Source organism: Salmo salar, chromosome 01 (assembly GCF_965601325.2).
Source record: "Salmo salar chromosome 01, fSalSal1, whole genome shotgun sequence".
In the NCBI taxonomy this organism is placed as follows: Eukaryota; Metazoa; Chordata; class Actinopteri; order Salmoniformes; family Salmonidae; genus Salmo; species Salmo salar.
The window spans coordinates 47317755-47389843 of NC_138291.1; the positions used below are offsets into that span (position 1 = coordinate 47317755).

General features: G+C 42.4%; 1 protein-coding gene across 1 annotated transcript; it reads right to left on the reverse strand.

Annotated features, from left to right (window-relative positions):
• Nucleotides 1-35940: 35940 nt before the first annotated feature.
• Nucleotides 35941-38795, reverse strand: slirp (SRA stem-loop interacting RNA binding protein). Its single transcript, XM_014196120.3, is given in 5 exon segments — nucleotides 35941-36152; nucleotides 36154-36170; nucleotides 36413-36520; nucleotides 38159-38217; nucleotides 38686-38795. Coding segments are annotated over 5 exon segments (303 nt in total). The 5' UTR covers nucleotides 38753-38795; the 3' UTR covers nucleotides 35941-36100.
• Between the last annotated feature and the right edge of the window lie 33294 nt (nucleotides 38796-72089).

A 72089-nucleotide genomic window follows, 5' to 3' on the forward strand; every position in this document is an offset into this window, starting at 1 on the left:
TCACCCCAGGTGAGTCCTCACCAGGCTCACCCAGAGCCCCCTGTTGCTCACATGTATGTGTTTATTTCATTTCCTGCGTTTTCCCCGCATTCACAGCATAAGGCGCTAGTAGATTCAGGCACAGCTGGGAATTGTATTGACCGTTCATTTGCTCATAGTTTAGGGATTCCCCTTGTTCCTGTGGATATGCCCTACCCTGTGCATGGTGGCGGGTCCACTCCAGGAAGCTGTGGTGCGGGAGGTCTCCGCCCTCTCTGGACATTGAGGGGCTCCCGGCATATGCTGTTCGAGCCATCCTGGACTCGAGGCGTTGGGCGAGGGGCCTTCAGTACCTCGTGGAGTGGGAGGGATACGGTCCGGAGGAGAGATGCTGGGTGCCGGTGGAGGACGTCTTGGACCCTTCGTTGCTGCGGGTTTTCCAACGTCTCCACCCGGATCGCCCTGCGCCTCGTCCTCCGGGTCGTCCCCGAGGTCAGTGTCGGCGTGCGGCTGGAGCCGCGCGTCAAGGGGGGGGGGGGTACTGTCACGACTTCCGCCGAAGTCGGTCCCTCTCCTTGTTCGGGTGACGTTCGGCAGTCGACATCATCGGCCTTCTAGCCACCGCCGATCCACTTTTCATTTTCCATTTGTTTTGTCTATGTCTTACACACCTGGTTTCACTCACACCTGGTTTCACTCACCTGTTTATTATTTAACCCTCTGTTCCCCATGTTTGGTTGTGAGTGATTGTTTGTTTTATTTGTGGGCTTGGTAATTTCTCTTGTATTTTGATGACTTTGAGTAAAGTTACTTTTATTTACTAATCTCTGCTGTCCTGCGCCTGACTCCTCTGCACCAGCTACACATAGATCCTTACACCTCTTGCTGGTCTTCCCTATGCTGCATGTTCTGCTGCAAACAGGACATCTCTTGAACAACTGCAGCAGGCAATGTTATGAGATGGTGTTGACTGGGAGGGCCTGTGACAGGGTGATATAATAGACAGCCAAGTGGTAAATTGCATTTTGTTTGAAAGAAAGGACAAAGCTTTTAGCTAATGCACTTCTTAACCAAAATAATCTGCATGGATGGGGAATAAACCCACTATTTTATCAAGCCGGGTATTTTTGAATACATATTTTCACATAACACACATTACCTGTCGTTGTTTATGTAATTTTTATTACCCCTTTTTCTTCCCAATTGGTAGTTACAGTCTTGTCCCCATCGCTGCAACTCCCGTACGGACTTGGGAGAGGTGAAGGTTAAGAGCCATGCGTCCTCCAAGTTAGGACCTTGCCAAGCTTCACTGCGTCTTGACACACTGCTCACTTAACCAGCCGCACCAATGTGTCGAAGGAAACGCCGTACAGCTGGCGACCGAAGTCAGCATGCATGCACCCGGCCAAACCCTCCACTAACCCAGGCAATGCTGGGCCAATTGTACGCTGCCTAATGGGTCTCCCGGTCGTGGCCCGGCTGCGACACAGCCCGGGATTGAACCCGGATCTGTAGTGACACCTCTAGGTATGTGATGCAGTGCCTTAGACCGCTGTGCCACTCGGGAGGCCCCTTACCTGTCTTTGTCGATGAAGCTGCCTGTGTCATCAAGTAAGTAACTCGTGTCACTATCAGAGGACTCATGATACCGTGTTCTTTTCATAGGAGTCGATGGAGGTCGAAAAGGCATCTTATTAACAGCTTCTACCCCCAAGCCATAAGACTGCTGAACAGCTAATCAAATGGCTACCCAGACTATTTGCATTGACCCCCCCGCTCACTTTTTTTACGCTGCTGCCAGTCGCTGTTCATTACCTATGCATAGCCACTTTACCCGCTACCTACGTGTACATATTAACTCAATTACCAAGACTAAACTGTACCCCCGCACATTGACTCGGTACCGGTACCCCCTGTATATAGCCTTGTTATTGTTTTTTTTATTGTTACTCTTATTTTTTTACTTTAGTTTATTTAGTTAATATTTTCTTAACTCTCTTATTTTTCTTAACTGCATTGTTGGTAAAGGGATTGTAAGTAAACATTTCACGGTGAGGTCTACACCTGTATTAGTGTCACAGGCAACGATGAAAGGGGACCAAAGCGCAGCGGGTAAAGTGCTCATCTTCTTTTATTATTCAATAAAGTGAACATTGGAAACCATACTCGGTCACACATAGAAAATGAACAAAGAAAACTAGAACATATCCCCTGGAAACAAACAGAAACAACACCCCCTGTGTCATAGGCGTCGTAAGGATTTGACCAAGGCGCAGCGGGTAAAGTACTCATCTTCTTAATTTATTAGAAATAACAGTTGGCTCAGGACTCCACCCTGACTCTGCCCAACTCCCCGTGTGCCCCCCCCCCCCCCAAAGGCACTTGCCTTTGGGCCAATACAACGCCTAATATTAGCGCCGCTCTACCTTTGCTGCCTCCAGTTCCTCCCTCGGTCGCCGTTACTCCCCAGCCTGCCTCCAGGGTCTCTTTCCGTCTAAGATCTCCTCCCATGTCCACGACTCCAAATATTTCTCCTGCTGCTCCTTCTTCCGCAGCTTGGTCCTTTTTTGGTGGGTGGTTCTGTCATAGGCGTCGTAAGGATTTGACCAAGGTGCAGCGGGTAAAGTGCTCATCTTCTTAATTTATTAAAGAAAACACTTAAACAAAAGAAACAAACGACGAAACAGTCCCATAAGGTGCACAGACTATACAGGAAATAACCACCAACAAAACACAAGTGAAACAAACCTCAACTAAATATGGCCTCCAATTAGAGACAACGACAACCAGCTGCCTCTAATTGGAGGTCCTACCAAAAACCCAACATAGGAATAGAAAACTAGATTTAAACATAGAACCAAAACAAACACCCCCTGCCACGCCCTGACCAAACTACAATGACAAATGACCCCTTTACTGGTCAGGACGTGACAATTAGGCACATGTGACAAATACAATTTGATTTGAGACTCTGGCAACAACTGCGGAGGGTACTTGTGTCGCATGACACCATTTTTTTTTACTTGCCTGACATGCTGTGAAAATAGCAAGTGAACAGTGAATGAAATTATTTTTGGAGCTCGCTAAACAATTGCAACCACATTGCTGGACATGTTATGATACCCACCTTTTCTCCATCTAGTAGGTCCCGGCACCCAACAGTGCACTTTGTTTATCAGAAAAACAGGGCCAACGATTATCATCATCCCTCAATAATAAACATAGCTCGAGAAATAACGTAATCTCGTTTGGAAGCTGTGCTTTACAGATGTAGACTGACTGGGTCCAGATTGGACTAGACTCAGGACGATGACGCCCTGAATTGGTTTGAGTTTGTTGCTGCAAATTAGTACACTGTTGTAATAAGACATTAGTTAGCTAGTACCACCATTGCTGCATTCAATATTTATTTGTGCCCTAGGCATGGGTTGCACCTCGGATGCTAGTGACCATTTAGTCTAAATTACACTAACTTAGAGTGGAATGGAAATACAATGATATTGCTAAAGTACGCAAATAATTAGTAGGACACAACTTAGCCATATTATGATGTCATCAAATTTACTTTAGAGAGATGGCAATGTTGCCATTACTACTACTTGCAAAGTTTGTAAAAAAATAGCTAGCAATGCTAATGTTAGCTAGCTAAAATAGGGTAGTCCCCTCAATCTTAGTTAGCTGGCTAAAGTTATACTGCATCTAAAGTCAATCTGGCAACATCACAGTAATGACAACAGGTTTTCCTATTAATTATTTGCCTTTTCAAATATTATCGTGTTTCCAAGCCAAATCCGAGTTGTATTGAGGTAGGCTAATGTTAGCCAGCTAAATAGCTAGTTAGATAGCTAACTAGCTACTAACCTAACTACTGAAATAAACTGTATTAAAAAATAAATAAATACAAATTAAAAGAACAAAGAAAACACTTGAAAAATAACTAATTAAAGAGCAACAATAAAATAACAGTAACGAGGCTATATACAGGGGGCACCATTTCAGATTCAATGTGCGGGGGCACAGGTTAGTTGAGGTAATTGAGGTAATATGTACATGTAGGTAGAGGTAAAGTGACTATGCATGGCTAATAAACAGAGAGCAGCAAAAGCGTAAAAATGGGAGCGGGGGTCAATGCAAATAGCCCGGGTAGCCATTTGATTAGCTGTGCAGGAGTCTTCTGGCTTGGGAGTAGAAGTTGTTATGAAGCCTTTATGACCTACAGTTGGCGCTCCGGTACCGCTAGCCTTGCGATATCAGAGAGAACCGTTTGTGACCAGGTTGGCTGGAGTCTTTGACAATTTTTAGGGCCTTCCTCTGACACCGCCTGGTATAGTGGTCCTGGATGACAGGAAGCTTGGCCCCAGTGATGTACTGGGCCGTACGCACTACCTTCTGTAGCACCTTGCGGTCGAAAGCTGAGCAGTTGTCATACCAGGTGGTGACGCAACCAGTCAGGATGCGCTCGATGGTGCAGCTGTAGAAATGTTTAAAGATTTGAGGACCCATGCCAAATGTTTTCAGTCTCCTGAGGGGGAATATGTGTTATCCTTCCCTCTTCATGACTGTCTTGGTGTGTTTGGACCATGATAGTTCGTTGGTGATGTGGACACCAAGGAACTTGAAGCTCTCAACCTGCTCCACTACAGCCCCGTCGATGAGAATGGGGGCATGTTCGGCCCGCCTTTTCCTGTAGTCCACGATCATCTCCTTTGTCTTGATCATGTTGAGAGAGAGGTTGTTACCCTGGCACCACACTGCCAGATCTCTGACCTCCTCCCTATAGGCTGTCTCATTGTTGCCGGTGATCAGGCCTACCACTGTTGTGTCATTGGCAAACTTACTGATGGTGTTGGAGTTGTGCTTGGCCATACAGTCACGGGTGAACAGGGAGTACAGGAGGGGACTGAGCATACTCACCCCTGAGGGTTCCACGTGTTGAGGATCAGCGTGGCAGATGTGTTGTTACCCACCCTTACCACCTGGGGGCGGCCCATCAGGATGTCCAGGATCCAGTTGCAGAGGGAGGTGTTTAGTCCCCGGGTCTTTAGTTTGGTGATGAGCTTTGAGGGCACTATGGTGTTGAACCCTGAGCTGTAGTCAATGAATAGCGCTCTCACGTAGGTGTTCCTTTTGTCCAGGTGGGAAAGGGCAATGTGGAGTGCAATAAAGATTCCGACATCTGTCAAATGTTGTGTCGAATCAGCAGTGCTTTGAAAACTGCATCCGAGTGTCGGAGCTCCGGTATCAATCATCCCATCACTACTTTTAGTGTTTGTCCAGTGAGTTTCCTCATTGAGAAATCCCCCCAAGTATTTTGTTTTTAAAGATAATAACACAAAAGATTATAAAACAAAAACACTGAAGTTAATACTACTGGAACTGTAATTTTTCCCCCAATTGTTTAGTTCTGAACAGAACCACAATTTTTTTTCATTCCGTTCCACTTTTCCCACCAGTAAAATAAAGTTCTGAACCAGTTCGAACCCCCAAAAAGTACCGGTATGTATCGTTCCTTTCTGTTCCTTTTTTACCCTGTGAAATCATTTTTGTTTTTACATTTAAATCATTAAATGACTTCACCTATCAGTGCGGATAGAGCAAGATAAGCTATTTGTTTACATGCGTGATGGACAGACAAGTGTAGCCTACAGTATGGCGCAAGATGCGACTGAAATTTTGAGGGTGGAGCGAGAGAGAGAGAGTGGGTTGAGGAGGAGGTTTGAAGCACTGGGCATCTTGTTGTGACATGCATTGTCTGAATTAGGTCCATATAATTATACGAGGTCCTTCTATGGAGGAACTATGAATGTCCTTTGAACAATCTAGCTAACAAGCTTGAGCCAGCTAGCTAACAAGCTTGTGTGTACAGAGCGGCACCAGAATTAAAAACAAGTGCTACAAAAGATGTCTGGAGCGTAAAAGAACGATATTAACCGGTTCCCATGATTTAAAAAATACCGGTTCTGTTATGGAACAGTATCGATCACTTTCACTTTTGTTCCCGGTTCCGTTTCTGTTCCTTGAAAAGTTTTGTAATTTTTACGTATTTGGTTCTGTTCCCTGAACCCGTTCCAACCCCTGTACTACAGTAATGTCTGCTAAAACATTACAGTAAGTACTACAGTATTCACTGTAGTGAGCAAAAACACTACAGTGAATACGGCAGTAAAGTCCCCAATTTTTTTAAATGTATATAGTAAGACTACAGTATACTATAGTATTTTTTCATGTAGGCTGTTACTTTTCCATGAAAGTACATGTTCCAATGTCATTATTATCCCTGGAGTTTAACTTTGTTTAACTTATCCCCAAAGTTTAACTTTGTGTTATAAAATGTTTTTTACTGTGTTTTCCCTGTGTGGAATTTTAAAGCTAGAATCCTTAGTCGCTACATAGATTTTTGGACTTATAAATTAATGATATATTCCCATTGATTCTTGAAGAATATAACTTATGATTGTGTCACCAGCTTAGATCAACTCTCGCACCCCATCAGAACCCAAAATATACGCTTGTTTTACTCCAATGTTTGTACAAAATGTAAACGTAAACCAACACTGTATAGCTTCGAAACGTGGACAACTATAATTTAGATATTATGGACGGTCAGTCCTTGCATCCATAGCTCTGTCTATGTATTTGAGAGTGGTTACATTTCTCCAGGCCCATCCCTCAGCATTTTACCAAAACAAAGGCAGGGCCGCACTTTGTTATTGTTTAAACTGCGGAGTCTAGCTTTAAGCACTATTGCTTATAACCACGTAAATGTTTTATGAATACAGGAGTCGGTTTCCCGGACACAGATATAGTCCTGAACTAAAAAGCATGCTCAGTGGAGATTTTCCATTGAAAGTGCTTTTACTCTAGGACTAAACTTAATCTGTGTCCTGGAAAGCAAATCTATGTCTTTGAAACTAGATCTAGTTGAATCAGTTTCATAACAATGTTTTGCTGTTCGTTAAAAGGAAGATGCAATAATCAGTGTGACATCCAGAACTCAGTGTAGGTGAGCAGAGAGCCTATGGACAAGGCTGTCAGATCCTCTTAGGAGAGAGAGAACAAAAGTTAATGGATACACTGACACCCATCTCCCTGTTGATTATGTACCCCATCCACCCACACACACACACGCACACACACGCACACACACCCACACACACACACACACACACACACACACACACAGCACTCTCGCTCTCTCCCTCTCTCTGTCACTCACACCACCATCCTTCCCCATCCAGGTGCAGAGGACAGAGAAACGAAGAAGGGAGAGAGTGTGACTAGATGTGAGAGGACAGGAAGGAAGAGAGGGTGTGTGAGCGTAGCGTCTCTGTAGTGACCCTAATAACAGGTTTTCAACAACACCATAGACTCTACCAGGACAGGCTAATGAAGGATTAACTGCCTGCTCATCTTCACCAAATGACAGACAATACAAATATCACCTGCCTTGTCAAGTGTGGATCCTTGACCAATGTGTTTTTTATTTTATTTTTTTACAAATATCGCATTTTTTCTGTAAAATCAAGGGCTGATGACATTTACTGTTGAGTGGAAAACTAGGACAGCCTTACATAAAAATGCACATATTGTGCCATTCCACTAGCGCTTACATTTGTTATTTGACCATAGGATCGTGCACATGGGAGTCAGAAGTCCATGGTAGACTCTAACTCACTCCACTGTCAATTTCTCCATATTGATAAAGGAAATACATTTGATTGTTTCCAGGGTAACAACGTTCACAGTGATTGTTTTGGGCATTTATTGTTTTTGGCATCCCTCCTAACCCTCCTGTTAGCCTGTGTTTAGAGGGCATTAAATGTGTGTGTGTGTGTGTGTGTGTGTGTAACAGTTGTTAATTAAAATACTTTTTGAATTTCACCAGGTTCATATATTAATATAGCATGTTGATTTGTTATTATGCAGCCCTGCATCCTGGTAATATGGGAGTGTGTACTTACGTTTTGCCCTGCGTGCTCGTGCTCAAGTATTGTTGATGCACTATGAGAGGTAGGAACGCTTTTTCTGTCATCTTCAGAAAAGTTATATTCCTTTAAGCACAAAATCATGACACACAGTGTTTTGTTCATGAATAATGTTGTACAGTGGCAAGAAAAAGTATGTGAACCCTTTGGAAATACCTGGATTTCTGCATAAATTGGTCATAAAATTTGATCTAATCTTCATATAAGTCACAACAATAGACAAACACAGTCTGCTTAATCTAATAACACACAAACAAGTATGCGTTTTTATGTCTTTACTGAACACACTGTGTAAACATTCACAGTGCCGGGTGGGAAGAGTATGTGAACCCTTGGATTTAATAACTGGTTGACACTATTTTGGCAGCAATAACCTCAACCAAACGTTTTCTGTAGTTGTGGATCAGACCTGCACAACGGTCAGGAGGAATATTGGACCATTCCTCTTTACAAATCAAATCAAATCAAAGTTTATTTGTCACGTGCGCCGAATACAACAGGTGTAGACCTTACAGTGAAATGCTTACTTACAGGCTCTAACCAACAGTGCAAAAAAGGTATTAGGTGAACAATAGGTAAGTAAAGAAATAAAAACAACAGTAAAAAAGACAGTGAAAAATAACAGTAGCGAGGCTATATACAGAAGCGAGGCTATAATAGTAGCGAGGCTGTATACAGGCACCGGTTAGTCGGGCTGATTGAGGTAGTATGTATATGTAGATATGGTTAAAGTGACTATGCATATATGATAAACAGAGAGTAGCAGTAGCGTAAAAGAGGGGTTGGCGGGTGTTGGGTGGCGGGACACAGTGCAGATAGCCCGGTTTGCCAATGTGTGGGGGAACTGGTTGGTTGGGCCAATTGAGGTAGTATGTACATGAATCTTTAGTTAAAGTGACTATGCAAACAGTCGTGGCCAAAAGTTTTTAGAATGACACAAATATACATTTTCACAAAGTTTGCTGCTTCAGTGTCTTTAGATATGTTAGTCAGATGTTACTATGGAATACTGAAGTATAATTACAAGCATTTCATAAGTGTCAAAGGCTTTTATTGACAATTACATGAAGTTGATGCAGAGTCAATATTTGCAGTGTTGACCCTTCTTTTTCAAGTCCTCTGCAATCCGTCCTGGCATGCTGTCAATTAACTTCTGGGCCACATCCTGACTAATGGCTGCCCATTCTTGCGTAATCAATGCTTGGAGTTTGTCAGAATTTGTGGGTTTTTGTTTGTCCACCCACCTCTTGAGAATTGACCACAAGTTCTCAATGGGATTAAGGTCTGGGGAGTTTCCTGGCCATGGACCCAAAATATCGATGTTTTGTTCCCCGAGCCACTTAGTTATCACTTTTGCCTTATGGCAAGGTGCTCCATCATGCTGGAAAAGGCATTGTTTGTCACCAAACTGTTCCTGGACGTTTGGGAGAAGTTGCTTTGTTGTGTCCTCTTCACGACTGTCTTGGTGTGTTTGTTGGTGATGTGGACACCGAGGAATTTGAAGCTCTCAACCTGCTCCTCTACAGCCCTATCGATGAGAATGGGAGCATGCTCGGTCCTCCTTTTCCTGTAGTCCACAATCATCTCCTTTGCCTTGGTTACGTTGAGGGATAGGTTGTTATTCTGGCACCACCCGGCCAGGTCTCTGACTTCCTACCTATAGGCTGTCTCGTCGTTGTCTGTGATCAGGTCTACCACTGTTGTGTCATCTGCAAACTTAATGATGGTGTTGGAGTCGTGCCTGGCCATGCAGTCATGGGTGAACAGGGAGTACAGGAGGGGACTGAGCACGTAGCCCTGAGGGGCTCCAGTGTTGAGGATCAGCGTGGCAGATGTGTTGCTACCTACCCTCCCCACCTTGGGGCGGCCCATCAGGAAGTCCAGGATCCAGTGTCAGAGGGAGGCGTTTATTCCCAGTTAGCTTGGTGATGATCTTTGAGGGTACTATGGTGTTGAACGCTGAGCTGTAGTCAACGAATAGAATTCTCACATAGGTGTTCCTTTTGTCCGGGTGGGAAAGGGCTGTGTGGAGTGCAATAGAGATTGCATCTTCTGTGGATCTGTTTGGGTGGTATGCAAATTGGAGTGGGTCTAGGGTTTCTGGGATAATGGTGTTGATGTGAGCCATGACCAGCCTTTCAAAGCACTTCATGGCTACAGATGTGAGTGCTACGGGTCTGTAGTCATTTAGGCAGGTTGCCTTAGTGTTATTGGGCACAGGGACTATGGTGGTCTGCTTGAAACATGTTGGTGTTACAGACTCAATCAGGGACATGTTGAAAATGTCAGTGAAGTCACCTGCCAGTTGGTCAGCACATGCCCGGATCACCCATCCTGGTAATCCGTCTGGCCCCGCAGCCTTGTGAATGTTGACCTGTTTAACCTGTTGGGGACAGGGGGCAGTATTTACACGGCCGGATAAAAAAACGTACCCGATTTAATCTGGTTACTACTCCTGCCCAGTAACTAGAATATGCATATAATTATTGGCTTTGGATAGAAAACACCCTAAAGTTTCTAAAACTGTTTGAATGGTGTCTGTGAGTATAACAGAACTCATATGGCAGGCAAAAACCTGAGAAGATTCCTTACAGGAAGTGGCCTGTCTGACAAGTTCTTGTTCATCTTGGCTCTGTTTACTGAAGACTGAGGATCTTTGCTGTAACGTGACACTTCCTACGGCTCCCATAGGCTCTCAGAACCCGGGAAAAAGCTGAATGATATCGAGGCAGCCCCTGGCTGAAACACATTAGCACGTTTGGATAGTGGCCTGTCAGAGGACCATCAGACTGGGGCTCGTGCACGAGGGCACGAGATGTTTTTATTTTCTCTCTCTTTGAACGTAAACACGCTTTCCCGGTCGGAATATTATCGCTTTTTTACGAGAAAAATGGCATAAAAATTGATTTTAAACAGCGGTTGACATGCTTCGAAGTATGGTAATGGAATATTTAGACATTTTTTGTCACGAAATGCGTCGTGCTCGTCACCCTTCTTTACCATTCGGATAGTGTCTTGAACGCGCGAACAAAACGCCGCTATTTGGACATAACTATGGATTATTTGGGACCAAACCAGCATTTGTTATTGAAGTAGAAGTCCTGGGAGTGCATTCTGACGAATAACAGCAAAGGTAATAACATTTTTCTTATAGTAAATCTGACTTTGGTGAGTGCTAAACTTGCTGGGTGTCTAAATAGCTAGCCCTGTGATGCCGGGCTATCTACTGAGAATATTGCAAAATGTGCTTTCACCGAAAAGCTATTTTAAAATCGGACATAGCGAGTGCATAGAGGAGTTCTGTATCTATAATTCTTAAAATAATTGTTATGTTTTTTGTGAACGTTTATCGTGAGTAATTTAGTAAATTCACCGGAAGTGTTCGGTGGGAATGCTAGTCACATGCTAGTCACATGCTAATGTAAAAAGCTGGTTTTTGATATAAATATGAACTTGATTGAACAAAACATGCATGTATTGTATAACATAATGTCCTAGGAGTGTCATCTGATGAAGATTTGTGCGATTTTTCTCGTAAAAAAGCGATAATATTCCGAAAGTAAAAACATGGTGTCGGCTCATGGACGCGCCCCAGTCTCGTTGTTCTCAGATCGACGACTATCCAAATGCGCTACTGTTTTTCAGCCATGGCCTACAAAGTCACCATTCAACGTTCTGACGCCTTCTGAGAGCCTATGGGAGCATTAGAAAATGTCACGTTATGCCAGAGATCCCCTGTTTTGGATAGAGATGATCAAGAAGGCCAAGAAATAGTCAGAGAGAGCGTTTCCTGTTTGGAATCTTCTCAGGTTTTGGCCTGCCAAATTAGTTCTGTTATACTCACAGACACCATTCAAACAGTTTTAGAAACTTTAGGGTGTTTTCTATCCAAATCAAACAATTATATGCATATTCTAGTTACTGGGCAGGAGTAGTAACCAGATTAAATCGGGTTCGTTTTTTATCCGGCCGTGCAAATACTGCCCCCTATCCCCAACAGGTTAAAACTGCTGCTATTTCTTCCGGCGCCATTTTACATGTTTCAGTTCAGCAATATTATTGGGATGTCTGGTGTGAATCGCTCTCAAGGTCATGCCACAGCATCTCAATCGGGTTGAGGTCAGGATTCTGACTGGGCCACTCCAGAAGGCGTATTTTCTTTTGTTGAAGCCATTCTGTTGTTGATTTACTGATGTGTTTTAGGTCGTTGTCCTGTTGCGTCACCCAACTTCTGTTGAGCTTCAATTGGCGGACAGATAGCATTACATTCTCCTGCAAAATGTCTTGATAAACATGGGAATTCATTTTTCCATCGATGACAGCAAGTTGTCCAGGCACTGAGGCAGCAAAGCAGACCCAAACCATGATGCTCCCTCCACCATACATTACAGTTGGGATGAGGTTTAGATGTTGGTGTGCTGTGCCATTTTTTTCTCCACACATAGTGTTGTGTGTTCCTTCCAAACAACTCAACTGTAGTTTCATCTGTCCACAGAATATTTTGTCAGTAGGGCTGTGGAACATCCAGGTGCTCTTTTGCGAACTTCAGACGTGCAGCAATGTTTTTTTGGACAGCAGTGGCTTCTTCCGTGGTGTCCTCCCATGAACACCATTCTTGTTAAGTGTTTTACGTACTAATTTTTGTATTCTAGTGCTATGAGAGAAAGAAGTGACAATTGGCAGAACATATTTGTGCTCTTTTGGATGCAGAGAGAAAATTCTGATTCATTAAAACAACCTGATCTCCGAAGTCCATGTCTATAGTCTCAATCAATCACACAAAACGCAGAGTTACAGCCGGGCAGTACAGCACCGGTTACATGTGCGTGTATGTGTGTGGAACAGGTTGGTGTGGACATTAAAGCACAAGCAGAACTTATGGTGACAAGGCACTCTTCATGCTATCAAAATGTGTTTTATTTATTTGACCTTTATTTAACTAGGCAAGTCAGTTAAGAACAAATTCTTATTTACAACGACGGCCTACCTCGGCCAAACCCTAATGACGCTGGGCCAATTGTGCACCGTCCTATGGGACTCCCGATCATGGCCGTTTGTGATACAGCTTGGAATTGAACCAGGGTCTATAGTGATGCCTCTAGCACTGAGATGCAGTGCCGTAGACCGCTGCACCACTCGGGAGCCCAACATAGCCTATTAGCTAGAAAGGTAACTCAAAACTAGGGCTGTGATGAGTCTGGAATTTTGGTAACATTTAATTGTCATGCAAATAGAGACAGTTATTGTCATAATTGTCATTTTTGTCGAAACATGTTTTGAGCTTGTAATGCATCATAATGCATCTTTATAAATTAGCTATGACATACCTAATGAATACATCACAGCTTTGGTGACAACCAGGGCCGGATTAAGAAATCATAAGCCCCGGGGCTTTGGTTTCTTTATATGGTTGGATATAATGTTTTATAATAATACAAATAATGTTATTTTGATTGGTATTTTTTTATTTGCCTCTTGGGCCCCCTATGGACTTGGACCCATCCACTGACTCACACAATTGAACAGTAACATTTATTTATTATGCAGTTAATTTTGTATTATTATTAATCAGTTTCCCAATCAAGGCAGTTACCCACATGTGCCCCCTACCTCCTCTCCTCCCCCCATCTGATGATTAGCAGAGTGGCAGCAGCAGGCTGTCTACACTCATTCAGACTGAATCCTTGTGTGGTTGACGGTTGCAGTAAAAAATATATATGTATACAGTACCAGTTCAAAGTTTGGATACACCAACTCATTCAAGGGTTTTTCTTTATTTTTACTAGTGAGGACATCAAAACTATGAAATAACACATAAGGAATCATGTAGTAACCAATTCTTCAAAGTAGCCAAGGGTTGCCTTGATGACAACTTTGCACACTCTTGACATTCTCTCAACCAGCTTCATGAGGAATGCTTTTCCAACATTCTTGAAGGAGTTCCCACATAAGCTGTGCACTTGTTGTCTGCTTTTCCTTCACTCTGCGGTCCAACTCATCCCAAACCATTTCAATTTGGTTGAGGATTGTGGAGGCCAGGTCATCTGATGCAGCACTCCATCACTCTCCTTCTTGGTAAAATAGCCCTTACCCAGCCTGGAGGTGTGTTGGGTCATTGTCTTGTTGAAAAACAAATGATAGTCCCACTAAGTACAAACCAGATGGGATGGTGTATCGCTGCAGAATGCTGTGGTAGCCATGCTGGTTAAGAGTGCATTGAATTTTAAATTCACCTGCAAAGCACCCCCACACCATCACACCTTCTCCTCCATGCTTTACAGTGGGAAATACACATGCAGAGATCATCCGTTCACCCACACCGCGTCTCACAAAGACACGGCAGTTGGAACCAAAAATCTCACATTTGGACTCCAGACCAAAGGACAAATTTCCGCAGGTCTAATGTCCATTGCTTGTGTTTCTTGGCCCAAACAAGTCTCTTCTTATTATTGGTGTCCTTTAGTAGTGGTTTCTTTGTAGCAATTCAACAATGAAGGCCTGATTCACACAGTCTCCTCTGAACAGTTGATGTTGAGATGTGTCTGTTACTTGAACTCTCTGAAGCATTTATTTGGGCTACAATTTCTGAGGCTGGTAACTCTAATAAACATATCCTCTGCAGCAGAGGTAACTCTGGGTCTTCCTTTCCTGTGGCGGTCCTCATGAGAGCCAGTTTCATCATAGCACTTGATGGTTTTTTCAACTCCACTTGAAGAAACTTTCAAAGTTCTTGAACTGTTCCGTATTGACTGACCTTCATGTCTTAAAGTAATGATGGACTGTCGTTTCTCTTTGCTTATTTGAGCTGTTCTTGCCATAATATGTAATTGGTCTTTTAACAAATAGGGCTATCTTCTGTATACCCCCCTACCTTGTCACAACACAACTGAATGGCTCAAACGCATTAAGAAGGAAAGAAATTCCACACATTTTACTTTTAAGAAGGCATACCTGTTAATTGAAATGCATTCCAGGTGACTACCTCATGAAGCTGGTTGAGAACATGCCAAGAGTGTGCAAAGCTGTCATCAAGGCAAAGGGTGGCTATTTGAAGACTCTCAAATATATTTTGATTTGTTTAACACTTTTTTGGTTACTACATGATTCCATATGTGTTATTTCATAGTTTTGATGTCTTCACTATTATTCTACAATGTAGAAAATAGTAAAAATAAAGAAAAACCCTTGAATGAGTAGGTGTTCTAAAACTTTTGACTGGTAGTGTATATCCAGCAATGTATGTTATGTCCACATTACAATGTATGTTACCTGTGTGCGAGGAGCGACCCCAGACCCCCTGTGAGAGTGCAAGAGATAACGTGAACCCTAACTTGATTGGAACATTCATCATCCAGTGTGACAACCAGGGACAATACATCCCTGGGGCTCTACAGGTTACCCACACACACACACACACACACACACACACACACACACACACACACACACACACACACACACACACACACACACAGTCCCCACACACACACACACAGTCCCCGGGGTCCTTATTCCTGTATTGTAGTTAATTGTCACAACTCATAGTTACGGTGTAATAATAACACGTAATCAAATCAAATGTATTTGTCACATACACATGGTTAGCAGGTATTAATGCAAGTGTAGCAAAATGCTTGTGCTTCTAGTTCCGACCATGCAGTGATATCTAACAAGTAATATAACCTAACAATTTCACAACAACTACCTTGTACACACAAGTATAAAGGAATGAATACGAATATGTACATAAAAATATATAAATGAGTGATGGCTGAACGGCATAGGCAAGATGCAGTAGATGGTATAGAGTATAGTATATACATATGAGATGAGCAATGCAGGGTATGAAAACATTATATGAAGTGACATTGTTTAAAGTGGCTAGTGATACATTACATCAAGATGGCAAGATGCAGTAGATGGTATAGAGTACAGTATATGCATATGAGATGAGCAATGTAGGGTATGAGAACATTATATAAAGTAGCATTGTTTAAAGTGGCTAGTGATAGATTTAATTACATCAGATGGCAAGATGCAGTAGATGGTATAGCGTACAGTATATACATAAGAGATGAGTAATGTAGGGTAAGTAAACATTATATAATATAAAGTGGCTAGTGATAAATTGATTACATCAATTTTACCAGTATTAAAGTGGCTGGAGTTGAGTCAGTATGTTGGCAGCAGCCACTCAATGTTAGTGATGGCTGTTTAACACTCTGATGGCCTTGAGATAGAAGCTGTTTTTCAGTCTCTCGGTCCCCGCTTTGATGCACCTGTACTGGCCTCGCCTTCTGGATGATAGCGGGGTGAACAGGTAGTGGCTCGGGTGGTTGTTGTCCTTGATGATCTTTTTGGCCTTCCTGTGACATCGGGTGGTGTAGGTGTCCTGGAGGGCAGGTAGTTTGCACCCGGTGATGCGTTGTGCAGACCTCACTACCCTCTGGAGAGCCTTCCGGTTATGGGCCGAGCAGCTGCCGTACCAGGCGGTGATACAGCCCGACAGGATGCTCTCGATTGTGCATCTGTAAAAGTCTGTGAGTGTTTTTGGTGACAAGCCAAATTTCTTCAGCCTCCTGCTGCGCCTTCTTCACCACGCTGTCTGTGTGGGTGGACCATTTCAGTTTGTCCGTGATGTGAACGCCGAGGAACTTAACTTTCCACCTTCCCCACTACTGTCCCGTCAATGTAGATAGGGGGCTGCTCCCTCTGCTGTTTCCTGAAGTCCACGATCATCTCCTTTGTTTTGTTGATATTGAGTGTGAGGTTATTTTCCTGACACCACACTCCGAGGGCCCTCACCTCCTCCCTGTTGGCCGTCTCGTCGTTGTTGGTAATCAAGCCTACCACTGTAGTGTCGTCTGCAAACTTGATGATTGAGTTGGAGGCGTGCATGGCCACGCAGTCATGGGTGAACAGGGAGTACAGTAGAGGGCTGAGAACGCAGCCTTGTGGGGACCCAGTGTTGAGGATCAGCGGGGTGGAGATGTTGTTACCTACCCTCACCACCTGGGGGCGGCCCGTCAGGAAGTCCAGGACCCAGTTGCACAGGGCGGGGTCGAGACCCAGGGTCTCGAGCTTAATGACGAGTTTGGAGGGTACTTTGGTGTTAAATGCTGAGCTGTAATCGATGAACAGCATTCTTACATAGGTATTCCTCTTGTCCAGATGGGTTAGGGCAGTGTGCAATGTGATGGCGATTGCGTCGTCTGTGGACCTATTGTGGCGGTAAGCAAATTGGAGTGGGTCTAGGGTGTCAGGTAGGGTGGAGGTGATATGGTCCTTGACTAGTCTCTCAAAGCACTTCATAATGACGGAAGTGAGTGCTACAGGGCAGTAGTCATTTAGCTCAGTTACCTTAGCATGTGGGGACAGCAGACTGGGATAAGGATTGATTGAATATGTCTGTAAACACACCAGCCAGCTGGTAATAGTTGCGGTATGTAATTACAGAGGTGTAACAAAGAATGCTTGTTATCATAATTGTTACAAATGGGCAGTATTCCACTAAATTCACCAATAAAGTGTTTTGCTTCTTCTCAGCTGCATACAGTAAAAACTGTCACAAAGGTTGTGATCCCTCGTGGATGAGCTGGGTGTCTGAGAGATTATAGTCTATACACAAAAGGCTCTAATTACTTACCGTTGAATGTGTACTGTTCAAACAATATCTCCGCTCAATGTTGTTGCTGGCACTTTCTCTCAAGGATAACGTGGTTGAGCTGGTAAAAACAAATCAGTAGGTCAACCTCACTGACTGGGATCTAACATCCCAGATGTGGAAAAATACACTATTTCAAAGCGTAGTACATATAATGTTTGCCTAAGTACAATGTAATTACTAGTTGTTACACAGGATTTAGCTCGTAAAATGAAGTGTATCTTGAGGGGTACTTGCTTGTAATTAATGTGTACTTATACAGTACATTACCCATCCTGACAACCTGGCCCTTATTTTAAAGCTTCTGGAAGTTTCACTTAATTTCATAATAACGTACAGAAATGAAGTGATGGGTAATGTACGGTATAAGTACACATTCATTACATGTAAGTACCCCTCAAGATACACTTCATTTGAACTATATAATTCCTGTGTAACACCAAGTAATTAAATTATACTTAGGCAAACATTATATGTACAATGCTTTGAAATAGTGTGTTTTTCCTCATCTGCTCATCTGGGGTGACCAAATTAACCAGATGGTACACTTTATTTTGGTGGCAAGTGTTAGCAATAACGTTGAGTGGTGATATATTTTCAAAAGTACACATTTATGGTTAAGTAATTAGAGTCTATTGAGCGTAACCTCTCGGACACCCAGCTCATCTATGAGGGGTCACAACATTTGTGGCAGTTGTTACTGAATCGGATGTAGCTGAGAAGAAACAAACCACTAAGTTTGTGAATTTAGTGGAAACCTGCCCAATTGTAACATGCCTGGTAACAGGCATTCCTTGTTACATGTATGTAATTACAGATAGCATTTACAAGCAGTTACATGTTGTTATTACAGTGTAAGTATTTGTTCCTACAGTTAACTGCAATACTTGATACAGTGTCAATACACATGTAATTACACTGTAATAAGGACCCCTTAAAAGGAAGTGTTACCAACATGTGTTAGTGTGTAATATTGTCTTTAGAACAACTTTTTAACACATGTTAACGTGTACATTTTTGGTAGGTTACTGTTGATGTGTGACCAGCACTGGACAGAAGATTCCGAGTACGAGGTGTCCACCAGGCATTCCTCGCATCAACTGTGCAGGCACACACACACACAAACACACACACACACACACACACACACACACACACACACACACACACACACACACACACACACACACACAGTCACAACCACACACGCACATAGTCACGACCACACACGCACATAGTCACTGCACGCACACACACACGCAGAAGTACCCGGGTACTGAGAGTCCACCAGACACTGCTCGTGTTAACTCTGAGAGAACAGGTAGGAGTGTGTGTTTGTGTCTGCTTGTGTCTGTGTGTGTTTACATGTTTACTCGTGGATGAGCTGGGTGTCTGAGAGATTATAGCCTATGCACAAAAGGCTCTAATTGCTTACGGTTGAATGTGCACTGTTCAAACTATATCTCCACTCAGTGTTGTTACTAGCACTTTCCCTCAAAATAAAGTGTACCATCTGGGATAATTTGGTTGAGCTGGTAAAAACAGATCAGTAGGTCAACCTCACTGACTGGGATCTAATCAATCAATCAAATGTATTTATAAAGCCCTTTTTACATCAGCAGATGTCACAACGTGCTATACAGAAACCCAGCCTAAAACCCCAAACAGCAAGGAATGCAGATGTAGAAGCACAGTGGTTAGGAAAAACTCCCTAAAAAGGCAGGAACCGAGGAAGAAACCTAGAGAGGAACCAGGCTCTGAGGGGTGGCCAGTCCTCTTCTGGCTGTGGCAGGTGGAGATAATAACAGTACATGGCCAAGATGTTCAAACGTTCATAGATGACCAGCAGGGTCAAATAATAATAATCACAGGGGTTGTAAAGGGTGCAACCGGTCAGCACCTCAGGAGTAAATGTCAGTTGGCTTTTCATAGCCGAGATTTCAGAGTTCGAGACAGCAGGTTTGGTAGAGAAAGAGAGTAGAAAACAGCAGGTCTGGGACAATGTAGCACATCCAGTGAACAGGTCTGGGTTCCATAGCAGCAGGCAGAACATTTGAAACTGGAGCAGCAGCATGACCAGGTGGATTGGGGACAGCAAGGAGTCATCAGGCCAGGTAGTCCTGAGGCATGGTCCTAGGGCTCAGGTCCTCCGGGAGGGGATGGAGAAGGGGAGAGAGAGAGAATTAGAGGGAGCATACTTAAATTCACACAGGACACCGAATAAGACTGAAGAATTACACCAGATATTACAGACTGAAACTAGCCCTCCGACACAAACTATTGCAGCATAGATACTGGAGGCTAAGACAGGGGGGGTCAGGAGACACTGTGACCCTGTCCAACGATACCCCCGGACAGGGCCAACCAGGCAGGATATAACCTCACCCACTTTGCCAAAGCACAGCCCTCACATCACTAGAGGGATATCCGCAGACCACCATCCTACAACCCTGAGACAAGGCTGAGTATAGCCCATAAAGATCTCCTCCACCACAAGAGCCCGAGGGGGCGCCAACCCAGACAGGAAGATCATGTTAGTGACTCAACCCACTCAAGTGACGCACCCCTCCTAGGGACGGCATGGAAGAGCACTTGTAAGCCAGTGACTCAGCCCTAGTAATAGGGTCAGAGGCAGAGAATCCCAGTGGAGAGAGGGGAACCAGCCAGGCAGAAACAGCAAGGACGGTTCGTCGCTCCAGTGCCTTCCGTTCACCTTCACACCCCTGAGCCAGACTACACTCAATCATAGGACCTACTGAAGAGATGACTCTTCAGTGAAGACTTACAGGTCAAGACCGAGTCTGCGTCTCTCACATGGATAAAAATTGAGCTCTATAGGAGAAAGTTCCTGCCTCCAGCTGTTTGCTTAGAAATTCTAGAGATGAACAGGAGGACTACGTCTTGTGACCATAGCGTACGTGTAGGTATGTACAGCAGGACTAAATCGGAGAAATAGGTGGAGCAAACCCATGTATTGCTTTGTAGGTTAGCAGTAAAACCTTGAAATCAGCCCTAGCCTTAACAGGAAGCCAGAGGCTATGACTGGAATAGCTAGCACTGGAGTAATATGATACACATTTTTGGTTCTAGTCAAGATTCTAGCAGCCGTGTTTATCACTAACTGAAGTTTATTTAGTGCTTTATTCGGGTAGCTGGAAAGTAGACAATTGCAGTAGTCTAATCTAGAAGTGACAAAAGCATGGATTAGCTTTTCTACATAATTTTTGGACAAACTGTTTCAGATTTTTGCAATGTTACAAAGATGGAAAAAGCTTGTCTTTAAATATTCTTGATATGTTCGTCAAGAGAGATCAGGGTCCAGAGTAACGCCGAGGTTCTTCACAGCTTTATTTGAGACGACTGTTCAACCATCAAGATTAATTGTCAGATCCAACAGAAGATCTCTTTGTTTTTTGGGACCTAAAACTAGCATTAAAAGTTGTCACGCCCTGATCGGTTTCACCTGTCTTTGTGCTTGTCTCCACCCCCTTCCAGGTGTCGCCCATCTTCCCCATTATCCCCTGTGTATTTATACCTGTGTTCTCTGTTTGTCTGTTGCCAGTTCGTTTTGTTTCGTCAAGCCTACCAGCCGTTTTTTCCCTCTGTTCCTGTCTCTTGATTGTTCCTGTTTTTCCTGTTTTTGACCTTTTCTGCCCGCCCTGACCCTGAGCGTGCCTGCCGTCCTGTACCTTTGACCCACTGCTCTGGATTATCGACCCCTGCCTGCCTTGACCTGACGTTTGCCTGACCCTGTTGCTGTAATAAACATTGTTACTTCGACACAGTCTGCATTTGGGTCTTACCTGGAACGTGATAGTACAAACTGGCCATAACTGACCCAGCAGACTTGGACCAGCTCCGCAACGCCATCTCCTCCTAAGGAGCCACCATCAGTAGGCACAAGGAATTGCTTCACGGTCTGATGGAAGGGTTCCAGGCCGTGGCCGAATGGCACGACCTAGATTTGAACACATTGCAGGAGCAATTATGTGGGTTGTCTACTAGGCAGCCTACCACAAAGGTAACCTCCCAGACCCTAGGTAACCCGGCAGCTCCATCACCCTGGTTTCACGGGAAACCATGCTTACCTCCCCCGGAGTGCTTCGATGGAGACTCGGGCACCTGTCAGGCGTTTCTCGCTCAGTGTTCCCTCGTCATGGAGCTGCAGCCTTCCGAACCCGGAAGCGCTGTTTGACATATTTTTGCACGAATTATCGGAGGAAGTAAAGGATGAGCTTGCAGTCCAGGAACTACCGATGGATCTCGACTCACTCATCACCTTAAGCATCCGGATCGATGGACGGCTACGGGAACGTAGGTGGGAGAAGAGGCCTGATTGCGTTCCCAATCGCTCACTCAAGGATCGAACCTTGCATCTGATGAACTCCGGAAGTCCCCGGTGTCTACGTCCCCGAGAGGATCCGGGCTTATCCGAGTTCCTCTAAGAGCTTCCGAAGACTGCCGATTTACCTCTTCCCGAGCCGATGCAGCCTGGCAGGGCTAGACTGTCTCCAGCGGAACGCGTATGCAAACTTAACACCCAGAGTTGTCTGTATTGTGGTACTGCCGGTCATTATGTGTCTACCTGTCCCTTCAAAAGACCTAGCTCATTTGTAGGAATGAGTACTCTGGTGGGTCTTAAGGATAATTTTGCTTCTCCCCTTACTCACCCCCTTCTCCATGCCACCCTTCTGGGGGGCGACCAGTCCAAGTCTCTGCAGATACTCAGAGACTCGGGGGCCAATATGAGTCTTATGGACTAGAGATCGACCGATTAATCGGAATGGCCGATTAATTAGGGCCGATTTCAAGTTTTCATAACAATTGGTAATCGGCATTTTTGGACACCGATTGTGGCCGATTACATTGCACTCCACGAGGAGGCTGCATGGCAGGCTGACTACCTGTTACGCGAGTGCAGCAAGAAGCCAAGGTAAGTTGCTAGCTAGCATTGAATTTATAAAAAAACAATCAATCTTAACATAATCACTAGTTAACTACACATGGTTGATAATACTACTAGTTTATCTAGCTTGTCCTGCGTTGCATTTAATCGATGCGGTGCCTGTTAATTTCTCATTGAATGACAGCCTACTTCGCGAAACGGGTGATGATTTAACAAACGCATTTGCAAAAAAAGCACTGTCGTTGCACCAATGTGTACCTAACCATAAACATCAATGCCTTTCTTTAAAATCAATACACAAGTATATATTTTTAAACCTGCATATTTAGTTAATATTGCCTGCTAACATTAATTTATTTTAACTAGGGAAATTGTGTCACTTCTCTTGCGTTCCGTGCAAGCAGAGTCAGGGTATATGCAGCAGTTTGGGCCACCTGGCTCGTTGCGAACTATGTGAAGACCATTTCTTCCTAACAAAGACCATAATTAATTTGCCAAAATTGTACATAATTATGACATAACATTGACGGTTGTGTAATGTAACAGCAATATTTAGACTTAGGGATGCCACCCGTTAGATAAAATACGGAACGGTTCCGTATTTCACTGAAAGAATAAACGTTTTGTTTTCGAAATGATAGTTTCCGTATTTGACCATATTAATGACCTAAGGCTCATATTTCTGTGTGTTATTATGTTATAATTAAGTCTATGATTTGATATTTGATAGAGCAGTCTGACTGAGCGGTGTAGGCAGCAGCAGGCTCGTAAGCATTCATTCAAACAGCAATTTCATGCATTTGCCAGCAGCTCTTAGCTGTGCTTCAAGCATTGAGCAGTTTATGACTTCAAGCCTATCAAATCCCGAGATTAGGCTGCTGTAACCGATGTGAAATGGCTAGCTAGTTAGCGGGGTGCGCGCTAATAGCGTTTCAATTGGTGACGTCACTCGCTCTGAGACCTTGAAGTAGTTGTTCCCCTTGCTCTGCAAGGGCCGCGACTTTTGTGGAGTGATGGGTAACGATGCTTCGAGGGTGGCTGTTGATGTGTCCCTGGTTCGAGCCCAGGTAGGGGCGAGGAGAGGGACGAAAGCTATACTGTTACATTGGCAATACTATAGTGCCTATAAGAACATCCAATAGTCAAAGGTATATGAAATACAAATGGTATAGAGAGAAATAGTCCTATAATTCCTATAATAACTACAACCTAAAACGTCTTACCTGGGAATATTGAAGACTCATGTTAAAAGGAACCACCAGATTTCATATGTTCTCATGTTCTCAGCAAGGAACTTAAACGTTCGCTTTTTTACATGGCACATATTGCACTTTTACTTTCTTCTCCAACACTTTGTTTTTGCATTATTTAAACCAAATTGAACATGTTTCATTATTTATTTGAGGCTAAATTGATTTTATTGATGTATTATATTAAGTTCAAATAAAAGTGTTCATTCAGTATTGTTGTAATTGTCATTATTACAAATTAATAAATAAATCGTCCGATTAATCGGTATCGGCTTTTTGGTCCTCCAATAATCGGTATCGGCGTTGAAAAATCCTAATTGGTCGACCTCTATTATGGAAGTTACCCTGGCGTCCGAGCTGGGCATCCCCACTCAACCCCTTTGCATTCCAATGGATGTTAGAGCTCTGGACCGGCATTCTATAGGCCGAGTCACCCACCATACCATCCCCATCAACCTACGAGTGTCGGGGATCCACAGCGAGATGATCCAATTCCTGCTAATTGAGTCTCCGCAGGTTCCCTTGGTATTGAGATTCTCTTGGCTCCAGTGACACAATCCCTCTATTGACTGGTCTGCTGGTGCCATCGTGGGCTGGAGCCCATTCTGCCACACTCATTGCCTGAAGTCAGCTCTGCCACCCCCAGGACGTGGGGGCTTGGAAATTGGCCATTCCCGTGGAGTACCAGAACCTCTGGGAGGGGTTCAGTAAGGCCCGGGCCACTTCACTTTCGCAACACCAACCGGTACCCAAGAATGTCAAGCCTGATGCAATGGTACACCGCTATAGCCCCGCGGCTACACCTCCGAAAGCCGAGACCGTTCTCCCCCGCTCCAAGATCATTAGCCCCTCTGCTGTTCATCCTCTGTTGCCCCATACCCTCCTTATACTACCTACTTTTCATGTGTCTAGATGTAAACCCATGTCTCACAGCCCTTTGTCACCTGTTTCCAGGCCCACCCCTCTCACCGTCAGCCAACCGGCGTACATGGTGAGGCGTCTCCTGAAGGTTTGACCTCAGGGGATTCCAGTACCTGGTTGACTGGCAAGGTTATGGCCAGGAGGAGAGGTGCTGGGTCTCCACTAGGGACATCCTCATCTCTGAGTTCCAACGCCGGCACCCAGCTCAACCAAGTATGTGCCCAGGTAGGATGCCAGGTGGTGTCCCTGGGGGGGGGGGGGGTGTACTGTCACGCCCTCATCGGTTTCACCTGTCTTTGTGCTTGTCTCCACCCCCCTCCAGGTGTTGCCCATCTTCCCCATTATCCCCAGTGTATTCATACCTGTGTTCTCTGTTTGTCTGTTGCCAGTTCGTTTTGTTTCATCAAGCCTACCAGCGTTTTTTCCCTCTGTTCCTGTCTCTTGATTGTTCCTGTTTTTCCCGGTTTTGACCTTTTCTGCCTGCCCTGACCCTGAGCCTGCCTGCCATCCTGTACCTTTGCCCCACTACTCTGGATTATCGACCGCTGCCTACCTTGACCTGTCGTTTGCCTGCCCCTGTTGCTGTAATAAACATTGTTACTTTGACACAGTCTGCATTTGGGTTTTACCTGAAACTAGATTAAAGTAAGACATTTGCCGCCATCCACTTCCTTATGTCTGAAACACAGGCTTCCATGGTGGGCAATTTTGGGCTTCACCATGTTTCATCAAAATGTACAACTGTGTATCGTCCGCATAGCAGTGAAAGTTAACATTATGTTTCCGAATTACATCACAAAGAAGGTCAAATATATAGTGAAAACAATAGTGGTACTAAAACGGAACCTTGTGGAACACCAAAACTTACAATTGATTTGTCAGAAGACAAACCATCCACAGAGACAAATTGGTATCTTTCCGACAGATAAGATCTAAACCAGGTAAGAATTTGTCCGTGTAGAACAATTAGGGTTTCCAATCTCTCTAAAATAATGTGGTGATCGATGGTATCAAAAGCAGCACTAAGGTCTAAGAGCACGAGGACAGATGCAGAGCCTTGGTCTGACGCCATTAAAAGCTAATTTACCTCCTTCATGCGTGCATTCTCAGTGCTATGATGTAGTCTAAAACCAGTGTTTCATATACATTAATTGTCTTCGGGAAGGCAGTAAGTTGCGGCGCAACAGCTTTTCTAACATTTTTGAGAGGAATGGAAGATTCAATATAGGCCAATATTTAAAAAAAAAAATCTGAGTCAAGGTTTGGCTTTTTCAAGAGAGGCTATATTACTGCCACTTTTAGTAAGTTTGGTACACATCCAGTGGATAGGGAGCAGTTTATTATGTTCAATATAGGAGGGCCAAGCACAGAAAGCAGCTCTTTCAGTAGTTTAGTTGGGATAGGGTCCAGTATGCAGCTTGAAGGTTTAGAGGCCATGACTATTTTCATGAACATGTCAAGAGATATAGGATAAAAAAAACTTGACTCTCTCCATTGATCTTAGGTCCTGGCAGTATTGTGCAGACTCAGGACAACTGAGCTTTGGAGAAATATGCAGATTCAAAGAGGTCCGTGATTTGCTTTCTAATGATCATGATCTTTTCGTCAAAGAAGTTCATGAATTCATCACTGCTGAAGAGAAAGCCATCCTCTTGGGGAATACTGCTTTTTAGTTAGCTTTGCGACAGTATAAAAAATAAATGTTGGATTGTTCTTATTCTCCTCAATTAGGTTGAAGAAATAGGATGATCAAGCAGCAGTGAGGGCTATTCAAAATTGAACGGTACTGTCTTTCCAAGCTAGTTGGAAGACTTCCAGTTTGGTGGAGCGCCATTTTCGTTCCAATTTTCTGGAAGCTTGCATCAGGGCTCGAGTATTTTCTGAATACCATGGAGCTAGTTTCTTGTGACAAATATTTTTTGTTTTTAGGGGTGCGACTGCATCTAGGGCATTACGCAAGGTTACATTTAGTTCCTCAGTTAGGTGGTTAACCGATTTTTGTTCTCCAACGTCCTTGGGTAGGTGGAGGGAATCTGGAAGCGCATCTAGGAATCATTGGGTTGTCCGAGAATGTATAGCATGGCTTTTGATGATCCTTGTTTGGGGTCTAAGCAGATTGTTTGTTGCGATTGCAAACTTAATAAAACGGTGGTCCGATAATCCAGGATTATGAGGAAAAACGTTTAGATCCACAATATTTATTCCACGGGACAAAACTAGGTCCAGGTTATGACTGTGGCAGTGAGTAGGTCCAGAGACATGTTGGACAAAACCCACTGAGTTGATGATGGCTCCAAAAGCCTTTTGCAGTGGGTCTGTGGACTTTTCCATGTGAATATTAAAGTCACCAAAAATGTGAATATTATCTGCCATGACTACAAGGTCCGATAGGAATTCAGGGAACTCAGTGAGGAACGCTGTGTACAACCCAGGAGGCCTGTAAACAGTAGCTATAAACAGTAGGCCACATAGATTTCATGACTAGAAGCTCAAAAGATGAAAACGCAGTCATTTTATTTTTTTGTAAATTAAAATGTGTTATTGTAAACGTTAGAAACACCTCCGGCTTTGCGGGATGCGCAGGGGATATGGTCACTAGTGTAACCAGGAGGAGAGGCCTCATTTAACACAGTAAATTCATCAGGCTTAAGCCATGTTTCAGTCAGGGCAATCACATCAAATCAAATTGTTTTAGTTACATGCGCCGAATACAACAGTACCGTTCAACCATACAGTGAAATGCTAATTTACGAGCCCCTAACCAACAATGCCGTTTTTTATATTAATACGAATAAGAATAAGAAATAAAAGTAACAAGTAAATAAAGAGCAGCAGTAAAATAACAATAGCGAGACTATACAGTTGAAGTCGGAAGTTTACATACACCTTAGCCAAATACATTTAAATTCAGTTTTTCACAATTCCTGACATTTAATCCTAGTAAAAATTCCCTGGTTTAGGTCAGTTAGGATCACCACTTTATTTTAAGAACGTGAAATGTCATTATAATAGTAGAGAGAATTATTTATTTCAGCTTGTTTTTCTTTCATCACATTCCCAGTGGGTCAGAAGTTTACATACACTCAATTATTATTTGGTAGCATTGCCTTTAAATTGTTTAACTTAGATCAAATGTTTAGGGTACCCTTCCATAAGCTTCCCACAATAAGTTGGGTGAATTTTGACCCATTCCTCCTGACAGAGCTGGTGTAACTGAGTCAGGTTTGTAGGCCTCCTTGCTCGCACACACTTTTTCAGTTCTGCCCACACATTTTCTATGGGATTGAGGTCAGGGCTTTGTGATGGCCACTCCAATACCTTGACTTTGTTGTCCTTAAGCCATTTTGCAACAACTTTGAAAGTATGCTTGGGGTCATTGTCCATTTGGAAGACCCATTTGCGACCAAGCTTTAACTTCCTGACTGATGTCTTGAGATGTTGCTTCAATATATCCACATCATTTTCCTCCCTCATGATGCCATCTATTTTGTGAAGTGCACCAGTCCCTCCTGCAGCAAAGCACCCCCACAACATGATGCTGCAACCCCTGTGCTTCACGGTTGGAATGGTGTTCTTCGGCTTGCAAGCCTCCCCCTTTTTCCTCCAAACATAACGATGGTCATTATGGCCAAACAGTTCTATTTTTGTTTCATCTGACCAGAGGCCATTTCTCCAAAAAGTATGATCGTTGTCCACATGTGCAGTTGCAAACCGTAGTCTGGCTTTTTTATGGTGGTTTTGAAGCAGTGGCTTCTTCTTTGCTGAGCGTCCTTTCAGGTTATGTCGATATAGGACTAATTTTACTGTGGATATAGATACTTTTGTACCTGTTTCCTCTGGCATCTTCACAAGGTCCTTTGCTGTTGTTCAGGGATTGATTTGTACTTTTCGCACCAAAGTACATTCATCTCTAGGAGACAGAACGCGTCTCCTTCCTGAGCGGTATGACGGCTGTGTGGTCCCACGGTGTTTATGCTTGTGTATTATTGTTTGTACAGATGAACGTGGTACCTTCAGGCATTTGGAAATTGCTCTCAACGATGGACCAGACTTGTGGAGGTCTTTATTTTTTTACCTGAGGTCTTGGCTGATTTCTTTTGATTTCCCCATGATGTCAAGCAAAGAGGCACTGAGTTTGAAGGAAGGCCTTGAAATACATCGACGGGTACACCTCAAATTTACTCAAATTATGTCAATTAGCCTATCAGAAGCTTCTAAAGGCATGACATAATTTTCTGGAGTTTACCAAGCTGTTTAAAGGCATAATCAACTTAGTGTATGTAAACTTCTGACCCACTTGAATTGTGATACAATGAATTATAAGTGAAATAATCTGTCTGTAAACAATTGTTGGAAAAATTACTTGTGTCATGCACAAAGTAGATGTCCTAACTGACTTGCCAAAACTATAGTTTGTTAACAAGAAATTTGTGGGGTGGTTGAAAAACGAGTTTTAATGACTCCAACCTAAGTGTATGTAAATTTCCGACTTCAACTGTACATAGTTAACATTTTATCCCAAAAAACGAATAGCACTTTTATTGATACATCTAGCTTAGGTAAATGTCAAATATTAACCATGTATGCTGTCTATATTGCTTGTTGTCACGTCCTGACCAGTAAAGGGGTTATTTGTTCTTATAGTTTGGTCAGGACGTGGCAGGGGATATTTGGTTTATATGGTTCGGGGTGGTTGTTTATGTAGAGGGGTATTTGATTTATTAGTCCAGGGTTTTGGTTATTGTTCTATGTTAGTTTAGTTCTATGTTCAGTCTAGTCGTTTGTATTTCTATGTTTAGTTAATTTGTGTTGGGGCCTTCAGTTGGAGGCAGCTGTCTATTGTTGCCTGATTGAAGGTCCTATATTTAGGAGTGTGTTTATCATGGGATTTTGTGGGAGATTGTTGCTGTGTATAGCTTTGTGCCTTACTGACATGTTCTTTGTCGTCGTGTTTTTGTATATGTGTTTATTTTGGTTTTCCTTCTTTATCCTTTAATAAAAGAAGATGAGTATACATTTTCCCGCTGCGTCTTGGTCTAAACCCTACGACACCCGTGACACTTGTAATTGATATAAGTCAACATCTAAGTATTATGTATTTTTACATAAATTGTTATGGCTGTATTGTTTTAAAAATCCAATAATGTTGTGACCCGCGAACATTGGGTGAATAACGAAATCAAAGCACAGATTTAATGTTATTTGATTCATTTTTACAGTTGCGATACATATGGTCTACTACTGTAAATGTCACAACATCCACAGAAGGAGGCGCCTCTCCTCGGTCGAGCGGCGCTCGGTGGTCGTCGTCGCCGGCCTACTAGCTGCCACCGATCTGTGTTTCAGTGTCTATTAGTTATGTCTGGTTTTTGTTTGCACCTGTTTTGTGTTTTGTCATTAGTGGGGGGGTTATTTAGTCTGTCTGTGTTTAGCTAGGATTTTGTGCGGGATTGTTCGTTGTTACGTGTGGTGTTACTTTTATTATCTAGGCATTAGGGTTGCCGGGCTGCGCCCGTGGATTTATTAAATTAAGATTGTTCCAACGGACCTCAGTCTCCTGCGTTTGACTCACTCCTTAAACTGTTCATTCCGCTCGTGACAGTAAATGAGAAGTGTTTGCTATTAGCTATTATTTCATTACCACAGAGCGTTCCTGTCTGCTTAAAACCTAAATCCTTAGTCTCTGGTTAGGGTGAGCCAAAGGGCTGTGGGCTGGATTCAAACCTATGCCAACTCTGACATACAAGTGTTCCGGGGTCAGCGGCTGTAACCGCTGGACCACACAGGCCACACGTGCATCCCTTTTTTTCTTTGCCAGATGTGCCCTCTCTCTCATTCTCTCCTCATCCTCCCTTTTATTTTCCTCCCTCTCCTTGTTTCTCAGGAAGGTTTCTCTTTCTCTTTGCTCTTCGTGGGAGCAGATACGCTCCATTTCCAAAATATGCTAAATGTGTTGTTGGCTTAAAAGATTGATACTCCTTCCTCCATTTCCCAGATACATTTTACAGCATAGCAACAAAACATCAAGCTTTTATACATTACTTCAGCGTTTATTTTGTATTTATCTTGTATTTGTTTATTTTCTATTTGATTTGTATGGAATGTGAATCAGGTCCCATAGTACAGTAAAGAAAGCTACCCCCAGTAGACATGGTCAGGATGCCATCGTCTTTCCAAAGTCTTCGCTCCAACAGCTTTCAATGTCTTCGTTCAGACGACTTCTACCATATTTTCAAAGTCTTTCCAACGAATTTCAGTGCATCTAAAATAGCAGACCAAACAACAACATAAACATTGTACCGCTTCTTCTTGTTGCTACCGGCTGCAATCTAGAAAGATGAAAACACTTTGTTCAAGAATTTTACTAACATCTCACTCACATATATAGTTACAGCAGGCCAAGGTATGAGAGTCAGACACACACACATGCAAAAATATTACTCACACTTACTTACGGTATTAGAGTTGTTGGTTCTGTGGGTCGGGCGGATGGGGCACCAGCATCCTCCTCCTGAATCCTCCTCACGATGGCTGCAGAAGCTGGGGTCCTTGGGATATATTGCCTCCTCTGGATTTGAGGTCTTACCAATGCCCTGCCCAGCTCCTGGAGAAAGAGCCGTCTCCTCTGGAGCTTCCCTCTGTTCCAATCTAGGTTCAACGCCATCCAGATGACCAACGCGTTGTACGCCGAGATGTCCAAGATGGTGAAGAATATCACAAGTGGCCAGAGTAGGGTTCTTATTTTGCAGCTGTGGCCAGTCACAAGCATGTCTTAATTGTCCACCCCTCCTTTTGTGGCATTGTAATCCATTATGACTTCTGGTTTTTGATCTTCCTGGCCACAGATTCTCCCATCCCTATGCAGTGTACTCATCAGTACCACGTTTTTGCCTTTCTTTGGCGCGTAGGACACTAGGGACGTGTCGGGCGTGAACACAAACCTAGAGGAATTGATAGGCCTGTTCCGTGTATTCAACAGCTGAGGTGGGAGCTCTGGCTTGTTTTTCGTACAGTTCCTACCATCGTCAGCTTCCTCTTGAGGAGATCCTGTCCCAGCTTGTGCGAAGTAAAAAAGTTAGCGCATGTGATGTTGTGGCCACAGAGTCCCTGTGTCACGTCCAGGACAACCTGCATCCATTGGTTCTTCTCAAGGGCTCCTCCATCTGGCTTCCCCGTATACACGTGCACGTTCCACGCATATGATGAAGCAGCATCACAGGCAGCCCAGATCTTGATTCCATATTTTGTGGGTTTAGACGGTATGTACTGCCTGAAGGGGCAGGAAGCTGCTCAACAGTAACGTTGGGCCCAGGGTTGTAAAACAGGCGAAGGCGGTCCACCCACTTGTCCCACACTGACCTGATTGCAGCTAGCTTGTCTCTCTGCAAGTTTTCCAGAGACATTGTTGCATGGAAAACTTGTCTGCCAGTTTCTGCATCCCACAGGGATTCTGTGAATTCCCCATTGGATCTGAAAACACCAGCAAGAATAAGAACCATAAAGTATGCATGTAAATGAGTTTGGTCCATGAGCTGGTTGCTGACGGGCTGGTCCTGGGGCTGGCTGCTGACGGGCTGGTGCTGGGGCTGGTTGCTGATGTGGTGGTCCTGGGGCTGGCTGAGGGTCAATCTCATCCTCTTCTTTCAACTCACTGGTAGACTCCGAATTGACAGAGACATGATCCTCATATTCTGAAAATTCTTCATCTTCTAAAGTGGAAGACGCTCCTTCCACCCTAGCTTCTCTCTCTGCAAAAATACTGATTTTTATTTACAATGTATCAAAATAATGTATTGTTATAACATTGTGCAGGTTCCCGCAAGACAATGTGTAGTTTTACACACTACAAAGGGTAAAGAGTGCGAGAAAAGCGGGAGCCAGGCAGACAGGCAGGGAGACAGACAGGTTCTTGGTGCTATGTTGAAACAGCAGGCCCAGGGAGGAGGAAGACAGAGTGAAGGCACACAGCAAACCTTTTTCTTAAATGTTTTACTTGTTTTCACCTACACACACTTTTATTACCCTCCAGGGGACCAGAACACCACATATGTAATATAAATGTGTAAGGGGTGCACAGTATGCACTCAATGAAAATTAGCCAAGGCCAAGGTTGAGCCAGGTTGAAACAACTAGTTATTTTATCATTTTTCTTTTAAACATTGAAAATGTGTCCCACAGACCCGAACACCACACAAGGGTTAATATCCATTTGGTCCTCTCTCTCTTTCTCTCTCTGTCTATACCCCTTCTCTTACACAGAGACCAAATGAGGAGATAACGCAGAATGATGAGGAGTGGAAAGTGATCAAAAGTGAGGCAGCTCGTCTGATAGAAGAGAACAGAAAGATGGGGAAAGAGAATGTCAGCCAGAAAGAGATGGAAGAGGAAAGGAGGAGTGAAGAGGCAGTAAGAGCAGAGAAAGTGGAGGCCACAAAACAGGTTGAGGAGAGGGAAATAGAGATGGAGGAGGAGAAGCTGTGCAGATCAGGATAAAGAGAAAAACACTGAGGGTAGAGGTTCACAGCAGATAGGAAACCTCTGTGGTATTTAACTAATAGCTAATAGCAAACACTTATCATTTACAGCACTAGACCATATCTCAAAGGAAACTGACACAGACAGCGATATCGAAAGTGAGGCATAGAGTCTGACAAAGGTAACAGAGAGACGGCCAGAGTGTCAGCCAGAAAGAGATGGAAGAGGAAGAGAGGAGTGGCAGAGAGAGTAGAGAAAAAGGTGGCCACAAAACAGGCTGAGGGAAATAGAGATGGAGAAGAGGAAAATTGAGAATAAGCGAGTGAAAGAGGGGAATAAGACGTCTGAGAATGAATAGTAATAGAGACAAAGCCAGAAGAGCAGACTGCAACAGAGGTTGAGACGGGACTTAGTGATTGGGACATGTGAAAGTTAAGAGGATACATTTAAGGTGGAAAAACAGAAAGAGCTTGAAGAGAAGAAGAAAAGGGTAAGAGAGCTGGCAAAGAAGAAGTCTGAGGACTTCTAGTGGAGAAGGTGGAAAGTTTTAAGTTCCTCGGCGTACACATCATGGACAAACTGAAATGGTCCACCCACACAGACAGCGTGGGGAAGAAGGCGCAACAGCGCCTCTTCAACCTCAAAGAGGCTGAAGAAATTTGGCTTGTCACCGAAAAATACTCACAAACTTTTACAGATGCACAATCGAGAGCATCCTGTCGGGCTGTATCACCGCCTGGTACGGCAACTGCTCCGCCCACAACCGTAAGGCTCTCCAGAGGGTAGTGAGGTCTGCACAACGCATCACCGGGGGCAAACTACCTGCCCTCCAGCACCACCCGAGCCACTGCCTGTTCACCCCGCTATCATCCAGAAAGCGAGGTCAGCACAGGTGCATCAAAGCTTGGGCCGAGAGACTGAAAAACAGCTTCTATCTCAAGGCCATCAGACTGTTAAACAGCCATCACTAACATTGAGTGGCTGCTGCCAACATACTGACTCAAATCTCTAGCCACTTGAATAATAAAAAATTGGATGTAATAAATGTATCACTTGTCACTTTAGACAATGCCACTTTATATGTTTACATACCCTACATTACTCATCTCATATATATATATATATATATATATATATATATACTGTACTCTATACCATCTACTGCATCTTGCCTATGCCGCACAGCCACCGCTCATCCATATATTTATATGTACATGTTCTTATTCATTCCTTTACACTTGTGTGTATAAGGTAGTTGTTGTGAATTTGTTAGATTACTTGTTAGATATTACTGCACGGTCAGAACTTGAAGCACAAGCATTTCGCTACACTCGCATTAACATCTGCTAACCATGTGTATGTGACCAATACAATTTGATTTGATGATGAACAGAGTGAGAGAGACCAAACAGAAAGAGCAGACTGCTATAGACAGAACTGAATCAAATTAAATCAAATTGTGTCACATGTTTTGTAAACAACAGGTGTAGACTAACAGTGAAATGCTTGAAGAAGAATCAAAAAGAGCTGGAGTGGAAGGCAGAGAAAAAGGTGAGGGGGGAAAAGAAATATAAGCTGGAGCCAGAGAGCTGGAGGAAAAAGGAGAAGAAACTCCTGGAGCAGGTGAGATGGAATCCAGAAGAAAGGAGCACAGGAAGAAAGCAGAGGCAACCAGATTGGGAGAGCAGCATAACCAGTGGGCTGATTTCTTTAGTGATTTGAGGGAGGAAGCAGCACGGGAGCATCTGAGGAAGTTGGAGAACAGGAGGTAGGAGTATGCCACCAAGAGGGGATTACAGATGTTTCATAAAAATCTAGTTGTCAAGAGGACAACACACAAGGCCCCAGGAAGAGTCAGCGCAAGAAGTGAGTTCAGATGAGGACACTGGCTCTGAATGGGAGAAGGAAAAGAGGAAGGAGAAGCAGAGGAAGGAAGACAATAGGTAGAGTAAAGGACAAGAAGATGGCCAAGAAGCAGAAGATTATACAACTGAGGCAGAAGAGGTGCAAGGCACGCCTTGTTCCCACAATAAAGAAAGATGGATTTAAGTCATTCTTCAAAGTTATTAAGTACTACCATTACTTTAATATCAAGCATTCAAGCATTCATGTATAAAAAAAGCATTTTTATTCCAAACAAAATGTGTTTTTCTTCATATCTGTGAACTACGAAATTTACTCAACCAGATTAAACCCACAACACAGAAAGAGCAGTGTTTGTCAGACCATGAGAAATCCAGAAAAATCTGTCTTCTCATGGAAACGTCTGTAGAATCCCAACTATTATGACCATGCTATGGAAAGATGACTCTTACGAACGCGATGGTGTTCTCCGTTTTGCTCTACAATCCCCACAAGACTCGTCTGAAATCGTCGGTACAGCCAATCTGCCAACTTCTGTCTGTAGCGTCCGAACAGTTCGGGCTACACACTAATATGACCCCTCTTTGGAAAGGTGTCTCATGAACATGTTGGTTGTTTTGCTCTAGGATGCCCACAATCCTAGTCTGAAGGTAGCCTGGTACCAGTTTAAAAATGGAGTGGAATATAATAGGTCAAATGTTTTTTTTATAGTTTGCTGATCTATAATTCAAATTTCATCAAATCATTTTTGGATTTCTTTTATACCGTAAGGTGTCCTAAAATTCAAAATCAAATAGCTAAATGGTCCTTGGTATGACCATCTTGAAACAATTCCATATGTTTGCTTAGTAAGGATTAATATGCAGTTACTAAGAGGATATACAAATAAACACTTCCTTCTTCAGCCATGCAAAACAAACATTGTGTCTCTTTATTTTGACAGATTACAATAAATGTATGAAGACATACTACTATGAAAAAAAAAAAAGAATACTGTTGGGTGGCCTAGTTCTGTTTCCATAGGTATTGAATTCACCCCTCATATATACAAACACCCTCAGCTTGTCTCCACCACCTCTCTGTTTGTTTTCTGTCCTGAAAACACTTTTGTTTCTTTGAACTTGAAGCTGAAAAGACACAATGGGAGAGAAAAATACATGTCATGTTTAGTTTGGTTAATGACATGGTAAGGTGATGTGTATTTGATTTAAGACCACTCACATTGGCTTTCAAACTAGAATAGAGAAAATACATTCTATAGTAAGATTATAACAAAGTCTAAACACATTTTAGTCAACAACAAAAGTTCAGGGTATAGCATCCAATGATGGGCAATGGGGTTGACATGATCTAGTCTGATGAACTATACCGTGGATCCCTCCAGTACGTGTGGGTCTTTCTGGAGAGCATTATTCAGGCCTTCCTCGGACATGTATCCGATCCAGCAGAAGCCTCTGTGGAAGCCTGTCTCTTTGTCCTGTTAGAAAATATACAGTACCAGTCAAAAGTTTGGACACCTACTCATTCGTTTTTCTTTATTTTTACTATTTTCAACCAATTCTACCTTGTAGAATAATAGTGAGAACATCAAAACTATGAAATAACACATACGGAATCACGCAACCACAAGTGCTAAACAAATCAAAATATATTTAAGATGTTAGACTCTTCAAAGTAGCCACCCTTTGCCTTGATGACAACTCTGCAAACTCTTGGCATTATCTCAACCAGCTTCATGAGGTAGTCACCTGGAATGCATTTCAATTAACAGCTGTGACTTGTTGAAAGTTGATTTGTGGAATTTCTTTCCTTCTTAATGCGTTTGAGCCAATCAGTTGTGTTGTGACAAGGTAGGGTTGGTATACAGAAGACAGCTCTATTTGGTAAAAGACCAAGTCCATATTATGGCAAGAACAACTCATATAAGCAAAGAGAAACAACAGTCCATCATTACTTTAAGACATGAAAGTCAGTCAATGCAGAACATTAAGAACTTTGAAAGTTTTTGCAGTCGCAAAAACCATCAACCGCTATGATGAAACTAGCTCTCATGAGGACCGCCACAGGAAAGGAAGACCCAAAGTTACTTCTGCTGCAGAGGATACGTTCATTAGAGTTACCAGCCTCAGAAATTGCAGCCCAAATAAATGCTTCAGAGAGTTCAAGTGACAAACACATCTCAACAGCAACTGTTCAGAGGAGACTGTGTGAATCAGGCCTTCATGGTCAAATTGCTGCAAAGAAACCACTACTAAAGGACACCAATAAGAAGAAGTGCCTTTCTTGGGCAAAGAAACACAAGCAATGGACATTTGACATGTGGAAATCTGTTATTTGGTCTGATGAGTCCAAATGTGAGATTTTTGGTTCCAACCGCCATGTCTTAGTGAGACACAGAGTAGGTGAACAGATGATCTCCGCATGTGTGGTTCACACAGTGAAGCATGGAGGTGGTGTGATGATGCTTTGCTGGTGACACGATCTGTGATTTATTTAGAATTTAAGGCACACTTAACCAGCATTGCTACCACAGCATTCTGCAGCGATATGCCATCCCATCTGGTTTGCGCTTAGTGAGATTATCGTTTGTTTTTCAACAGGACAATGACCCAACACACCTCCAGGCTGCGTAAGGGCTATTTGACCGAGGAGATTGATGGAGTGCTGCATCAGATGACATGGCCTCCATAATCCCCCGACCTCAACCCAATTGAGATGGTTTGAGATGAGTTGGACCGCAGAGGGAAGAAAAAGCAGCCAACAAGTGCTCAGCACATGTGGGAACTCCTTCAAGACTTTTGGAAAAGCATTCCAGGTGAAGCTGGTTGACAGAATGCCAAGAGTGTGCAAAGCTGTCAAGGCAAAGGGTGACTACTTTGAAGAATCTCAATATAAAATATATTTAGATTTTGGTTACTACATGATTCCATGTGTGTCATTTCATAGTTGAGGTCTTCACTATTATTGGTGTAGAAAATAGTAAAAATAAAGAAAAACCTTTGAATGAGTAGGTGTCCAAACATTTGACTGGTACTTTACATTGTAAGTCAAGATGGAGGTTGTGATATCAGGTTTCTCAATCATTAAAACAATCTGTTGAGGCCAGTGTACTTACAAAGGGAACAAGGCATTTCTTGACTTGACCGAACTGCCCAAAGTACTCCTTCATCTCCTCTGAAAGAAAATAATGACATGTTTTATTACACGTTCTACCACTGTAGCTAAGCAACTAACTTAGTAAAGCAAAGTCTACAGTGCAACCTTACACAGACAATGCTGATAGTTAACGTGTCTGATTAATCAGACTGTAATAGCTACACAATTAATTTTATATTAGCTAGAGTCTATTAGCTAATTAAATCAGACAAGTACCTATAGTAGCCATCTCACTGACATGCAAAACCCACATCAATAGGCTACAATAAGCCTGATAATTTAGCAATCGATAAAAGCAATACCAAATAAGCGCCGTTGCAAAAATAGAGGCAGAGAAAAGCTGGTTGAGGTGAAAGTCGCACACATGGCTAGCGACCATTGTCAAGGCAGCACTCACACCATGATGTAAAAGGCGCCCACAAAAGTTCCCAGCCTAACATAAACATTGCCAACAGTAACTCTTGTTCCAATAAAAACCATGCTTACTGCTTGCAAGAGTCCATGGTATTTTAGACACAAACACCTCATATACCTTATTCGACGACCCTGCCATATTATGTCCGTGGAACTCGAGCTACCTCTGACCCGAGTCACGTGACGCCGGTGTCGTTTAAATATATATATATTTTTTCAGATAAGGACTAAAAATCACTAAAAGTTCAGATCTATTTTACAAATTAAAAAAACTTTAGAAATGTTGAACAAAATGTTATGTTTTGCTTATTTGTAATTTTTTTGTTTTTTTTGTTTTATAGTTGAGAGGTCATTTTCAGATGCATTTAGAACTTGTTCAAATTCTTCAAGCAAAGAAATCCTCCACCTGACTTTAGCGGTGTCATTGTCTTCTCGAAAATTGTCAAACATGAGTGTTTCCAATATAGCTTACAACGAATATTGTAATGTTAATGTAAACAGCGGGACCCTATCTCTCCAAATGCTAACGTATTGGCCAGCTAGTTTTTGCCGGCTTCGATAACTAGCTACTATTGACACTGTCAGAGATTGCCTACATATATACATATAAAAAGTAAATGAATATAAAACATAGTCAAGTGCTATAAAACATAGTCAAGCCAACTTTTGGATAAATTGCAGTGCATATCATGTGGAACAAGTTCACACAGCTACCCACCTTTGCCTAGGCGTGTCTATGACTATGATTGATAATGTCAAAAGCTGCACTGAAGTCTAACAAGATTGATGGATTGATGGATCGCATCCAACTTTTAGCTGCATACACCGCCACCTACGATTGGGAAAAGGAAAATTACCCTACCATGTATTAGCCCTCTCTAAAAAACCCACCACCCATTCAACTATTCAACCCTACCTAGTCCTACTCCAGACCAACGGTCTGAAAAGACATATCACTACCACCCATCACCCTGCAGCTGCAATCCCAAGTACTTCTCTGCCACTACAACCTGTATTTTCTTCGACTTTCGATTCATTTCTGCAGTATAATTAACAACCATAGCTTTAAATGCTAAAAAAAAACACCTTAATGATCACTCTCTTTTGATCTCTGCCTACTCACAGGAATCCTCTCAGGAACCCTCACCCTTTATACATCTTCTTCTACCATTCTCTTCACTGCTTCTGCATACAACACTTTCTGTACTACTCTAACCCTGGTAACCTCAATCTGCCATTCTCTCACCGGACATGTCCGATCTCCAGCCCCATGATCACCCCCACAACTAACACACACAACTTTCTCCCCCAATACCACACATTCCCTCCAGCACACTTCTCACATCGAGGCATCTCCCTCCTACACACTGCTACAATATGACCATAACCTTGACATCTAAAACCCCATAATATTCTCAGAACATAAACTCTCACAGGATAACTGACACTTTCTACCTTGACCTTATCTGGTAACAACTCTACATCAAAACTCAGCATGACAGATAATGTCTACTCCGTTTCCCCACTGGATCTACGTCTCATCAAGCTGCGGGTGTCACAGATACCGGGAATCTTCAATTTCAACTGCTCCTCCTCAACACTTAATGCCACCCCCGTTATCACTCCTTTCAACGGCGCCCAATTCTTGTCCCTAATCTCGTTATCCGGAGCGCCCTCTCACTCGGTAGAGGAAACACAATAAATCATCAGGAGTCCACTCTGAGTGACCTTCATCAACTCAACAATCCCCAACCTCTCCTCCACTCAACCTGACACCACGTATGGATCAACCAAACAGCAAGGATCCATTCTCTCTACAAATCTTACTCCCACTGGGCCAAAGTCATCCTTATCATCCTTGGAACGAGGCCCGAACTCGCCGCAGGTACTTCTCCCTCACTCTCAACAAGTTCCATCTCTGAACTACTGGTGCATGTATCCCTGTTTTTCCACTTGACGCCCACCTTCCTCACCTCAAAACTTCCCTCAACACTCAACTTCTTCTCAGCAGTCATCACTGCACCTCCCACCATATGTATTTGATCTTCACTACTGTCCCATTTCCTCCTCAAGCTCTTCCAAAAGTTCCATTCCATATTCACTCAAAAATATTCCATCTCTTTTTTTTCTTGCCCATCATGTTGTCCTTCACCAGATCTTTCAGAAGGCCTGTGTGGTCCCCCACCCTATGTTTATTCATAATATGCACCTTATTTCCTTTTCCGCCATCTTCCCCACCGTGGCCTTCGCACAACGCCCCAACCACCTCTCCATCATCTTCCTTCTGCAAGGGAGGCTCTTGCCCTTCCTCCATTGATTAATTGTTATTTTGCTGTTTGTTTAAAAGTTCTCTGAATTTGACTCTAATATAGTATCTAAGTGTGACTAGATAATTGTGAATTTCTAAGACACACATGTAACACCCTGGCCATAGAGAGGGGTTTTTGTTCTTTATTTTGGTTAGGCCAGGGTGTTACATTGGGTGGGCGTTCTATGTTCCTTTTTCTATGTTTTTGTATTTCTTTGTTTTGGGCCGTGTTTTGGCTCCCAATCAGGCACAGCTGAAGCTCGTTGTTGCTGATTGGGAGTCACACATAATGTTTTTCCTTTGGGTTTTGTGGGTAATTGTTTCTGTTCAGTGTGTTTCCTGTCAGTACTGTTTGGCTGTCGGTTTTCCTGTTTTTTTGTATAGTGTTCTCTTTGTTTGAATTAAATGTCAAGATGAACACTAACTCCGCTGCACCTTGGTCTACTCTCTCTTCAGACAGCCGTTACAACACACACACAGTTTACTTTGCGATCTGCTTCAGTCAGTGTCATGTAAAAATACACTGAATAAAAATATAAACGCAACATGTAAAGTGTTGGTCCCATGTTTCATGAGCCATATGCACAAAAAAGCTTATTTCTCTCAAATTTTGTGGACAATTGTTTACATCCCTGGTAGTGAGCATTTCTCCTTTGCCAAGATAATCCATCCATCTGACAGGTGTGGAATATCAAAAAGCTGATTAAACAGCATGATCATTATACAGGTGCACCTTGTGCTGGGGATAATAAAAGGCCACTCTAAAATGTGTAGTTTGGTCATAAAACACAATGCCACAGATGTTTACGTTTTGAGGGAGCATGCAATTAGCATGCTGACTACAGGAATGTCCACCAGAGCTGTTGCCAGATAATTTAATGTTCATTTCACTACCATAAGCCAATGTCATTTTATAGAATTTGTACATCCAACCGGCCTCACAACCGCAGACCACATGTATGTGGTCGTGTGGGCGAGCGGGTTGCTGATGTCAACATTGTGAACGGAGTAGCTCATGGTGGCGATGGGGCGATGGTATGGTTAGGAAGGCATAAAGTACAGACAATGAACACAATTGCATTCTATCAATGGTAATTTGAATGAACAGAGATACTGTGACAAAATCCCGAGGCCCATTGTCGTGCCATTCTTCTGCCGCCATCACCTCATGTTTCAGCATGATAGTGCATGGCCCCATGTCGCAAGAATCTGTACACAATTCCTGGAAGCTGAAAATGTCCCAATTCTTCCATGACCTGCATACTCACCAGGCATGCCACCCATTAAGCATGTTTGGGATGCTCTGGATCAACGTGTACGACAGCATTTTTCAGTTCCCACTAATATCCAGCTACTTTGCACAGCCATTGAAGAGGAGTGAGACAACATTCCACAGGCCAGAATCAACAGCCTGATCAACTCTATGTGAAGGAGATGTTGCGCCGTATGATGCAAATGGTGGTCACACCAGATACTGATTGGTTTTCTGATCCACGCCCCTACTTTTTTTTAAAGGTATCTGTGACCAATGGCACAACAATGGGCCTCGATCTCATCACTGTATCTCTGTGCAATCAAATTACCGTAGATAAAATGCATTTGTGTGCGTTGTCTGTAGATTATGCCTGCCCAAACCAATAACCCACCGCCACCATGGGGCACTCTGTTCACAACGTTGACATCAGCAAACCGTTCACCCACACGTCATACATGCTGTCTGCCATTTTGCTCGATACAGCTGAAACTGGGATTAATCCATGAAGAGCACACTTCTCCAGCAAACCAGTGGTCATTGACGGTGAGCATTTGCGCACAAAAGTCGGTTACGATGCCAAACTGCAGTCAGGTCAAGACCCTGGTAAGGACAACGAGCACTCAGATGAGCTTTCCTGAGACGGTTTCTGACAGTTTGTGCAGAAATTCTTCAGTTGTGCAAACCTACAGTTTCGTTAGCTGTCTTGAGTGGCTGGTCTCAGATGATGCTGCAAGTGAAGAAGTCGGACGTAGAGATGTACTGGCATGGATACACGTGGTCTACGGTTGTGAGGCCGGTTGGACATTCTGTCAAATTCTCAAAAACTATGTTGGAGGTGGCTTATGGTAGAGAAATTTAACATTACATTCTCTGGCAACAGCTCTGATGGACATTCCTACAGTCAGCATGTCAATTGCACGCTCCCTCAACTTGAGTCATCTGTGCATTGTGTTTTGTGGCAACTGTACATTTTGGTGGCCTTTTATTGTCCCCAGCACAAGTTGCACCTGTATAATGATCATGCTGTTTAATCAGCTTCTTGATATGCCACACCTTTCAGGTGGATGGATATCTTGGCAAAGGAGAAATGCTCACCAACAGGGATGTAAACAAATTTGAACTCAATTTGCACGTTTGATTTAGCCTGGAGAGACTCAATTCAATCAAAGGACTATATTTGATAATTATCTTTTGTTTCTTTGTATTTGACTCTGTTTTGAAGGTTGTATTTTAAAGGTGAAAATCATAGGGTGTCTACGTAATCAATTGACTTGAATGGGTAACATTCACTTTAGATGCGGCAGTCTGCTGAGCCTGGCGTGATCTACCACCAGAAGCTGTGGACGGCCATCGTCCAAGAACTGCCAGAACTGCTCTATTTGTTTTTTTGTTTTTTTTAAGCGTCTGAGTTTCTCGTTGTAATGAAATAAAATACATGTATTATTATCTGTGTGCTTAACCATAGGACGACTGGCTCGTGGATCAGGGAGCCCAAGAGACTGTTGGAGAAGCTTCGCTAGGTGACCATAGAGTGACCCTGGTAGTCTAACTGCTACAGTACACTTCCATCAGAAGAGACACCTGCTGAGAAATCAGTTAATACCAAAAGTTCCCCACCCCCAACCTCACATCAAACCGAGCCAACCTAGCAGACATATAGAGTGACAACCTGTCCCAGGCCTTTGGGAGTATCTCCTTACTGGAGGTAGAAGTAAATGAGCTTCGTGGTGAGGTGACAGTTCTGAGGCAGGATAAGGAGAAGCTAAGAGAGAAACTGGCAATGGTCAAGTGCATCATGAGGAGAGAGGTAGCTGACATCAGGGAGGAGCTACAAAGGGAGTTGTCAGCAGTCATATAATTGCTACAACACAGCAACACAACCATCCACACTCTTACGAGAACAACTGGAGCCTACCACAACCCTCACTACCACACCCTCACATCGACAGTACAACCACTTCTCATAGTGAACCTCCGGAACTCCTACAGACTCAGCGTAAGTAAACAGACCCAAAACAACTCCTCCTCCCACACCAGCACATTCCCCTCATCAGAGAGGTCTGACCAGACCTCTTCAAGATCCTAACATCCCAGCCCCAGAGCACCAGCGCCAGCGGAGCCATGCTGGGATCCTCAGGAGAGAAGAATACAATGCAAGGCCACCTGTGGTCCCCACCCCACTCTATCCAAAGAACATCACTTCAGACACAGCAGCACACAGGGAGAGCACCCTGTGGCCTTCATTTTATGTGACTCCAATGGGACATTTCTCAGAGAGAAACTGCTATTCCCTGGCATGTCAGTCAGAATGCTATGGTGCCCAATAACAGCAAGTGCCTTGAAAAGTCTGTCAAGCAACAAATGAAATGGGGCCAAACATATTATAATTCACACAGGTACTAATGTTTGATGGCAATGAGAGGACATGTTTCTCCTGCAATGCAGCAAGTTGCAGCCAGCGCTGCAGAGAGATTTCCTAACACCAAAATCACTATGTCCACCCTGCTGCTGCGTGGAGATGTGCCCTTCCACATTATTCAGAGCAACAGTGCTGAGCTGTCTAGAGGCTGTGCTCTCTTGGACAATGTTTACCTAGCGAACCACTGTGACATTCACCCACAGCTGAACAAACAGGGTGTCTAGGTGTTTGCTAGGAAACTGAAAAAAACTGCCCTGGAACAAAGCAAACACCAAAATAAGAGGAACTCTGCCATACAGAGTTGGTGGTGGCTGCATCATGGTGGTGGTACTGTACATTCTCCAAGGTCACGACCACCAGCACTTTTGATGATACAGCAGTAGAATTACAAGAATATAACGTCCACGGAAAATACAGGAATGTCTATGGGGGAGCTGTATATATTCAGAGCCATATTCCTGTAAAGCTCAGAGAGAATCTCATGGCGAATTAAGTAAAGTGCTGTGGTTGCAGGTTTACCTGCCTCCTCTGAAGCCTCTTCTTTTAGGGTGCTGCTATAGGCCACCAAGTGCAAACTGTCAGTATCTGGAGAATGTGTGTGATGTTAGAGAAGTTCTCTGATGCGAACAGAGAAATGTATTTTCTTGTTGACTTGATCATTGCCAGCTACGCCATCTTACTACACCAAGATGGCGTAGCAATCAGACGTCTTTGTCTTTGTCCTGTCGTGTCCCTTGTATATATCTTGCCATCAGCTAACCTTTAGTTCGGAAAGCTCTCGCCAGTTTGTACAACGTGACTCAAACCAGAGCATAACAGACCCATTGTTTTCTCTCCATATCCCCAGATACCTACCGCAAACTCTGAACATTTCCATCTGGATCTTCGTAACTAGCTAACCGCAATCCCGGGTGACTACTCCTCTTTTTTTAAACATTGACTGGTTATCCTCTAGTTGTCCTCTTAAGAGGAAGCGTCTTACTGTGACTAATGCCTGTAACATGACCCAGATTATCACTCAACCAACTAGTCTATAACTATAGTGTTGGATCTGTGACATGCTCTTGTATTGATAATATCCCAGTGATCTGTGTGAAGAGGAGGCAGTTTTACCAAATTTCTATCAGCATGGTAAATGTGCAAGCAGAGGGAAAAGAACTCTGGACCACCTATACTCCACACACAGAGAGGAATACAAAGATCTCCCTCGCCCTCCATTTGGTAAATCTGACCATAATTCCATCCTCCTGATTCCTGCTTACAAGCAAAAATTAAAGCAGGCAGCACCAGTGACTAGATCAATAACAAAGGGGTCAGATGAAGCAGATGCTAAGCTACAGGACTGTTTTGCTAGCACAGACTGGAATATGTTCCCGGGACTCCTCCAATGGCATTGAGGAGTACACCACATCTGTAATTGGCTTCATCAATAAGTTCATCGATGATGTCGTCCCCACAGTGACCGTACGTGCATACCCCAACCAGAAGCCATGGATTACAGCGGCATCCGCACTGAGCTAAAGCTGCCGCTTTCAAGGAGCGGGACTCTAACCCAGAAGCTTATAAGAAATCCCGCTACGCCCTCCGCCAAACCATCAAACAGGCAAAGGGTCAATACAGGACTAAGATCGAGTCGTACTACACCGCCTCTGACGCTTTACAGACTACAAAGGGAAGCACAACCGAGAGCTGCCCAGTGACACGAGCCTACCGGACAATCTAAACTACTTCTATGCTCGCTTCGAGGCAAAGAACACTGAAACATGCATGAGAGCACCAGCTGTACCGGAAGACTGTGTGATACCGCTCTCCACAGCCAATGTGAGTAAGACCTTTAGACAGGTCAACATTCACAAGGCTGCAGGGCCATACGGATTACCAGGACGTGTACTGCGAGCATGCGCTGACCAACTAGCAAGTGTCTTCACTGACATTTTCAACCTCTCCCTATCCGAATCTGTAATACCAACATCTTTTAAGCAGACCACGATAGTGCTTGTGCCCAAGAACACTAAGATAACCTACCTAAATGACTACGGAACCGTAGCATTCACGTCTGTATCCATAAAGTGCTTTGAAAGACTGGTCATGGCTCACATCAACACCATCATCCCAGAAACCCTAGACCCACTCAATTTGCATACCATCCCAACAGATCCACAGATGATGCAGTCTCTATTGCACTCCCCACTGCCCTTTCCCACCTGGACAAAAGGAACACCTATGTGAGAATGCTATTCAAGGATTACAGCTCAGCATTCAACCCCATAATGCCCTCAAAGCTCATCAAAAAGCTAAGGACCCTGGGACTAAACACCTCCCTCTGCAAATGGATCCTGGACTTCCTGACGGGCCGCCCCCAGGTGGTGAGGGTAGGTAACAAAACATCCGCCACGCTGATCCTCTACACAGGGGCCCCTCAGGGGTGCATGCTCAGCCCCCTCCTGTACTCCCTGTTCACTCATGACTGCACAGCCAGGCACGACTCCAATGCCATCATTACGTTGCCGATGACACAACAGTGGTAGGCCTGATCACCGACAACAACAAGATAGGGAGGTGGTCAGAGACCTGGCCGTGTGGTGCCAGGACAACAACCTCTCTCTCAACGTGATCAAGACAAAGGAGATGATTGTGGACTACAGGAAAAAGAGGACCGAGCACGCCCCCATTCTCATCGACGGGGCTGCAGTGGAGCAGGTTGAGGGCTTCAAGTTCCTTGGTGTCCACATCACCAACAAACAAACATGGTCCAGACACACCATGACAGTCGTGAAGCGGGCACGACAAATCCTATTCCCCCTCAGGAGACTGAAAAGATTTGTCATGGGTCCTCAGATCCTCAAAAGGTTCTACAGCTGCACCATCGAGAGCATCCTGACTGGTTGCATCACTGTCTGGTATGGCAACTGCTCAGCCTCCGACCGCAAGGGTAGAGGGTAGTGCGAACGGCCCAGTACATCACTGGGGCCAAGCTTCCTGCCCTCCAGGACTTCTATACCAGGCGGTGTCAGAGGAAGGCCCTAAAAATGTCAAAGACTCGAGCCACCCTAGTCATAGACTGTTCTCTCTGCTACCGCATGGCAAGCGGTACCGGAGCGCCAAGTCTAGGTCCAAGAGGCTTCTAAACAGCTTCTACCCCCAAGCTATAAGACTCCTGAACGTCTAGTCAAATGGCTACGCAGACTATTTGCAAATGGCCACCCCCCCTCCCCCCACCACTGCCACTTTCTGTTGTCATCTGTGCATGGTCACCTACATGTACATACTACCTAAACTAACCGGTGCCCCTGCACATTGACTGTACCAGCACCCCCTGTATATATTGATATTTTTTTACTGCTGCTCTTTAATTACTTATTTTATCTCTTATTCTTATCCGTATTGTTTTAAACTGTGGCTCGTAAGTAAGCATTTCACTGTAAGATCTACACCTGTTGTGTCACAGTATCCACAGAAGATGGCGCCCCTCCTCGGTCGGGCGGCGCTCGGCGGTCGTCGTCGTCGGTCTACTAGCTGCCACCGATATATGTTTCTGTGTTCTTTGGTTTTTGTCTGTCTAGGTCCGCACCTCTTTCTTGTCTGTCATTAGTAGGGGGGTTATTTAGTTTGTTCCTTTGTGTTCTGTATTCGTGCGGGATTATTTGTATGTCGACGGGCAGTGATTTTGTGTATGCTGTTTTGTGTTTTCAGCGTGGTGCATTCTATATTTTTATTGCCGGGCTGTGCCCCGTGCGGTATCATTTTTGGATAACCTTTTCCATTTGGGTGTTGTACGCACCTTGTGCCTTTTGATCACCTTTGTTTCGGTGGAAATAAACTTCGGCACTATTGGACCTCAGTCTCCTGCTCTTGACTCTGCCCCTTCTCCCTGCCCTTAAGGAAATGTGACATGTTGTATTCGGCGCATGTGACTAATAAAATGTGATTTGATTTGATTTGCTCAATATCAGTTCCCATTGGCTGTAGTGACCATAACACTGTGGCAATAACAAGCAAAGCCAAAGAACCAAAGGCAGGGCCTAAAGTTATTTCTAAGAGATCCAGAATGCTTTCTCAGGACTCTTGTTAATTATGTAAAACAATTTATGTTGGTCTGTGTATAAGGAGGAGAATTCAAAAGCAGCACTTAGAGTATTTGTAAAATTATTCTTGCCAATTGTTGACAAACATGCACCTGTTAAGAAACTAACAGTAAGATGATGAATTGAAAGATTTTATTCAATAAAATTATGCAAAAAAGGTGTCAAACAAGTCAGGCTTCTCAGCTGATTGGTTGACATACTGTCAATTAAGAAATTGTGACTAAACTTAACAAAATAAGAAGATTTATTACCAAAACAAGATAAATTACATTAAAAAAACAATAAAAAAATACTTTATGAGCACCTTAATCTCACAATTAATCTCCATCGTTCATTGCAGTTGATGGGTCATTTATAACAAAACCTTTTGATATAGCCAATCATTTCAATGACTGTTTCACCGGTGAAGTAGACAAAATGAGAAGTGAAATGACAACATTGAACAGTGACACGTCATATTTGTGTATTGAAGATCTAATAATGTGTCAGGGTATGCGTGAAGGGCTGTAGGAAGTCAGGCGCAGGAGAGCAGATAGTTGGTAGCAAAACGGAGCCTTTTATTTGGTGACCCAAAAGCACACGGCACAAACTAACCCGAAATACAAATAAGGGTTTAACATAACCCAGTTTAACCAGCCTAACGTGCGCATACATGAACAGATAAACAATATCACACAAAGACATGGGGAAAACAGAGGGTTAAATACACAACACATACTGAGAGAAATGAGAATCAGGTGTGTGGAAAAATGAGACAAAACAAATGGAAAATGAAAAATGGATCGGTGATGGCTAAAAGACCGGTGACTTCGACCGCCGAACACCGCCCGAACAAGGAGAGGCATCGACTTCGGCAGAAGTCGTGACATAATAATAGAGAAGAATTGCTGTTTTTGAATTTGGTCAAGTTTGTGTGGAAGAGGTGGAAAGACTGTTGTTATCCATCAATAATGATAAGCCACCAGGTATAGACAACCTAGATGGAGAAACTATTAAGAATGGTAGCAGACTCTTTTGCCACCCCTATTTGCCATGTCTTCAACCAAAGCATAAAAGGGTGTGTCCACAGGTGTGGTAGGAAGCTAAAGTTATTCATCTACCTAAGAATAGAGCCAGCAAAGGATGCTTTACTAACAGCCGCCCAATCAGTTTGCTGCCTGTTCTTAGTTAACTGATGGAAAGAATTGTGTTGGAACAAATACAATGTTACTTTTTAAGGAACAAGTTTAATGCTGACTTTCAGCATGCATATAGGGAAGGGCACTCAACTTGTACTGCACTGACTCAGATTACTTATGATTGGCTAAAATAAATGGATAATGAGATGATAGTTGCAGCTGTATTGTTAGATTTCAGTGCAGCCTTTGACATTATTGATCATCATTTGTTATGGGAAAAAACAATCTCTAGTTATGGCTTTACATCACCTGCCATCACATAGTTGGAGAGTTACTTATCCAATAGATCTCAAGAGAGTAGTCTTCAATGGAAGCTTCTCTAAGATTAGATCTCTACAGTGTGGTATGCCTCAGGGCAGTGACCTTGGGCCGTCACTCTTCTCTATTTTGACAAATGATTTGCCACTTGTCTTACAAGAAGCTAAAATGACTATGTATGCTAATGATTGCACACACTACACATCAGCACCTACAGCCAGTGAGCTCACTGAGAATCTTAGCAAGGAGTTACAGTCAGTGTCAAAATGGGTAATTAACAGTAAACTGGTCTTGAATACATCTAAAACCAAAAGCATTGTGCTTCGTTCAAAGCATTCTCTTAGACATTAAACAATTTGAAGAAGCTGAACTCATAGGAGTAATATTGGATGGTCAGTTATATTGACAAAGTTGTGAAGATGGGTTTTATACATTTGTACACAGATCAACTGTACTAGTTGTTCAGGCTTTGATCTTGTCCTATCTTGATTACTGTCCGGTAAAATGGTCAGGTGCAACAAAGAAAGACCTAGCAAGGCTGCAGCTGGCTCAAAACAATGCAGCACATCTTGCCCTTAACTGCATACACAAAACTAACAACATGCTTGATAGTCTCATGGTTGAAGGTTGAGGAGGAATTGAGTACTTCTCTTCTAGTCTTTTTAAGAAACATATTTGTGTGTTAAATGCCTAATCACTTGTATAACCCATTTGCATACACTTCAGACATACCCCACCAGACATGGCACTATGTGTTTCTTCACGGTACCCAAAACAGATTTAATGCGGCGATCAGTTATGTATAGAGCCATGTCATCGCAGAATGCTCTGCCACCAGAGGTTACTCAGGCAAAAAGCAAGTTTAGCTTAAAAAAAACAAAAAACAGATATACATCTTGTATCACTGCGTCTCTTTCTAAAGATCTAATTTAACTGTACGTGTGTGTGTGTGTGTGTGTGTGTGTGTGTGTGTGTGTGTGTGTGTGTGTGTGTGTGTGTGTGTGTGTGTGTGTGTGTGTGTGTACACATACATACATAAATACATACATACATACATACATACATACATACATACATACATACATACATACATACATACATACATACATACATACATACATACATACATACATACATACATACATACATACAGTGCATTCGGAAAGTATTCAGACCCCTTGACTTTTTCCACATTTTGTTATGTTACAGCCTTATTCTAAAATTGATTTATTTTCGCACATTTATAAAAAAATTCAAATAAAATTACATTACATTTCCGTAAGTATGCAGACACTTTACCCAGTACTTTGTTGAAGCAATCTTTGGCAGCGACTACATTCTTGAGTCTTCTTGGGTATGACGCTACATACATGGCACACTTGTATTTAGGGAGTTTCTCCCATTCTTCTCTGCATATCCTTTAAAGCTCTGTCAGGTTGGATGGGGAGCGTCACTGCACAGCTATTTTCAGGTCTCTCCAGAGATGTTCGATCGGGTTCAAGTCCAAGCTGTGGCTGGGCCACTGAAGGACATTCAGAGACTTGTCCCGATGCCACTCCTGTGTTGTCTTGGCTGTGTGCTTAGGGTCATTGTCCTGTCGGAAGGTGAACCTTCGCCCCATTCTGAGGTCCTGAGCACTCTGGAGCAGGTTTTCATCAAGGAAATCTGTACTTTGCTCTGTTCATCTTTCCCTCGATCCTTACTAGTCTCCCAGTCCCTGTCGCTGAAAAACATCCCCACAGCATGATGATGCCTCAACCACCATAGAAACATCTCAAGGATGATCAATGGAAACAGGATGCACCTGAGTTTAATTTTGAGTCTCATAGGCATGCTGAATACTTAAGTAAATAAAGTATTTATATTTTGTATTTTTAATAAATGTGAAAAAATGTCTAAACCTGTTTTCGCTTTGTCATTATGGGGTATTGTGTGTAGATTGAGAAAAAATACATTTATCCATTTCAGAATAAGGCTGTAACGTAACAATGTGGAAAAAGAGAAGGGGTCTGAATACTTTCCGAATGCACGGTAAATCATGTGTAAATAGTATTTTTGTCTATTTGTCTTTAGTATATTTAACTATTTAATTTATTTTGTATTTAATGTAATCTTATGTTATTGTCTAACAGTTCTGTACTTTGTCATGTACAGTGCCTTCGGAAAGTATTCACACCACTTTTTCCATATTTTGTTACAGCCTGAATTTAAAATGGATTGAATTTAGATGTTTGGTCATTGGCCTATACACAATACCCCATTATGTCAAAGTGGAATAATGTTTTTTTTTAAATGTTTACAAATGTATAAAAAATCAAAAGCGAAAATGTCTTTATTCAATAAGTATTTAACCCCTTTGTTCAGCAGTAAAAATGAGCTTAAGTCACGTAATAAGTTGCATGGACTCACTCTCAACTCTGATTGATCTTATTTTAACGAATACACCAGAGAAATGTTTATACTGGTGTCTTCGCTCAAGATATTAGTGACCATTGCCAAGTTGTTTGTGTTAGAGATGTGAGAATACAAAAATCTAAGCCTCGTGTCATCACAAAAAGGAACTTTGAAAACTTCAGTGTACAGGCTTTTTTATATGATCTTTATTTTAATGACCTTGATTGTATTTCAGCTATCCCTGAACCTGATTTTAGCTTTCAGCCTTTTTGCAGATGTCTTCAAAACTATTGTGGATAATCATGCTCCCTTCAAAAAAATAAGGTAGATCGAATGCCTGGTACACTTCGGAATTATCAGAAGTTATTCATAAAAGAGAATGCTTGGGTCAAGGCCAGGAATACAGGCTTAGGTCCGGACTGACAAGCTTTTAAGCAGTTGAGGCATTATTGTGTAAGACAAATCAAAAAGGCTAAATTTGATTATTATGTTACCGCTCTTTCAGATTGTAATGGGAACCCGGCTAAATTCTGGAAAACTGTCAAATCCCTGAAGGGTTCTACTTCCTTCTCTGCTACAACAAATTAATTCAGACACTGGCCTCATTCCGGGAAAAAACGCCATCACTTATGCATTTAATCACCATTTTATTTCAGCGGGCTATCTCTGAAAAAACTTCTAAGCCTATTCACAATGATATTGGGCAGGATGCTGATAGGTGAATCTTGCGGAATGATCAGAGAAATGATGGTCAAAGCAATTTTTGTTTTAGGCTATTTACAGAAAAATATGTCATAGATGCTTTGCTAGCAATAGACAACAATAAATACACAGGGGCCGACCAATTGGATCCTTGTCTGCTTAAGTGTTCTGCTCCTGACATTTGTCTCAATAACCCACATCTTTTATTTAACATTGTTATCAGGAAATATTCCAAAAGCATGGAAATCAACTCTTGTGCTGCCATTCCATGTAACAGCTGTCTTCAGAAATGGACCAAGGCAGGCAGCTCTGGCGACTCATGACTGGCGGGCAGCTCTGGCGACTCATGACTGGCGGGCAGCTCTTGCGACTCATGACTGGCGGGCAGCTCTGGCGACTCTTGACTGGCGAGGCTGGGCTGACGCACTAGACGCCTGATGCGTGGGGCTGGTACCGGACGTGCCAGCCTGGAGACACGCACCTCCATGCTAGTGTGTATAGCGGGAAACACCGGACCGTAGAGGCGCACTGGTGGTCTTGAGCGCAGGGTTGGCATCACCCCTTCCGGCTCGATGCTCACCTCGCCCTGGCACATGCGGGGCGCTGGTACTGTGCCTACTGGCCTGAAAATCCCAGGCCTCACCACAGCCCCAACCCCAAAGCACGGGACCTGTCCAGTCTGTCTCTGCCCTACAAGGGTACGGGGAGCTGGCCTGGGGCTCCCATCTCGCCCCGCCAAACAGCCCTTGAGCCCCCCCCCAAAAAAATATTGGGGCTGCCTCTCGGGTTCCCTTAGCTCCCTTAACTTGTTGTAGCTCTCTTCACGACAACAGACACAGGTTGGTTCCTTGAAACGGGCGTTTATTGCATTGCACGTCTTTTTCTCCGATGCATCCACGTCACGCCGTGAGAACTATATGTTTGAATGAACACAGTAACGTTGATAAATTATACAGTACTGAAACAAAGAAATACAAATGGCGCTCGGCGCAACAATACAAATGGCGCTTGGCGCGACAATACAAATGGAACTTGGCGCGACTATAAACAAAGTTCTATAGGTTGAACAAAATACCTCGTTGGCTGCTTGTCCTGAAAAGAGGTTCTTGAATTCTTAAAGTCCCTTGAAAGTCCCTTTACTGTCTTTCTTAGCCTCTGCCATCAACAATTATGACTCAGACTAAGATCTGCTTAAGTTAGATTGCACACAGTCAATTAACAAATTCCGTAGCAGTAACACAACAGAGAACGTTAGTTCCGGGATGGAACATGAAAACACAATTAATGGCCTAACGTTAATTTACCTGTTACATCACATTTAAATTCTTATCTATACATCAATAAATCATTTATTTATTTACTACATCAAATAAACCTTGAATTATGTATTAATCATGCATAGTGAACACAGCATCTATGTAACAACACTTACACTTGTCCTCACAGAATCTTCACTCATCCTGCCAAGTCCATCCATCCACGCTGTTCTCCTGTGGCTCCCTCCTCTTCCGCTGCTTGGTCCTTTTGTGGTGGGTAGTTCTGTAACAGCTGTCTTCAGAAATGGACCAAGGCGCAGTGGGAATGTGGATACTCATAGTTTTTTTAATAAACACAAGTAAAGCATCCACAGGGAAAACAATAAACGATACTCACGAAGACAGGAACAGTTTTGCAGGCACACAACATGCAGTGCAAAAACAACTACCCACAACCCCAAAGAAAAACACACACTACTATATAGGACTCCCAATCAAAGGCAACTCAACACACCTGCCTTCAATTGGGAGTCCAATCACCCACACAACATTTAACACACACAAACCCCCTGCCACATCCTGACCAAAACTAACACAATTACGCCCTCTGCTGGTCAGAACGTGACATTCCATAAGGGGGAAAGTAGTGATCTTAATAATTATCACCCCATTTCAAGGCTTCCTTGTCTAGCTAAGATTCTGAATCCTTGGTAAATGTACAACTTTGCTCTTTTTTATCTGAGAAATGTATTTTGAATGCAACCACTCAGGGTTTAGGCCTGGGCATAGCACTTTAGTTGTTAATGATCTTGGCAATGCATTAGACAGTAAAATTAAATGTGCTGTTTTACAATTTTCCAATTAATAATGTAAAATTAACATCTGTACAGAAAGACTCATGTGAACGCCAAATTACAGAGGAGGAACTTAATGATGTAATTAAAGCCTTTAAGGCTGGGAAAACTCCAGGGCTGGATGGCATACCAGTGGAAGTATACCAAACCTTTTTAAATATAGTCAGAGGACCATTATTAGCATGTTTTAACCAATCCTATATAAATGGTAGATTATCAGACACGCAACAAGAAGGTCTGATTTCATTATTATTAAAACAGGATCCAAGTGGTACATATAAAGATCCAGTCTATTTAAAAAAATTGGAGGCCTCTTATACTTAAGTGTTGTGATGCAAAAATTCTAGCTAAATGCTTGGCACATAGAATTAAAAAGGTATTGTCAGATATTATTCATCCTAAACAGACAGGTTTTTTACATGGACGATACATTGGAGATAATATAAGGCAAGTGTTGGAAATCAGGCCTGGTTATCAAAGCTGATTTTAAAAAGGCTTTTGATAAAGTTTGACTGGAGTTTATATATGAAAGTTATGTATAGTAACCCTAGGTGTATAATAGTAAATAATGGCTACATCTCAGAAAGTTTTAAACTGTCAAGAGGAGTAAAACAAGGTTGTCCACTATCGGCATATCTATTTATTATTGCCATCGAAATGTTAGAATTAGATCCAACAATAATATTATGGGATTAGAAATCTGTGGCTTAAAAACAAAGGTGTCATTGTACGCTGATGATTCATGTTTTCTTTTAAAACCACAATTAGAATCCCTCCACGGCCTCATAGAGGATCGAGATACTTCTGCTAACCTCTCTGGATTAAAACCAAATTATGATTACGTATTGGATCACAAAAAAATACAACTTTTACATTACCGTGTAGTTTACCAATAAAATGGTCTGACGGGGATGTGGACATACTCGGTATACAAATCCCAAAAGAAAGAAAATATATCTCACTCCAATACATTTTTATAGAAAGTTAGCAAAAATAGATAAGCTCTTGATACCATGGAAAGGAAAATAGCTGTCTATTTGTAGAAAATTCACCCTGATTAACTCTTTAGTCATATCACAGTTTACCAATTTGCTTATGGTTTTGCCTACACCTAGTGACCTGCTTTTTAAATTATATGAACAAAAACAATTCCATTTTATTTGGAATGGCAAGCCAGACAAAATTAAAAGTGTCTATTTATATAACGAATATGAATTCGGAGGGCAGAAATGATTAAATATTAAAGCATTAGACCTCTCACTAAAGCCATCAGTCATACAAAAAGTATACTTAAATCCGAAATGGTTCGCTTTGAAAACAAGTCATCTCCAAAATAGAATAATTTTTTAAACAAGTTGGTTGCAATTTCAGTTTAAGCCACCTGAAAAGACAGAACAAATAATACAACAAATATTGTGGTTAACTGAAATATACTAATTGATAAAAATAAACTTATTTTTAGATAACATTTTTAAAAAAGGTATAATTTTTGTAAATTATATAGATAGGACTGGTGGAGTTATGCCACACATGCAGCTAACACAGATATGGAAATGTCTGCTCTACCCAAAATTACAACCAACTAATTGCAGCATTACCACAAAAATGGAAGAGGCAAGTAGAAGGGGGATAAAGAAGGAACTTGTCTGTCGGCCCTGCATTAAAGACCATAAATGGTTAAAGAAAATTGTGATAAATAAAAGCATATACCAATTTCATTTAAGGACCAGAAAATTGACAGATGTGCCATATAAATGGCAAAATAGTTGGGAAGAGATTTTCGATGTACCGATTCCATGGCACATGGTTTATGAATTGACTCGCAAAACAACGCCGCATTCAAAACTTGCAAAATTCTTGCAACCAATAGAATGTTATATATATACAACCATCCCAGCTCTGCAGATTTTGCTGCGAGGAGGCAGAGTCATTAGATCATTTATTTTGGTACAGTCCATATGTAGCTTCTTTTTGGTCACAGGTCTAGGAATGGCTGAAGAATTGCAACATTTACCCAGAACTAATACCTTGACTTTGTTGTTCTTAAGCCATTTTGCCACAATTTTGGAAGTATGCTTGGGGGTCATTGTCCATTTGGTAGACCCATTTGCGACCAAGCTTTAACTTCCTGACTGATGTCGTGAGATGTTGCTTCAATATATCCATATAATTTTCCATCCTCATGAAGCCATCTATTTTGTGAAGTGCACCAGGCCCTCCTGCAGCAAAGCACCCCCACAACATGATGCTGCCACCCCTGTGCTTCACGGTTGGAATGGTGTTCAAACAGTTCTATTTTTGTTTCATCAGACCAGAGGACATTTCTCCAAAAGTACTACCTTTGTCCTCATGTGCAGTTGCAAACCGTAGTCTGGCTTTTTTTATGGCGGTTTTGGAGCAGTGGCTTCTTCCTTGCTGAGTGGCCTTTCAGGTTATGTCTATATAGGACTCGTTTTACTGTGGATATCGATACTTTTGTACCGGTTTCCTCCAGCATCTTCACAAGGTCCTTTGCTGTTGTTCTGGGATTGATTGGCACTTTCGCAGTAAAGTATGTTCATCACTAGGAGACAGAACGCGTCTTCTTCCTGAGCGGTATGATGGCTGCATGGTCCCGTGGTGTTTATACTTGCGTACTATTGTTTCTACAGATGAATGTGGTACCTTCAGGCGTTTGGAAATTGCTCCCAAAGATGAACAGACTTGTGAAGGTCTACAATTTTTTTTCTGAGGTCTTGGCTGATTTCTTTTGATTTTCCCATGATGTCAAGTGAAGAGGCACTGAGTTTGAAGGTAGGCCTTGAAATACATCCACAGGTACACCTCCAATTGACTCAAATGATGTCAATTAGCCTATCAGAAGCTTCTAAAGCCATTACATCATTTTCTGGCACAGTCAACTTAGTGGCACAGTCAACTTAGTGTATGTACTGACCAACTGGAATTGTGATACAGTAAACTATAAGTGAAATAATCGGTCTGTAAACAATTGTTGGAAAAATTACTTGTGTCATGCACAAAGTAGACGTCCTAACCGACTTGCCAAAACTATAGTTTGTTAACAAGAAATTTGTGGAGTGGTTGAAAAATGAGTTTTAATGACTCCAACCTAAGTGTATGTAAACTTCCAACTTCAACTGTATATATATATATAAAATAGCATGAAATAGCATGATCAACAGTATCAAATGGTGTTTGTTCACAGGTCCATAAACGAAACAGCACATTTATTTATATAATTCACTAAAATAAATAAATGTGCTGTTTTGTTTATGGACCTGTGAACACATTTGATACTGTTGATCATGCTATTTTAATGAACCAGTTGTCTTCGATAGTCCTGAGCTCTGACTCCTGTTCATGGTTTCATGGTTTCCTTCGTGACAGAACTCAGGTCATCGTGGTTGATGGGGTTAAGCCTGGAATTCTTGAAGCGCTTAAAGGTGTTCCTCAGGTCGATGATCTGTTCTTTTCTCTATTTATATAAATGCTATTGGTCAATCTTCAAAAAATTATTTTGAAAGTCTAGATGCGGATGATACTATTATGTGAGCGTTTGCCACGACTGCTGACCTGGCTGTGACAAGGCTAGTCCGATTCAGCAGTTGTGCAGGAAGCCCTTACTGATTTTAATCTTACAACTGAGCTTGTTAAGAAACTAATATTTAAAGTGGACTTGTTTACAGAAACAGATCGTGTCCCTCTAGCCAGCAGGAAGCTGATTGTGCAGTCAACCTTTCTACCTGTTCTTAATGACGGTTATACTTTTTTATCAAGGTTCAGCTGCTGTTTTTCATAGCGCCTTTCGTTTTATCACAGCCAAAAGTTTTATCACTGTATTCTTTACCAAAAGGTTGGCTAAACCTCTTTGGTTCAGCCACCGTCTCACGTACAGTAGATCGCATCATTACGCTATTTTTGTTTACACAGCTTTCCAATGCCTCGCAAAGTGAACATATTGGTAGATAGGTAAAAATAAAAAAAGCAGACACTAAGTATGGTGAAGTTATTAATTACACTTTTGATTGTGTATCAATTTTACACAGTCACTTCAAATTTAAACAGGCACTCCTTCCTAACTCAGTTGCTGGATTTCAGTTACAGAGTGTCATGGCTATGACAGGGGAGAACTTGAGGATGGATCAACAGCATCATATACTGAAAGAAATTGAAACGCAACAATATCACTGAGTTACAGTGGGGGTCAGCCTGATGAACCAAACTAGTCAGTAATCTTCTCCATATTTTACTAGGCAAGTCAGTTAAGAACAAATTCTTATTTTCAATGACAGCCTGCATCATGTTATGGGTATGCTTGTAATTGTCAAGGACTGGGGAGTGTTTCAGGATAAAAAAGAAACGGAATGGAGCTGAGCACAGGCAAAATCCTAGAGGAAAATCTGGTTCAGTCTGCTTTCCACCAGACACTGGGAGATTAATTCACCTTTCAGAGTTGCTTACCAAGATTTCAGCTTTTCATTTGTAATTAATTTGTAAAAAAAAAACATAAAACACAATTCCACTTTGACATTATGGGGTATTGTGTGTAGGCCAGTGACAAAATGATTTCCTCAATTTTAAGTTCAGACTGTAACACAACAAATTTCAAGGGGTGTGAACACTGATTTTAGAGATTTGGATCAACTTTAACCATTTTGAATATTGTTCTAATTATAGACATTCAGTTACATACCATTATTGAAATATTCCCCATGTAATGTTAATGGGGAGCTAACATGGCTGCCATAGAATATTATAGTGTCATGTAAATGCATCATATAATGCAGAAACCTCAATGTCCCAACTCTCTGATCTTAGGTGGCCTCCGCTCTTTGTTTCCTTCTCTTCGTCTGTACAGGTCTGAAAACACAGAAACGTGAGAGCAAGAGTAGATGTGAAAATAAATGTTTCTACAAGACCTTGTTAGATACAGTATCTGACAATGACATCCCATTGATACCACAGCACTCTCTGCATGATTTCGTCATAAGTGCACCAGTTACGTATGCTAAAGATCCTCAACTGAATCAGTTTATTATATCATCCACCATCCATCTTATTGTAGAATAGATTATCAGTCAACACTTTAAACATAACCTGAATACTGTACGTACTTAGTATTGTTCTCGTTGTGAAATATTAAAGAGGGATTTGGATGTTTTGTGTCAGTTCGTTCGGTGTGTGTGTGTGTGTGTAGTCACCGTGACTACAGCCACCACTGGGGCGTTTGGATCTTATTAGTGTTGTTTGCTCCTTTCAAGACAGTTCATCTGTGATTGTGCGCCTGCCTGTCTCGTTTATATGCTAATGACATCCAACGTGTTTAGTCCTCTGTCCCATTAAATCAGCCAGGAATTGCACACCGGATTCATTAGCTCCCAACCTGGCACTGATGCTGCCAAATGTCTGACAACAATCGCTGCATTTTAAGCAGGGGTCTGTAGTCTACCCTCTTCACCTTTCCATCCCGTCCTTCCTCCCTCCCTTATCACTCCTTCCCTCCCTCCCTCCTCTGTCTCTGCCTGTCTGGTTCTGGCTGGAGGTGTGGTAGCTGGCTCGGTCACTAGCTGAGGCGATAGCTAGTGGTTCATTTGGGTGTTTTGAGGATAGCAGCAATGAGTAATTATCCTGTGATTACACTTCACAGGATACAGACACAGGGGCCACACTAACCAGGAAGAGATACAGAGCACAAAATGTTTTTGTTTGTTATTGATGGAAATATTCTGAGCAACTGTTTGTCTGACTGACTACAGTAAGAGAAAATAGGATTTTAGACCTGGTCTTACAGTAATTAACTTATTCTTGATCTCCCAGTCCCTCTAAAGACCTGTACAACAGAGAAAAGTTGTACTATAGAGACCTCTGAAATGCTTGGGCAACATAGACGTTATGCATGATCCTGGAAATGGAAATGAATGAATACATTGTTTGAGGATTTTTCCTCAACCTTCAGTTGCAGACATATTCAGCGGATCACTCCGTTTACATCAGATCTCCGCTCTGTTTCCCGCCATGTAGCCGCAGCCTTCCGATTCCCCAGGGTTCAACACAGAGGCCGGAATCCTCAACTACTACCTCCCCGATTCGTCGCTCGGGATCCACGTGGACGAGTCAGAGCTGGACCACACTCGACCACACCTGTCATTCAGTTGAGAGGAGGAGGGGTTTGTTGTACCAACCCACCAACCACAGCTTTCAGTGTTGATTTTAGCAGTTACATTGAATATTGTCTGGTCAATTCAACCGGAATTACAATCTGACACTCTTTGGCTTTTCTGTGACCTCTCTGAATGTATTAGTTTGCATGTGAAAGCAGCTGTTGACCATTGCTTTTTGTATCTTGTCATTGCTGTCATCCTCATATGTCTTCTTCCCCTTTTCTTTGATTGACGGCAGTTTCGGACAATCCACCATCTTCCTGCACAGTGGAACCGGGAGTGAATACCCACCCACAGCCATGTAAATGCACAATGGTGATGTCAGGACACAGCCGCCTCCTCCACCACTGTCATAGCTAGAAGGTATTCAGCGTTTGTCAAATTAACGTCAGATTTGACATTTCGTAGCAGGTTTGGAGAATTTACGCAGCAGGTTGGGAGATTGGTTAAGGTTAGGAAAAGGGTTAGCTTAAAAAAAATGTAAATGACTAACACGCTGTGCCTTGCGTTGTCCCTGCCAAGGGAGATGCCTTACACCCCTCTCTGGAGGAAGAGGCTCTAGGCTCACCCAGGACCATACCCAGGGAGAGGCCATCCTGGTCCAGCGGTGTCAGAGGAGGACTGGGCAGTGTGCTCCAGGTACATCCAGACCTCCAGGATGAATATGACCATCAGACAGGTGCTCGAGCCCGGCCTTTTCCGACGGACACGACAGACAAACGGACAGACACGATGACGGGACACACAGCTGGTTACCATGAGAACCCAGATGGAGATAATGTGGGATTGAAGAGAAGGAGGAGTGACTCCAGTGACACTTTGGATTCCTTACACAACTAAAGAGGTTACATGTGGACTGGTAAATGTTTACAGATTAAGGTCAAGGAAGAGTAATAGAAGACATTTATAATGGTGTGTCAAGAGATAATGTACTGTAGAGAGATCATCTCTCATGATAACTTTATTTATTTTGGGATCAATTCAAAAGAAGATGTTATAATAAATGCCATTATATGAAATTGTGTGACTTCTTCATCTTACAATATATGCAGACTTTGATGTCATAGTTGAATTATGGTGGGTCAGCTGTTATACATTGTATGTGTGAACGTTGTCTTTTGTTGTTCAGTTGCTGGCAAATGGCAGCTTGCCCAATACGTCAATCTAATAAAAAAAATGTAAGAAGCTAACTGAACTGTCAGACAAAGACCAGGGGAGGCAGCGTGTAATCGCTATAATCTGGTCAATGAAGTCAGACCCATCAAAGCCACTGTCAGATTGGCTGTGACAACCACAAACACGCACGCACGCTCTCCAGGGGAACAAAATGGTCTGACAACATAAAGAGCTGTGTTACCGTGGCAATAGAAGACCTCTGTAAAAGCGGATGCTGGGTAGATCTGCTCAGCGTATCAGTAGGACATTTTCCACACTTGTATTTGTTCACATCCTAATAGGACAAAGACTATTTCTCAATTCATCTTCACCTCGAGTCCTCGCCTCCTCAAAACGTATCCAATACAGTTGAGGAGGCAACAAGGAGATAGAATGCAAGGAATCGCAGAAGGACGAATTGTTAGATTTAATAGATTTTATTTGCCAGTTTAAAAAACAGACACATAGTATAACAACGTGATGGGAAAAAAAATTGTCAGACGTTGCACCCTCAGCGTGGTTGGTAAAACCTAGAAACATCTGGTTTTCAGAGATACAGTAAAACATTTGAGCCATTTAGCAGACGGTCTTATCCAGAGCAACTTACAGCAGAAAGAAGGGTTAAGTGCCTTGCTCAAGGGCACATTGACAGATTTTCACCTAGTCGGCTCAGGATTTGAACCAGCGACCATTCAGTTACTGGCCCAACACTCTTAACACTCTTAAGCGTTAGTCAGCTATAATCGTGTATATCGGTACGTTACCGTATAATCAAATCTCATTCTTCTCTAAAATACATATCTTTGGCCTGGAGGTTTGCTATCATGTCATAGCGACTACACTAGCCATGAGCTCTGTCACGTTGTCGAAAGGAGAAAAGGACTAAAGTGCAACGTGTGTGTCGTTCCACATTTTATTTATACTGTGAAACTATGCAATACATAAATACACTGAATGAAAAAACAACAAACCGTGACGCAGAGATGAACACATACACAACTCAAAATTAATCACCCACAAAACCCAGGTGGCAAAACCCCTACTTAAGTATGATCTCCAATTAGAGACAACGAGGACCAGCTGCCTCTAATTGGAGATCATCCCAAACAAAACCCCAACATAGAAATACAAAACTAGAACCTAAACATAGAAATAGAAAACAAAAAACCCTGTCACGCCCTGACCTACTCTACCATAGAAAATAACATCTTTCTATGATCAGGACGTGACAAGATCATCTGTTTGGCCTGTGTGGTATATATTTCTCAGGTGTTTTGAGCATAGAGACAGAAACAGAAACACACACACACACACTTTCAACAAGCCTCTGCAACCTCCAAACCTGTGACTGCCACTTACTTCTTTTTTTCTTCTTTTTTTCTACAATAGCTAGCTAGTAGCTAGGCTTTCAGTTGTTTTAGCAAACCAACTGGCTTGCAGATCTTGTAATGCCGTGGATCGATATATATTCACGGAGTATACCAAACATTAGGAACACCTTCATAATGTTGAGTTGCACCTCCCCCCTATGGCCCTCAGAACAGCCTCAATTCGTCAGGCATGGACTCTACAAGGTGAATCCTTCTTTAACCTGTCTACTCCCATTCATCTACACTGATTGAAGTTGATTTAACAATTGGGATCATAGCTTTCACCAGGATTTACCTGGTCAGTCTACGTCATGGAAAGAGCAGGTGTTCTTAATGTTTTGTATACTCGGTGTATATACAGTATGTATAAACAGTACTTAATTAGGCAGCAAAATAAAAAGTTGATTTACAAAAAGATGAAATATAAAAACTTCCACTTAAAGTGGAACTCCAGTCTCCTTTTCACCTCATTTAACACCTGAGCCGTTCCTCTTTTGTTTTACTCTTCTATTGTTCATCAAGCAAGAGGGAAGCTGATACATCACAGATGATACATCAACTGCTTGAATGCCCTACTCCTTGAAGTAGTTGTCTAAAAAACACGGTTTCCCTGAAAACGTATTTGTTTACCATTTAGTGTGTACTTTAGTCTATTTATGCTTGGTATATCACTTTTCAATAGTACAAATTCAAAAATCACTGGAGGACGTGTTTGAAAACAATAAACTATTTACATATTTACAGGATCTCTCTGCTTAGGCTGCTACTAGGGCCTAATTGAAATATAGCCAGGGATTTTCAGGGTGTTAAAGTGTTGATCGAGTGCTGACATGAAAGTATGGTGAGAGTTTTCCTCTCATTGGAATTTTTGAAGCTTTAAACCTCTTTGCACAGCACGCTTTCACTCTCCTCCCTTCCTTCGGGGCACCATGCAGAGTGCGACAGAGAAATTATACTCTGAATGTGGTGAAGTGCATTATGGTTCTGTACCCTACCCTGGAGAGAGAGTAAAAATAGCATCAGCACAGACAGACAATACATATCATTCTCCTCAATAAAAACCTATTAAAAGTGCTTCCTTATAAGATTGTTTTCTCTCTACGTGTTTAAAGTTAAGAAACAGTGAAGCTCTTTACAGTGATTTATTTTCTGATGTTTGGCCCCTTGAGAAACGCATCAATGGAGAATAACACTGGATTAATTGCCTCCTTTTGACGATGTGTTTCTCATAGTGGTCAGAGGGAGATTATAGAGGGAAGAATAATCTTTTGTGTGGTCTTCTATACTACAAGCAGTTCCTAATATAGAACAGGGATTGTTACTCACTATAGTCGAGTTGTGAGTTTCACTACATTAATTAGAGGAAATAAAGAAGTGGTTGTTTTTATTAAATGGGTTGTGATGATGTTGTTTATCTGAGAAAAATAGGACAAGACAGTGTTTCCTTCATAGTCAATGTATGGGGAATGTAACATTGGAATGAGGAGTGAACTGCAATTAACCCATATGGCATGACAACAGAACTGAGGAAGAGCTGAGACTTGCAGAAGAGGATAGAAAAACGTTATTGTCCAATGTGGGACGTTAGCTCACTTTTGGCTTGACACAATGACATAGACAGATATTACAGCACTTTTCTATCACTTGTCATTAAGAAGTTAAAACGTTTATTTTATTTTTTTTACATGTATTGTATAACAAGTTCAGTATATGTACTTTATTTATGGAATTCTAAAGGACAATTCCAAAATGTTGTAATAGGACTACGTATGTTTTAATGTTCATAATACCAAATCAACTCTCAAACTTGAGATGTCGAGTGAATATCATTTGAAAAGCCTCGTCCTCATCATTTTACTCTCTCTCTCTCTTTCTTCCGCTCTGGCTCTCTTTTTTCATACAACATTGGCTGTCTTTCTTTCTCCCGCTAATAGCCGAATAGATTTTTCGCAGGCGAATCACATTTATTTATGGGCTTTTCACACACAGGAGTCAAAGTCATCCATCGCTGCAAAGTGTTTAAGGCTCTAACCCAGTCCCATGGGGCCTAGCTATCGGTCTGTACTTAGATGTCTATACACTGTCAATTAGTCTCTGATTAGTAGCTAACACCTGGGCATCGAGAGGGACTCCATATGTTATGATTAGCTACTGACGAGCATCGAATAAAGTGATGTGAATACTGGTTGGAGAAATAACAACGACACAAACCATTGATGTGTTTGTGTAGTAGTCTGAAAAGAGGGAGAGAGAGAGAAATATAACAGAAGTCTTATTCTGTGAAGAAAGAACAAATTAGTTGCTGCAGTATACCTCAACAGACAGTACACCAACACAAGAATAGCACCACTTTGCGTGGCCTGCTCTTCATGTGTACTGTACGTACTGTATCTGATAACGGGTTAGCATCTCACGGTCAAAGTACTTCATTGGATTAGAAAAACAAACAGCAAACCCTTGGGATCAGCAGATACCCTGAAAATAACATTGACTCCGTTCACTTACTGTACACACACCACTCTCGGCCATAACTGAATAAACAACACACATCTGAAATTGATCGGATTTAATGAATGTGCTCTCAGATTTGCATGTCTGTAGAATGAAAGATTCTCTCTCTCTCCCTCTCTCTCTCTCTCTCTCTCTCTCTCTCTCTCCCTCTCTCTCTTCCAGCCCTTCAGTTCCCTCTCTCCGCCTCGTGGTTCGATATCAGGCATCTCTCTGGCATATGGTCTGTAGATTCAATGGAAGTGACACTCCATCAAAGTATGTATATGGCTGTCATGGATAATGGCGTTGCTGCATAGATAGTGTGACTAGATTGTGTGACTGTGTGAGTAAAAGAGCTGAGGCACCTAGTCTGACCATCAATCTAATAGACTCACATTGTGTTGATAACACAGAGCTGAAGCACCTTCTCTGTCATTGAACACTGTATTGTCGTCAAATTAAAGTTTATTGGTCACGTACATAGTTGAGCAGATGTTATAGCAGGTGCAGCGAAATGCTTTTGTTGCTAGCTCCTAACAATGCAGTAAAATATATACTAACAATGATAGGTACAGCAGTAGCTATATTAGAGTAAGCTATGTCAATAATCCAGTATATAAATACATATGCAGTGTGTATGAACAGTGTAACTAAAATGCAATGACAGTAGTAGATATACCGTAATTTCCGGACTATTAAGCGCACCTGAATATAAGCCGCACCCACTGAATTAAAAAAATATATATTATTTTGAACATAAACAAGCCGCAAATGTCTATAAGCTGCAGGTGCCTACCGGTACATTGAAACAAAATGAACTTCACACAGGCTTTAACGAAACACGGCTTGTAACAAAAATAAATAGGCTTTAACGAAACACGGCTTGTAACAAAAAATAAAAAATTAGCAGTAAGCTTTAGTTGTCTTTTTGCACTGAGTCAATTCCTCACGCTGCTGTTTCCAACGTCTTATCATCGACTCATTAAGACCAAGCTCCCGTGCAGCAGCTCTATTTCCTTTTCCAACAGCCAGATTCAACTTGAAAGCTGCATCATATGCATTTCTCCGTGTCTTTGCCATGATGAGGGTGACAAAATGACTACCATAATCAGAATGATGGGAAGTTTGAGAGCGCTCGATTTAATCTAAACAGTAAACAGAAAAGTTGTTTGACCTTAACCCGTTCGGCAATTTCATTGGTCTAATGAAAGCTTCATGCCGCCAAAAAACTGAGCACGTCACAGAATGTGTTTTTTGGAGAAAAAAAAAGCGGGAAAAATCCATATATTAGCCGCGTCATTGTTTAAGCCGCGAGGTTCAAAGCTGGGAAAAAGTTGCGGCTTATAGTTCGGAATTTACGGTACTAGAATGAGTAATGTCGAGAATACAATTTTAAATACTCAGTACAAAACCCCATGGTAAAATGGACAGAATTGCAGGAAATTAGCTTCCAGACCAGAGTCCGGAATATATATATATATGTTTGTGAATGGTGTGTATAGACAGTATGGACAGTATGTGAATAGAAAAGGTGTGTACAGCAGTAGTTATATAGGATCAGCCATGACTAGAATAGAGTATACAGGGCAGTCGGAAAGTATTCAGACCCCTTAACTTTTTCCACATTTTGTTATGTTACAGACTTATGCTAAAATGTATTAAATCGTTTTTCCCCCTCATCAATCTACACACAATACCCCATAATGACAAAGCACATATCATATTTACATAAGTATAAAGACCCTTTACTCAGTACTTTGTTGAAGCACCTTTGGCAGCGATTACAGCCTTGAGTCTTCTTGGGTATGACACTACAAGCTTGGCACACCTGTATTTGGGGAGCCACTCAAGGACATTCAGAGACTTGTCCCAAATCTGCTCCGGCATGGTCTTGGCTGTGTGCTTAGGGTTGTTGTCCTGTTGGAAGGTGAACCTTCGGCCCTGTCTGAGGTCCTGAGCGCTCTGGAGCAGGTTTTCATCAAGGATCTCTCTGTACTTTGCTCTGTTCATCTTTCTCTCTATCCTGACTAGTCTCCCATTCCCTGCTGCTGAAAAACATCCACACAGCATGATGTTGCCACCACCATGCTTCACCATAGGGATGGTGCCAGGTTTCCTCCAGACGTGACGCTTGGCATTCAGGCCAAAAAGTTCAATCTTGGTTTAATCAGATCAGAGAATGTTGTTTCTCACAGTCTGAGAGTCTTTAGGTGCCTTTTGGCAAACTCCAAGAGGGCTGTCATGTGCCTTTTCTGAGGAGTGGCTTCCATCTGGCCACTCTACCATAAAGGCCTGATTGCTAGAGTGCTGCAGAGATGGTTGTTCTTCTGGAAGGTTCTACCATCTCTACAGAGAAACTCTGTCAGAGTGACCATTGGGTTATTGGTCACCTCCCTGGCCAAGGCCCTTCTCCCCCGATTACTCAGTTTGGCTGGGCAGACAGTTTTGTTCCAAACTTCTTCCATTTAAGAATGATGGAGGCCACTGTGTTCTTGGGGACCTCCTTCCGCAGATCTGTGTCTCGACACAATCTTGTCTCGGAGCTCTACGGACAATTCCTTCGACCTCATGGCTTGGTTATTGCTCTGACATGCACTGTCAACTTTGGGACCTTTTATAGACAGGTGTTTGCCTTTCCAAACATGTCCAATCAATTGAATTTATCACAGGTGAACTCCAATCATGTTGTAGAAACATCTCAAGGATGATTAACGGAAACAGAATGCACCTGAGCTCAATTTCGGGTCTCATAGTAAAGGGTCTGAATACTTATTTAAATAAGGTATTTCTGTTTTTGCGTTGTCATTTTGGGATATTGTGTGTAGACCTCTAGAGGATACAATGCCGCTAAAGGGATTGGTTGGACAACAACCAGTGAGAGCACGGCGCGAAATTCAAAACAAAATAATCTCAAAATTAAAATTCAAGTATTATACGGCATTTTAAAGATACTCTACTCGTTAATCCAATCACATTGTCCGATTTCAAAAAGGCTTTACGGTGAAAGCAAAACATTAGATTATTTTAGCATAGCACCTTAGCAACAAAAAAAAGCAATTTTCCAAGCACGGATAGCCATCACAAAACCAGATATACAGCTAAAATTAAGCACTAACCTTTGACAATCTTCATCAGATGACACTCCTAGGACATCATGTTAGACAATACATGCATTTTTTGTTCGATCAAGTTTATATTTATATCCAAAAACCCAATTTTTACATTGGCGCGTGACGTTCAGAAAATGTTTTCTCCCCATAACTCCGGTGAATAGGCACATTTAATTTACAGAAGAACTCATAAACGTTGACAAAATGTATAACAATTATTTAAAGAATTAGATATAATCTACTCCTTTATGCAACCACTTTGTCAGATTTCAAAATAACTTTACGGAAAAAGCACATTGTTCAATATTCTGAGTACAGAACTTAGCCTTCAATGCTAAGATATACAGTTAGCCTACAACCACAGCGTCGACAAATCTCAAAAAATATGTTCGAAATATTTACTTACCTTTGCTGATCTTCGGCAGAATGCACTCGGATGGGCACCCACTTCCACAAGAAATGTTCATTTGTTCTGCAAAGTCCATCATTTATGTCCAAATACGCCCGTTTTGTTGACCCATCCAGAACACTTTACAATGCCATGTGGCGTGGACGCAAATCCATAGACGAAATGTTCAAAGTTCCATTACCATTTGTAGAAACACATCAAACGATGTTTACAATCGATCCTTTAGGGTATTTTTTAACGTAAAATTGCGATAATTTTACAACCGGGCAATAGGTATTCACCCCAGAAGAAAAATAAAAAACAACGAAGTCACGTGCACGCGCGTCATAAGACACCTGTCCTCAGACTGGCCAGTGATTGACTGAGCCATAATTTTCTGCCCGGTAACAGGTGACGGATGAAACCAGTTCCTAAAGATTGTTGACAGCCAATGGAAGAGTTAGGAGGTGCAACGTTAATCCTATGTCACTGTAGTTTTTCAAGGGATTCAAAAGAAAAACTACATTTCTGATTACATTTTTCTCAGGTTTTTTGCCTGCCATATGAGTTCTGTTATACTCACAGACAACATTCAAACTGTTTTAGAACCTTCAGAGTGTTTTCTATCCAAATCTACTAATAATATGCATATTCTATTTTCTGGGCCAGAGTAGTAACCTGTTTAAATTGGGTACGTTTTTCATCCGGCCGTGAAAATACTGCCCCCTAGCCCCAACAGGTTTTAATGAGGAAAAAAATGGATTTAATCAATATCAGCATAAGGCTGTAACGTAACAAAATGTGGAAAAAGTCTAAAGTTTTGAATACTTTTTGAATGCACTGTATACATATAAAGTGGGAAAAACAGTATATAAACATTATTAAAGTGTCCAGTGTGATGACTCTATGTACTGTATACAGTTGACGTCGGAAGTTTACATACACCTTAGCCAAATACATTTAAACTCAGTTTTTCACAATTCCTGACATTTCATCCCGTTTTAGGTCAGTTAGGATCACCACTTTTTTTTAAGAATGTGAAATGTCAGAATAATAGTAGAGAGAATTATTTATTTCAGCTTTTATTTTTTTCATCACATTCCCAGTGGGTCAGAAGTTTACATACGCTCAATTAGTATTTGGTAGCATTGCCTTTAAATTGTTTAACTTGGGTCAAACTTTTTGAGTAGCCTTCCACAAGCTTCTCACAATAAGTTGGGTGAATTTTGACCCATTCCTCCTGACAGAGCTGGTGTAACTGAGTTAGGTTTGGAGGCCTCCTTGCTCACACACGCTTTTTCAGTTCTGCCCACAAATTTTCTATAGAATTGAGGTCAGGGCTTTGTGATGGCCACTCCAATACCTTGACTTTGTTGTCCTTAAGCCATATTGCCACAACTTTGGAAGTATGCTTGGCGTCATTGTCCATTTGGAAGACCCGTTTGCGACCAAGCTTTAACTTCCTGACTGATGTCTTGAGATGTTGCTTCAATATATACACATAATTTCCATCCTCATGATGCCATCTATTTTGTGAAGTGCACCAGTCCCTCCTGCAGCAAAGCACCCCCACAACATGATGCTGCCACCCCCGTGCTTCACGGTTGGGATGGTGTTCTTCGGCTTGCAAGCCTCCCCCTTTTTCCTCCAAACATAAAGATGGTCATTATGGCCAAACAGTTCTATTTTTGTTTCATCAGACCAGAGGACATTTCTCCAAAAAGTACGATCTTTGTCCCCATGTGCAGTTGCAAACCGTAGTCTGGCTTTTTTATGGCGGTTTTGGAGCAGTGGCTTCTTCCTTGCTGAGCGGCCTTTCAGGTTATGTCGATATAGGACTCGTTTTACTGTGGATATAGATAGATTTTTACCTGTTTCCTCCAGCATCTTCACAAGGTCCTTTGCTGGTGTTCTGGGATTGATTTGTACTTTTCGCACCAAAGTACGTTCATCTCTAGGAGATAGAACGTGTCTCCTTCTTGAGCGGTATGACGATTGCGTGGTCTCATGGTGTTTATACTTGCGTACTATTGTTTGTACAGATGAACGTGGAACCTTCAGGCATTTGGAAATTGCTCCCAAGGATGAACCCG